This window comes from Ochotona curzoniae, unplaced genomic scaffold, assembly GCF_017591425.1.
Source record: "Ochotona curzoniae isolate NIBS_2020 unplaced genomic scaffold, NIBS_Ocur_1.0 contig_1697, whole genome shotgun sequence".
Lineage (NCBI taxonomy): Eukaryota > Metazoa > Chordata > Mammalia > Lagomorpha > Ochotonidae > Ochotona > Ochotona curzoniae.
In genome coordinates, this window is record NW_024465165.1 from 1 (window position 1) to 72089 (window position 72089).

The window sequence follows — 72089 nt, forward strand, 5'->3', positions numbered from 1 at the left end:
AGGAACTACTAGTTATTTCATTATATTTCCTAAACGGCTATGCCAATTAATTCCCCCAAAGAGATTCAGAATTGTAACTGAAAGTTAGAGGTACCATAGTAGTGCCAACTCAGTCCCAAGCATGCTTTCTGCCTTTTGCTTTTTGTTATCCCATAAACTATATTTGACTTCTTGCTTATCCACAAGAAAGGCACTTCACGATCATTCCTTGAGCACCCTGTTTCCTGCATGAATCAGAAGTTAAAGGTTTGATCATTCTGACGCTGTGATAAGGGAATGCAGTTTTCTTTATTTTTCTCTACTTGAACTCAATGCATTAGAACAACCATTTCTATAACAGTGCAGAAAGGAACATTAATCTCAAGCACTTATGATGATTTAGTCCCTTCTGTCTTAAAACTTAATCTCTTCCAGGTGCATTCAGATTTCTTTGAGAAAAACCTCAGTGTTTCAGAATTTAATCTTCATAACTTAAGCATTTGAATTTCTTGCCAGATCTATTCCTATAATGAGACCTCTGACCTTCCTCTGCTCCCCAGCATGCTGCTTACACAGAGCAGTGAATTTACTTGGCATTCTGGTCATTTGGGCAATGGGCAGCAAGTCTTCCCTGATCCCTCTTACAGCAGGTGTTCCTCAACCCTATAGTCTGTTCCCTTCTGGGACCTCTACATTAACAATTAATGAAACTGTTCTTCTTAGCTTAAGTCCCCTTCTGTCATGTGTTCATGGAATCCATCCCCACTGTCACAGCCTCCAGTCTGGAGGTATCCTGAAACTCCCCGTTTTGTACCAGCAGTTTTTGTTTTTGTTGTTGTTGATGATGTTGTTCTACTTGTATTTAGGGTCTAGGTTCACTATCATTATTATTAATAACAGCCTTGTTGAGATATAGTTAAAATACCATGAAATTAAATGCTATATCCATTGAATATAATTCAGTGAGTTTTAGTGTATGAATGGAATCATGCAATGATCAATACAAGGAATTCTCAAACTTAATTCTGATAAAAGCCCATGCTCAATAGTAGACAATACCGTATTCTATACTATTTACAAACTTGGAAACAGCTCATCTAAATGTGCCTTTTTTGGTCATTTTTTCAAAAAGAGATGTATAGTATATGACCTCAATTCCCTGACTCCTTTTATGCATGTGTCAATATCCTATTTTTCAAGGCTCAAAAATATTTTATTATTTATACATGTGCATTTCTGTGCAACCCATGTCATTTTGGTTGCCCATTTATCAATGATAAATATTTATTACACAGAATGCTGTTATGAAGACTGGTGCTTAGATGTTTTGTGTAAGTTTCTGCTTTCAACTTATTTTATGTCTATATAACCAGAAATGTAACTAACATTAATTATATTTTCCTATTTGGTAAGAAACCAGTGGGCTGCTTGCACAGTTGCTAAGCTGTTTCACATTCCATAAAGCAAAGCACTTGAGTTACTTTGTGCATGAAAATTTCTCTCTGCATGTTGATTTCTCTAGAGTCCCATTAGTTTGCATTTTTTAAATTAACAGATATTTTAATGGCTATTAAGTGGTTTATAATTTGGTATGAATTTTCTTTATATTCAGATATTTAAATTTCTTCCTGAGGATCCTACATACCATTTACATATTATCTTTGAAAAATAATGCTCTCTTTTAATTTAATTGTATTCTTTATATTATTGAAATATATAAGACCTTCATGATTTCTAAATACAAATGTCTTTAAAATCATGTGATTGGCAAACATTTTATTTCTTCTATTCTGTGATTTATTTTCACTTCTTTCTTATTCTTTAAAACACAACATTTTAATTCTGATAAAATCTAATGACTTTTTTTTCGTTTTGTCATTTGTGCTTTTATGGAATATCTAATAACAGCTTGAGCAACATTAAATCATGATGATTTATTTCAGTATTTTATTCTCAGAATATCATATTTTGGCTTTTTTGTGTAGATCTGTAATTCAATTTGAGTTGATACATTTGGTATCAAAGGATTTAATGGCATTTTTGAAAGTGTGACTATATAGGGAGTTAGCATTTGGTATAACAAGCTGCCCCATGGAACACCTACATTCTGCATTGGAGTCCCTGAGTCTGAGTACCTATTTGGTTCCCAATTCCAGCTTTTTGCTCATGCACATCACACCATGGAAGCAGTCAAGGGGTATGACTCAAGCACCTGAGTGATTGCCATTCTGTGGGAGACCCAGATAAAGTTCCTTGTTTCTGTCTATTGTATAACCTCATCCTAGTTGTTGTAGACATCCAGGGAGTGATTCACCAGATGGGAAATTCTTTCTCTCTCTCTCCTATCAAATAAATAATACAATATTTTAATGTAGTTTATAATAAATGCATAGGATTCTGGATTCTTAATTCTGTTTTATTAATTCATCTTTCTAGCCCTATGCCAGAAGCATACTCTCTTGATTGCTACAGTTTGCCATGTTTTTTGACACTATGAAGCACAAATTAAATTAAATTGGTTTTTGTATATTGATCTTGTATTATGCAACCTTGTTACATCTGTTGATTAGTTCTATTAGATTTCTTGATTGCTTTCCATTTCCCTTTGTATCTAATTGCTATGGAAAAACTTGTAGTACATTGCAGACTAGAAATCAGATAACCTTTACTATTGTTTTCTTCCTGACCACAAGGAAAAATCCTTCAGCCTTTAGGGCTGATGTTAGCTGTGAGGTTTGTTTTGAGTCTTTTTTCCTGGAAATGTGGAGTGGGAAAAGTTTCCTTCTAGTACTAAATTCATTCTTTCTCTTTCTTTCTTTCTTTCTTTCTCTTTCTTTCTTTCTTTCTCTCTTTCTTTCTTTCTCTTTCTTTCTTTCGCTAAAGTTTTATTTTGAATTTTTGAGTTTTGTGGTACAATTTCATAGAGACTGGGGTTCCCCCCCCAAGAAAAATACCATACCCCAACAGATTTTTCCCACATTGCTACAATAGTATAGTCCTTCATAGGAGTCATGATTCCATCAGTCTGTTATTTAAGTGTACCCCAACATTGTTGGTACAGAGGAAGTCAGACAGCCCAGCATCCCATGGTCTACACATGTCCAACAGTTTCATTGGGAGTCCATGATTGATTTGGAATCAGGAATACATATTGCATTGTATTCTCACATCTGGATGTGGCAGTCTCTATTATTCTATCATTATACATTCCCATAAATGAGAAACCTCAAAATAAGGTCAACAATTGGTATGAATTAGAACAATAAAAACAATAACAAAAAACCAAAATTACAGCACCATGGAGTTGAAAAAATTGCACCACTAAGTAACCAACTTATGGGTGACAAAAAGGAAATGCAAAAGTCTCTTGGGAAAATGATAATGATGCCACTGTGTAACCTATGAGCCAGCAATGAATTCAACAAGAAAAGAGAAGAATCTGGATAAATGAAACTGAAATAAAAAACATTAAAACACATGGGATGCAGGAAAAAAAAAACCAGTATGGATCAGATGATTGAAGTTACACATTCCATGCTGGTTTCCTTATCATAGAGAGAACATATGGTATTTGTTCTTTTGTGATTGATTCATTTCACTGAGCATAAGGGTCTGTAGTTGGGACCACCTATTTGTAAATAGTATGCTTTCATTCTTCTCAATAGCTGAATAACATTCCATGGAGTAGATGTAGCACAGTTTTTTTAACCACCCCTCTTTGGATGGGCATCTGGATTGTTTTGATCGTTTTGCTATCATAGATTGTGCTGTGGTAAATATAAGATTATAGATACCTTTCTCATAAACAGTTTTCATTTCTTTTGGGTATATTCCTAGGAGTGGGTAGTTGGTTCATATGACAGTCTTATTTGCAATTCTCCAAGCACTATTGATTTTCACAGTGGTTGTACTATCCTGCACACCAATCAGCAGTGAAGGAGGGTGCCTTTCTCCACATATCCATGCCAGCAGGTGTTGTTAGTAGAATTTTGAACGTAGGTCAGTCTCACTGGAGTTAGGTGGTACCTCATTATGGTTTTGTTTGTAGCTCTCTGACGGCTAGTGTGCCTGAGCATCTTTTCACATATCTGTTAGCCATTTGAATTCTTTCCTTAAAAAAAAAGAAAGAAAGAAAAGAGGTCTGTTCATTTCCTTAGTCCAGTTTTAACAGTTTTTTTTTAACTGTCCCTGTATTTTTGACACTCTTTGTAAATCCTGGATATTACTCCCCTATCATTTGTGTAGTGTGCAAACATTTTCTCCCATTCTCTTGGATTTTCTTCACTTTATTGATCATTTCCTTTGTGTACAGAAGCTTCTTATTTGATGTAGACCCATTTGTTCATTTTGGCTTTGGTTGCCTGTGCTTTTGGCGTCTTTTTAAAGAAGTCTTGCACTGTTCCTAATCTTGGAGTGTGCCTACTCTGTTTCCCTTTAATAGTTTGATGGTGTCTGAGTGTAGATTTAGGTCCTTGATCCATTTAGAGCTGATTTTCGTATAATGTGACTGATGTGGGTCTTGCTTCTTAATTCTGCAGGCTGCTATCCAGTTGTACCAACAGCATTTGTTGAATAGACCAGGCGTTTTGCCTGGCTTGTTTTCAGTTTTCTTGTCAAAGATTAGTTGGCTACACATGTGCGGGCTCCCTTCTAGTGTTCCTATCCTGTTCCATTGATCTTCTCTGTTTCTGTGCCAGTCCCAGACTGTTTTGAGAACCACTTCTCTATATTATGTCTTGAGGTCTGGAATTGTGATTCGTCCAGCTTGATTTCTATTTTTCAGGATAGCTTTGGCTATTCGTGATCTTTTGCGATTCCAGATGAACTTTTGTATCATCTTTTCTATTTCTGAGAAGGATGATGTTGGGATTTTGATTGGGATTGCATTAAATCTGTATATTACTTTTGGTGATATGTTCATTTTGATGATGTTGATCCTGCCACTCCAGAAACATGGTACGTTTCTCCTTGTTTCAATGTCTTCTTTTAAATCCTTTTTAATGTTTTACATTTTTCACCATAAAGGTCTTGCACCTAGTTAGCTCAATTCCTAGGTATTTAAATTCCTCTATGCTATTTCAAAAGTGACTACACTTACAATTTCTTTCTCACCCATGGAATTATTAGTATACACTAGTGCCATTGATTTGTGTTTCTTATTTTTGTGTCCTGCTACTCTGCCAAAACCTCTTATGAGATCCAGTAATCTCTTGACTGACTCTTTTGGCTCTCCTCTGTAGATAATCATGCCATCTGCAAATAGAGATAATTTCAGTTCTTCATTTCCAATTTAGAGTCCTTTAATTCCTTTGTCTTGCTTAGTAGCTGTGGCAATGACTTCTAATACTATATTATAGAGTAGTGGTGACATTGAATGCCCCTGTTTAGTTACAGATTTTAATGGGAAGGATTCCAATATTTCCCCATTAGTATGATGCTGCATTGGGTTTTTGTAAATTGCTTTGATGGGTTGTAGTATGTTCCTTCTATGCCTATCTTGCTTAGCATTTTCAGCATGAAGTGGTGTTTCATTTTATCAGATGCCTTCTCTGCACCTATTGAGATGATAATATGATTTTTATTTTTCAATTTGTTAATGTGATGTATCAGATTCATTGATTTGCAAATGTTGAACCATCTCTGCATGCCTGAGATGAATACCTGGTCTGAGTGAATAATCTCCCTGATGTGCTGTTGGATCCTGCTGGCTAGTATTTTGTTGAGGATCTTTGCATCTATGTTCATCAAGGATATTGGTTTATAGTTCTGTTTTTTTGTTGTTTCTCCCTCTGGCTTTAGTATTAAGGTGATGTTAGCTTCATAGAAAGATTTTTGGAAGTATTCTCTCCGTTTCTGTTGTTGAGAAAAGCGTGTAGAGAGTTGGGGTAAATTCCTCTTGAACCATTAGGTAGAATGCAAGAGTAAACCCGTCTGATCTAGGACCTTTCTTGGTTGAGAGGGCTTTAATTATTGATTCAATCTCAGTCAATGTTATAGGTTACAGGTTTAAACCTAGCTTTCTGTGCCTTCTGGATCTCCCATAACTCTTATATTTGACCTTTTAATAGCGTCTCTTAAATCTTGAATACTTTTTTTAGCTTGACCCAGCTCTTCTAGCTTTTTGATTGTTTCTCCATTTTGACAAGAAATGTCTTCCAATTTGAGATTCTTTCTTCTGCCTCATTCATTCTTTTATTGAGACTTTCCACTGAGTTTTTAATTTGCTATATTATGTCCTTCATTCCCCACAATATGGCTCAATTTTGCTTCAGTGTTGCTAGTCCCTGTATGTCTTATTCTTTAAATTCCTTGAAATCCTGTATGTGCTTCTCATTGTAAAAAAAAAAAAAAAACTTTATAATTAGTTTTCTGAAATCTGTTTCCCCTATTAACACTGAGGTTGGCAAAGGCTTTTGCTCCTTTGCAGGGGAGTCTTCAGTACTTTTAATTATGCCTCTGTCTGTGCTTTTGCTCTTGGTCATTGTACTTCTGGCTGAAATATTCTTCTCCTTGGGGCGGATTTCTGCACTCTCTTACCCGCTGGTCTACAGGTTAATGTTATTGATTGTGCTTGGTACCTGGCTCTTTGTTTGTAGTCATTTGTGCCACTCCCTCTAGTGAGGTTCAGGGCTGGGCTTTTGTGCTATGCTTCCACCACAGACTCCCTCCATAGCCCCAGTTTGTGGATCACCACTATGCACTGTGCATAATCCTGTGCTGTGACCACATCATTGTCTATACAGTCTTTCCCCCACTTCCAGTTCAAGCAGTGCCCAGGATCAGGGGAACATCTGCTGTTGTAAATAACTGGGTTTTCTGTAGTGCTGATCTTGCCCAAACCTGCTGGCTGTTATATCTGAGGGACATGTGCATCTATCTTGGTTGGAATTTGCAAGGTATTATGTCAGTATGATCTTCTCTGGAAAATCAGGGTAATGCACTGAGTCTGAAATGATTTTTTTTTTGCTGTTAACTGCTGTCCCAATAGTCCCACAGCCTTTGTCACACTACACAAAATGATTCCTGACATGGTACCAATGGGTTTGTAGGGGCCACCCAGACCTATTTTGGGTAGAACTTGTGGAATGCCACATCGGAGCTGTTTCCTCTGGAGAAGCACTACAAAACACTGAGCTGGAAGTGAACTCGCTCCTACTCTAGTGTATGTGTAGCTCATCATGGTCTCTCCAGTCCCACAGCCTTTGGTCCTGTGCACAAAATGATGCCTGATCACTCCTTGTTCAGTGCATGCAAAGCTCACTGTTCTTCCTCCAGTCCCATAGCCTTTGCCCCACTACACAAAATGACACCCAATGTGGCACTGGTGGAGTTCTGGATCTGCTGGTTGTTAGATCTGGGAGCCACATGGACCCACTTTGTGTTGAACCTGCAGGATGCAAAGTTGGCACTGCGTTCCTTGTGTGATCAGTGTAATCTGCTGAGCTAGAAATAAGCCTGTTCTTGGCTGTCTCTCCAGTCCCACAAGTTTTGCCCCACTACACAAAACAGTGCCAGATACAGCACTGTTGTGGGTCTGTACAGTAATATTTGCCCTGTGCCTGCACAGCCTATTGGAGTCCACTGCTTCATCTCTGCTTGTGGCTGGGTCAAACAAATTAGAAAATTTGGCGATTCCCTAACTGTTTTCATATCCTGAGCCCCTGGTGAAGCTCCCTACCCCAACCACACACACACAATTGGCTGTCTCCAGAGCTCCAGCTGCCAGTGGACCTTGGGTTGTCACTTGCCAGCTGCTGCTGGGTCATCTGGTCACTGCAATACTGCTCTACTGTCTCCATCACTCCACTGTGCCTAAAGGTATCTAGGCACCCCTCCACCATCACCCCTTCCTCCAACCTTTCCTGCAATCTGCCCTCTGTGCTTCACCCCAGCCAATGATTCTTCATCAGCTCTAACCCACCTGCCCCATACACCAGCATCCTGCTTTCCCACTTCCATTGTGTCTGATAATAGGTCAGCTCTATGTCATATTGAGAACCTTGTGTACATGGTGAGTCACTTCACTTGTTGCTTTCAAGACTCTGTATCTTTGGATTAAACCAACTTCATTACAATATGTCCAGGAAGGTGGATATCAATATTTCACTTGTGATCAGTGCAATTCCTGGCTGCGTAAGGTTAGTGTGTATTCATCTAATTTAAGGAAACTTCAGATAATTATTTTCTACAATGTTGTTTCTACTCATTTTTCTTTTTCCTTTTTTGGGGGCTTTCATTAGATATGTTGGTTCATTTGACAATATCCCAGTTATCCAAGAGATCTGTTAGATTCTGTTCTTATTTAATCTTTCTTTTGTCTCTCAGATTGGATACTTTTCATTCACTTACCTTTCACTTTGTTGACACTTTCTTTTACATGGATTAATCTCATCTTGAGTTGCTGCACTCTTTTCTATTTTAATTATCATACTGTTCACAGACACTCCGTAATGTATAACAGGCACTTCATAACATATAACAGACACTCCATAACATAGTTTCCGTTTTGGTAGATAACACTCTTATAATCCTTTCAGTTTTCCCTTTTATTTTCTCAACATGATTTCCTTTAGATCTGTGAGCACACTTCAAATAACTGACTTAGAATCTGTCACCAGATCCCCCTTCTCACATGCAGATTGGGTATATTCCTAGGAGGAGTAACCATATATTACAGTAGCATAATCTACAATACCGAAGACATGGAAACAACCAATGAACCCACAATCAATGTGAATCAGAGTGCTTATGATCTACATCAAAAAATTGTAAAACCCAATATACCTTTAAAACACTATGCTACTTGGAAATGGGGTGGGAGGGCAGAGAAATCTTCCATCTCCTTAGAATGTGTGAGGAAGACGTGAAGTATCACCTGTCAGGAACATAAAAGGTAACTTATAGACAACAGATTCAAATCAGCATTAGACAACAGTAAAACTACAAAGACATACAGAGGGAATCAAGATCAATCCTGACAACCTAGTAAGAGGAGGTCATATACACAGAGCAAGGGGGGAATGCCAGAGTGGAGCAGGGGGACAGGAGGAAGCTTGTATCCCAACCCTGCACCAAGAACTATATCCCAACTGCCAAAGAGACTACGGGGAATTGGAGTGCCTTCAGAGGCTGAGAACTCTGAGGTCATCCACTGCCATTTGGATCTACCACACGGGATGGAAGAAGACCAAATCCTTCCTTTAAATGATCCAAGGTCATCAGAACAACAGCCAGGAACCCTGAGCGGTCTGCAGAAACAGAATAATAAACTTCCTTCGGGACTAGGGGGAGGAGTTTTCTCTGGTCCTTGCTTAGTTCCAACTTTGGATCCACACCCTCTCTTGCAATGACCATCAGGATTGCTTCACAGCTCCACCATAAACACACACACACACACACACACACACACACACACACACACACACACACAAATTAGACTAGTCAGAGTCAGATAGAGAATAAAAAGGAAAGCTTGGAACCAGACAGGAAATGGTCAGCGTGGACTCACACATACCTTACCAGGTAGGACACAAAGATTAGTTACTCCTCACTAAGGTATTAAAGATTTCTCTGCACACCCCTCCTAAAATTGTTCTGCACCTCACCTGTTGTTAAGAGTTATAACCCAGTTTAGACTATCCTAAATTCTGCCAAGTTCAGCAAAATTAATGCTTCAACACAATGAACTGCTAAATACTAAAGTGAAAATATACATGAGACAGCTGAATAGTAATCTATAGCCATTTTAAGGCGTATAAAAGCCAGTAGTATATAAACTAAAATTGAAATGTCAATGAAGTAGTCACAGGGTGTGGTTAAGAAACTGCATGGTTTTTTTTTTTAGCATATTGGTTACTCAATACCATGTCAATTAATTCCATAATGTTGTAAATTGTCGTTGATGTTATGTTGTGGCTTTAAATTGATCGGGATGATATTCTGCCAGCTCTGCCTTCAGACCAGAGATGGTCTCCCCAAGAAACTGTTGAATTTATCTGGACAATAAGAAGCTGGACTCTATGCTTGGTACATGCTTGCAATGAAAGAATCTTGACTGAATCTGAAATGTAATTCAGCAACAAGGTGGAGGAATCCACCATGGGGGGAGGGTACGGGGAGGGTTTGGGGGAATCCCAGAGCCTATGAAACTGTGTCATATATATATATATATATATATATATATATATGACATATATATATATATATGTCATGCAGAGAATTACATTCTGCTCTAAAGTGCATGCATTACACACAAATGAACATGTTCTCTCTAGTCCTGAGAATATACAGTATTTTTCAAACTACTGATTTGTTGATGAGCTAGATATGGTACTAGTGCAAATTAATCCATCATTCATATTTTCTGTTTTAATTATCATGCTGTTATACTGAAATTGTTTGCTTTACTTTATTAAATACTTCTTGGGTTACTGCTGGCTAGTTTGGAGAGCCACCCCCTCCAATTCTCTGACATTTTATCAATTTATTTTTATTTGTAAAAAAAATTATTTATTTGAAAGGTAACTTTTTTTTAAAGATTTATTTTTATTATTTTTTTATTGGAAAGGCGGATATACAGAGAGGAGGGACAGAGAGGAAGATCTTCCGTCCAATGATTCACTCCCCAAGTGAGCGCAATGGCTGATGCTAGGCCGATCCGAAGCCAGGAGCCTCTTCCAGGTCTCCCACGCAGGTGCAGGGTCCCAAAGCTTTGGGCCCTCCTGGACTGCTTTCCCTGGCCACAGGCAGGGAGCTGGAAGGGAAGTGGAGCTGCTGGGATTAGAACCAGCGCCCATATGGGATCCCGGGCGTGCAAGGCGAGGACTTTAACCACTTGCGCCACCGCGCCGGGTCCTGAAAAGTAACTTTACAGAGAAAATGAGAGAGAGAGAGAGAGAGCAATCTTTCATCTGTTGGTTCACTCCCCAAATAGCTACAATAGCCATAGCTGTGCCTATCTGCAGCTAGGAGCCAGCAACCTCCCCTGGGTCTCCCACATGGGTGTTATCATGCTGTTATTACTGAAATTGTTTGCTTTACTTTATTAAATACTCCTTGGGTTACTGCTGGTTAGTTTGGAGAGCTCCACCCTCCCCCCCACACACAATTCTCTGACATTTTACCAATTTACTTTTATTTGTAAAAATATTAACTTATTTATTTAAAAGATAACTTTACAGAGAAAATGAGAGAGAAAAAAATGAGAGAGAGCAATCTTTCATCTGTTGGTTCACTCCCCAAATAGCTACAATAGCCATAGCTGTGCCTATCTGCAGCTAGGAGCCAGCAACCTCACCTGGGTCTCCCACATAGGTGCAGGGACCCAAGAACCTGAGCCATCCTCTGCAGCTTTCCCAGGCCATAAGCAGTGAGCTGGATTGAAAGTGTAGCAGCTGGGCCTTGAACCAGGAACTATATGGGGTACTGGTGCACTGGCAAAAGATTAGCCTAACATGGCTCCCAACTTGCTCTTTTGTATGCAAAATATTTCTACTCCATTTTTTTCTTCTTAGTAACTATCATTTTTTTTAATAACTGCAGAATACAAACTTATTGGCTAACACCCTTTGTGAAGGGTCATCAGGTCAACTAACTGAGTTTGTAATGATATTGCAGGTACAATAAAAGCAATTAAAAGCAACATAAAAGAAAATCCCTCAGCTTCAGCAGCACAGAATCATATAATAGTGAGGCCATTAAGCATGGACAGCTGGAGCAGCCTGGCCAGCAGGTAAGAACCTGAAAGAACTTTGATCCCTAAGGTATCCTTAGACTCTCTTGCAAATAAAACACATACCAGAACAGTTTTGTTTTTATCAGCTCCTATACTAACCAATGGGACTGCTCCTCAGCACAATGAATTCATATCTACTTTCCCCCATATTGTTAAGCCAAGCAAATATAGCTTCTTTCATCATTGATCACATTATCTATACTCATAACAATCAAATGCTATACACCCATTCTCTTATATAACCTTTTAGGTCCTACAGAAATATTGCTGGGGCTAAGTTTAGCTTCTCCTAAATGTGTCTTTTCCATTCCCTTTTACAAATGAATTGGTGAAGAAATGGTCTTAGTGTTTGCATCTGCAGAACACTACCAATGCGTTGCTCCCCTTCCACCTTTTTTTTTTCTCCCTCAGCTCCTTAATACATTTAAACCCCTATCAAGTCTTTAGATGGAGGATAAATGGTTTACTTGATTTTAAATAATGAATCCAGAAGTTCTGTCATTTTGAACTTTAAGGGAAAAAACTGTGTGTGTATTGAAAACATTCCAGTTTGGCAGATACAATAAACTAAGAAGATCTGCAGTGATTGAGGATAGTGATTGTGTAAGTAAGCATTATATTACCAGTAGAGCATAACCATGATGCTCTAGCATTATATAATGCATTGCATACTTTGTAGAAGCCTTTATGTAATGCCGGAATGAGATTAAGTATTTAAGGCATTTTGATATACAGCCATTATAGAAGACAGTATGAAGCTTTCTAAAACATTGAAAATAACACACACATGATGTAGCAATCTCATTTCTGGGTATTTATGCAAAGGTAGTGAAATCAGAATCTCAAATTTTACTGTGCTCTTATGTCCCATAATCAACCTCAATGTCAGATAAACGAGTGATTAAGCAAATGGCACACACACACAGAGTCATATACACTCACATTCTCACACTGGACTAATATTCATTCTTTTAAAAGAAGGAAATGCTGCCATTGCAACAACACAGATGGACCTGGAGGACACTGCACTGAAGTAATCCAGATACAGAAAAACATATTACATGATCTCACTCATGTGTGAAAATTCTGAGAGCACTCACAGGATCGGAGAGTAGAATGATGGCTGGCTGAGGTTGTGTGGTGGAAGAAAGAGGGTGATGTTATCAAAAGGGTGCAAAAAATACAGTGTGTAAAATCCTGCTATCAGTAAGCACTGGCTAAATGTTTCTTATTGTTGTAATTATCAAGCCTCATGTCCAGGAAAGTATATGAAAATGGGCTAAGTAAATACATATCAGTCCATGGTACTTGATCTTGCTTTTATATAGCTTAACTCCCTTCAAATATGAAGAATCATGCTTCCATTTAACTGAAGATTCTGGGTTTACATGTCTGGTTGATGGAGGTTCTCCCATAACTTCCAAACAAAGCATGGCAGATTATCAAGTGTTTGAGCCACCACTTGGTACATGAACTTTGTAACATGGGGGTAATTAATTTCTGCCTTTCCAGGGTTTTATGAAACATGGTGATAGAGTTTTGATTATTTCTGGGAGAGGGTGAAGAACTGTATGAGAAAAAAGGCACTAACCAATTTCTGGAACTCTAATTTTTCTTCACTATTTCTAACAACCAAAAGCTATACACTAGAATTAGGAGTGCAAATTATTTTTATTTTGGTTTGCCTTTGAAAATCATTGGAAAATTAGTTTTCATGGGGTGATTGTTGTGTACTAATTAGGCATTGTGAGGTACTTTTGTGGACATTGGAAACTGTGTTGCCAACCCTCAGTTCAGTAAACAAGGTAAATCCAGAAAAGCAGAAAATACAGAGGCCAGTTGAAGCAACATTCTTTCAACAGGTACAGGGATAGTTCTAAAAGAAAGTTGGAGAAGGAATAGGTCAGCAAGAACTAGGTAAACTGTGACACGGACAACATGGTACCTTCTCTGGCCAGCCTGAGGGGCAATGTCATGAAAAACAATATTTCACATTTCTCAGGAAAACATACTTCTGAGTATTAGCATTCAGCATGTGTATGTCTCTGTACGTTATGCTTATGTTCATGCAAAGTTGTCACAAGAACATCATTCAGATTCAGAAATGGTCTTGAGGCTATGAAGCCAGCATATGCAATCGCCTATAAAATGCTCCAATCACATTTGTGATTTCATATGTACTTGTCCACATTGTTTCCTCTCTGGTTGCAAAAGCTTAGCAAGCCATAGATCACCAAAAGTCCCAGGAAATTCTGAAATGAAATTCTCAGCATTGCTTTACTGGCTTTTTACTTTAGCCCAGCTGCAAACACAAAATATCACTGTGATTTGTCTCGTTGTTCATGATAAAGGAGGAAATGGGCTTCATGTAGGATTGGTGCAGGCAGTCTGGTCCACCTGTACACCTCCTCCATCAGTCATGCATTTAGTTAAAGAATCCCCCAAATCGCTTTAAAAGCCCTAGAAAGGGTCAAGCACATTATAGGAACCCGGCCAGATCATTTCTGCAATTGAGGATCAATTCAATTTCACTTCTTAATTCAGTAACAAGATGTGTTGTTCTTGAATTGACCCACACAACTCGGAAGGACGACTAAAGCCACACTGCTGATCCTCTCAAATGCAGCTACCATGTTTTGGTGATTCTGCCTTCTATCACTTTAGTTAAAGTCAATCAGGGCTCAAAAATATTCAGTGGAAAATTCCATAAAGAAAAAATATTCATATGATTTTGAAAAGTCATCTTAATATATTATTGTAGTAGTTCTATTTTGTTGTTATGATTGTTAACCTCTAAGGTGGCGTGAGTTTTAAGTTGGACTTTATCATGGGTATTTATATATAGCTTACACTGCCATTTGGTGTTTGTAAAGTGTTGGGAGATGTGGGAAAGAGCACTTCAAAATACATCTTCATGCTGAACAGATCGACAGAGGAAATTGCTCTCAACAGATATGCAGCTTACCCTGAGCCCCAAACTTTCCCACCCAGGACACAGATACTGGCCTTTATTAATGGTGTCAACTGTTCTGGGTTATGTCTCATTTGTTCTCACATTGTAGAAAATCCCCAATACAAGATTCATAAGATATGAAGGGATTTAAATGATGGTCCCTGTGGGGAACGAGTGAGAAAGAGGGAAATTATCTTTTTTATCTTTCTCCTTGATCTTCCACCTTCTAACGATTTCAGCTCCGAGAAACCCACACGCATGTTTTCCCAGAAACTCTTCTGCACAAAAGCTGTCAGTTTGTACTTACCAGACACAAAGCAAAGCTTTACAGAGACACGTTCCTCTGTGAGCTCAGCCTTGGGTTTATATAATGGAAACACCATCCAGTTGCTGCTTTTCACCTGTGCTGGACCACTCTGATCTTCGCTCACACTTTTCAGCAACGAAGAGGGATGGAGGAGTGATAGGTCTTTGTGGAGACTTTATAAACAGAAAATGCGAACATGGATTTGATAGAATCCCTCTGTAACGCTGCTTTAAAGACAAACAAAGGGCTATCCATAGCAGATGAGGTTTGCCTTAGAACATAGTTTACGCTTTCCTTCATGAACTCAGATAAGATTACATTGACTCAAATGATAACCTGAATTTAGAGCCACCTTTAGTTTAAGACAGCGTTTGCAAATGGAACTGTCATACCATCCTTTGCTATTCAATGTGATCTCTGCTGTCAATAGTTTACAGTGGTTCATGGTCTATTGAAGACGTTGTGTATGCAGAAAATCAGAACATGCCAGGATCCACCGGGAAGGGTAGAAAATAAAACTCACCAGAAGCCCAGTTACACTCATGCATTCAATGCTTTGGGGCCATGTGATTGTGCTCCTACCACTGAAAATGGCCAAAGATCATTCATAAACACGGGAGTACAGAGGCTATCTGGGCAGAGGGTTTCAAGTGTTCTCTCTCTCACATGCATTCTTCCTCCTGCCTTGCCAGCTTTTCCAATGGGCAGGAGAAGCATTTCTCTTGTAGCATTGAAGTGACCAATTTAAGTCTTGCGAGTGTTATATCCCAGGAAACCCCAGTCACAAGCAAAGTGGAGCAGTGGATCACATTTCAATGGCCGAGAGCACATTTTTTTTTTTTTAATTTTTGTCTTTCCAAATATGTTCTACAGGTTTTTCCAGATGACAGTCTGGCTATTGGCCACATCTGACTTAGCTTCAAATCATACAGTAAGGAATTAAAATATGTTTGCTTTCATGCAAAATAAATTTAGAGATTTAGGAGCCAGTGTTGTGACCTGGCCAATTAAGCCATCCCTGCAATGCCAGCATCCCATGTGGTAGCAGTTCATGTCCTGATTGCACCAGTTCTGACACAGCTCACTGATAAAGTGCTTGGGAAAGCAGCAGATGATGGCCTAAGCCATGTACACATGTGGGAGACACTGAATAGCCTGCTGTTTCCTGGCTCCCAGCTGGCCCAGCCCTGGATGTGGTAGTGATTTAGCCATTTAGGGAATGGTGCTCTCTCTCTCACCTCTCTCTCTCTCTCTCTCTCTCTCTCTCTCTCTCTCTCTCTCTCTCTCTCTCTCTCTCTCTCTCTGTATCTCTGTATGTATGTATATATATACAGAGAGAGAGAGAGAGAGATACCCTTTAAAGGTTGTCATCTACCTACTTGGGGATGAGGACCCCCGGGTACGCTGTGTTGAAGCAACCTTCTTGATAAGGTACTTGCTCTTTCCATCTGCTCCGCCTTTCTGGATGAAGGAAGAGGGCCAGGATATATATATATATATATATATATATATATATATATATATAGAGAGAGAGAGAGAGAGAGAGAGAGAGAGAGAGAGAGAGATCCTTTAAAAGGAATAAAAAAACTTTAAAAAATAAAACCTGGTCATATGAATGATCCTTCAGAAGTTCACAGGAAATGTGTGTTATATATATAAAAAATTACATGTGGATTTCTAAAAGTTTGCCATCAAAATAAATTTATGTTTTCATTTTCCTTTTCCACAAGGTATTTTTTTAAGATTTTTTTATTTGAAGGGAACAACTACAACCAGAGAGAAAAAGCTCTCCAGGTGAGTGTAGTAAGCCAGTGCTGGTCCAGGCTGAAGCATGGGTGGCAGGGGCCCAAGAACTTGGCCCATTCTCTGCTGCTTTCTCAGGTTCATTTGCAAGGGAGCAGGATCAGAAATGGAGCAGCAAGGACAAAAATTGGGATGCCAGTGTCACAGGTGGCAGTTCTACCGGCTACATCATGATGCTGCAACTATCCCCAACTCAAACTTGGTGAAATATCTTCATGCATCATGTCCCATGAGATATCATGATAGATGTGCTCCCATTTTATCCAATAGGGTGAACTCAGCAGGGATGGCTGGCGACGCTGCTGAGTGGCAGCTCAGATGGCAGCACATGGCACAGGAAATGACCACAAAGATCTCCCCAACCTAGAAAAGGGACTGCACCCTCTTCCTCTGGAGATCCTTCCATGATTGGTCCTGACTGTTTCTTGGAGTTCACAAGATCCTCTTTGGCTTGTCAGATGCTGCTTCATTAGGAGAAAAGAAACAATCTAACAGCATTTGCTTTTTGAAACTTTTTCTCTAACAGGTTAAAAAAATGATGTCAAACCAACAAACACAGAAAAGTGACATTAGATTAGACTCAGATTCTTCTATTTGACTGTGGTGTGTATGTGCAGGTTTTACAGATGTGTGTGTGTGTGTGTGTGTGTGTGTGTGAAAGAGAGAGGAAAGAAAGAGAGTTAGAAGGGAAGAAATGAAGCAGGATACAGTGGGAAAAAGTGACTACTTAATCTTCCCTTAGAGTCACAAGCTTGGTGATTTCTCTATTTTTTTCCCATATGACTAAAAGCAATGGTCATAGTCAGCAATAAATCAGGTTTTTCAAGACAGACATGTACTGCCTCACGTTTTTGCTATGTACAAAGTTGCCAGACAGAAGATAGTTGTTGCCTGAAAGATACAAAATTCCCAGCACCATCAAAGATTATAGGCTCATGATTTATGGTTTTTTAAACCACCGGATGCGTGGCACAATAATCAGGAAGAATAAGGCATTTCAGTCAAGCTGACATCAAGGCAGATATTGCAATATCTTGCAGTTAGATAAAGGGCAAGAGCTCACTAAATCTACTAAATTTATAGGCAGGCCCTAAGTGCAGAAGAAGATAAAGGATTGCATCATGACCTTGGCTGATCTGAGGAGAAAATTACCTTCTCAGTGTTTCCAAGAACTTTTCCCTGCTTTGTTCCTCTTCCTGTCCCACAAGCTTATGTCTGATACTTGTGTCTCACTTTGAGTAACTTTATTTTGCCTGAAACTATGACTTTATGATAGCAAATTAGAAATGAAGGTGACTGGGGAAAACAAATTTGCTGACCACTTTCTAAGCATGATATCTTCAGATGAAGTGCTAAGTAACAAGGTGTTTTAGCTCCAAGGGGTAAACCCTAATCCTTAAACTTGGATAGCAAAAGGTTGTGCTTCTCCTAGGATGTGAAGCAAAGAGTCACAGGAGAGAGCTCTCACAAGCTGCCCACCGCCAGGGCTGGATTTGGTGACATAGCACAGAATGCCACCAAAAGATGTTTTGGGAACAATGACAGATATTTTTAAATATGTGAATAACGTAAAGAAAGAAATAAGCATAGAGGCAGATAAGTAAAAGCTCTTGTGGCCAGAGGAGCTCCTGGTATGCTGGATTATGTGATTTATTGTCTTTATTGTGAGACTTTTTAGAATCTTTCCTTTGCTAAAGCACAGTGTGAATTTCCAAGAGGGACCATGTCCCCTTGATTTTATTTGACAACAGAAACATTTCATAAGGACTTTTTCTGTTGCTAATACACCTTGGAAAGTATTTTGGGGGAAGGGTTTTACAGTAGATTTGTGCTATGGAAATCTCTGAGATCTTGGCAGCTCAACATCATGCAGGTTTGTTTCTTGTTTATGCTATATGTGCAGAGCAGGTCAAGTAATCACCCATGCACACAATGACCCGAGCTGTGAGAGAGGCTGAAGCATCATGCAGGGGCCCTTCATCACCTCTGCCAGCATTGGAATTTCATGGAACCAAATCGGTCCAATGGCTCCATCAAACTGTCCATATACAAGAGACTAACTGAAAGGGCTATTGTGAAAATGGCTAGTCTCAACCTCAGCATCGTATTAAGCTGCCAACTCTACAATTTGGTAGTTCTTTGATTTGTAGCACTGACAGTGTCTGGCAGAAATAAATGCTCACCGGATTTGTCTATTGCTTCTCATGCTCCCCAGCCCTCATAAAGTTAGCAGAAGCCATATGACTAGTTCTGCCCAATGAGATGTATGCTGCAATGCTACCAGTCACTTTGTGCCAGTAGTGATTAGAAGTGTGAGCTTGATTCTCCAGTGGCTCTCTAATCCCCTGGCTGCTGATGGAGAGAAGGTAATTTCCCTTCCTTTGGCCCAGGTGATAGATGTAACAAGGATTTGAATAGCTGTATGCGGTTGATGCCTATTTAACTGAGTAAAATAAAAGGGAAATTTAAAAATATATGGGAAGGATAACTTATTTTGAAGCAAAGAAATGTGGAAATCTATGCACAGATGTTTTCATGATATGCATGGACTCTTTGAAGGTTGTTGAATACAGTGTGGGTTGGGAGCACATGATGCTATGTTAGATATCCTGGGATTCTGAGGCTCTTCTCCCGCCTGAGTCTAGAATTCCCCGGATGTACCTCTGACATCTCTAACCCTGAACTTTCTGTGACTCCAGAGGGATAATTCAGTTTCCCCCCAAATTCAAATGTGTATGCCCTAGCATTTGTATCGCTTTTTGAGATGTCATCTAATGATTTGATTAAAATTATTGCAGAGCAGCATTGTGCCTAGCAGCAGTGTGTGATGGTCATGTGGACAATTTTTGTCAGGACCTAGGTCAGGATGGAGCCAGGTCCAAGCTCCAGTGAGGAGGCTAGTGACAGAAACTGTCAGGAGGGCAAAATGCATTTGGTATGTAAGGGGGTTTCAATAGGGACTTAAGGCCAAAGATCTGGAAGAGACTTGGGAATAGAAAATAGGTTAAGGATAGGGAGGTCTCCGGTGATGATTCTGTCACTGCCTGTTCAGTTCTACATGGAAGTGCCACAAACTAGCCATGATTCCCAGCATAGAATCATGGCAGCAATGTTAAGAGCAGACATAATGGTTGTCAAAGTACACATTGTGTAAGTTAAAAAGAGGGTTTAGCTTAAAGTACTAAGATGTTCTTTAACCATGACTGGGTCTGGTCATTCGGCTTCTGTTGCCCTTCATGAAAACTTATTCTGGAGTCTCACAACCCAGACATCACTCTCCTTACGTTTTGTTTATTTGTTTGTTTGTTTGTTTGTTTTGTTTCTTCCTTGGGCCAAGGCTCTAATGATGAGGTTGACATCCTGGCATTGTTATGTGGAGCCCCAAATGTTCTCACATGAATTCTGGCCTTCTCTCTGCCTAGGACTTATCTCAGTGATGTGGAGAGAGAAAATGAGCAGCTGGACAGCAGCGGCATGTTCCACTGGTGCAAAGCAGTCGCTCTGGAAAAGGTGATCTTGGTAGGTCATCTCTCATCAACACTCAGGATAGCACCTAGCATCTCTGGTTAAATGCTCTCTATGGCCATCTGTCATTTCTCTGTCACCTGTGAATTTAATAGGACAAATTCATACCTCCCTTGGTACATAAGTGGTATACAACATATGTGGTATTCAACAAACTCTGGGTTTAATGCAACTAGATATCCTCATCTGTTTATTTCTCCTTTTTACATGTCAGCTGAATCAGTTACAGAGTCATGCTCTCCTGAAATTTGCTAGTGAATCTGACAAACTTGAAAGCACACAAGAAATGCGCAGCTTTCAAGGACTGAATAGTCTTTGCTCTATTTTAAAGTAAATGCACATTTCTCTAATTTATTGGTTTGAATTTTTTGGAATTCTTTTCATAGTTAAACTTGGCTTTTCCTTAATGCTGTATTTTTAGTTAATACATTAACCAAGAAAGTGTTTCTTAATTGCTTCACTTTTCAGGCCCATACAATCTTGATACGGCCTATCTCTGTCTAAAAGAGGTGAACTCACACAGCTTATGGGAATAGCGACAGCTGGGATTTCCAAAGCCTGCTCACCTAATCTAGGCTCTGACGCCATTTTTCTGAAACCCCATATATGCTTTTTCCCAGATTTAAAAACTTAAGTATAATCTTGGGTGTTTACTTCACAAGAAATATTTAGTAAATCCAACTAATAGTAATGACCCATTCCATGTTGTGTGAGTGACAATTCATTTTCTCATCTTTGGCTAATTTCAGATAATGGCAATAATTAGCAATAAATCATCCTCATCATTTCTCCTTCCAAAATCAGTTTAGTTCATTTTTTCCTGTCATACACACACACATACACTCTTTGTGAATCATGGTCTGTGTCCTTGTGTCTTAACAGAATGTGATCCAGTTCCTTTCTTTTTTTTTTTTTTTTTTGACATGACAATCATTTGATCAGAAGCAGATAATATCAACAGAGCTGTAGTATCAACAGAAAAACTAAGGGCTATAGAAACTCATCATTTTTCTCAGCATATTAGCAGCAATGTTCTATGGTAAAGTACACAGAATCAATATCCATTAAGAAGGCCAAACACAATTTCAGTGGAAGGCAAAGCTTCAGAAAGTTTGGGAGGTTGGTTGCAGACTGAGGTCCCAAGAGGTTAACACATGGAAAGAGCAGACCTTGTATTAGTGCATATTGACTAGGCACACAGATCTCTATGACAGCTATTCCCCTTATTAAATTTGATGTGAATTAGTTCAGGATGGCAGCTGACTGGTAAAGTTAAGCAATGGCTTCTTGCTTTAGAAAAACTAAGACTTCGAAACTTTCATCCTTATGGGAGGAATGTCTATATTGCAAAGTACAGGGAGTCTTTGAGCTGGATATTTTTCTGCAGGAAAGTCAACTGGAAATGGTTGATCTGGGGTACTTTTGCACACATAGCACATCATTCTCTTATAAAAGGCACCATCTTTTAAAATTGTGACATAGTTTTGTGCGAAATTGCCTCCTGAGCTGTGCCCATCAGCACACTCCACTGTAGATCTTGTTTTTAATTGTTTATCTCCACTCAGAAGAACAGTTGGTGGATTTCAAACACTGCATTAAATACCATTAGAGGCTTCATTATTCATGTAAAGCCTAATCAGAATAGCTAGAAAGAATTATTTAATAGATTTGGTTAAGATTCTACCACTGTATAGGAAGGGTCTCTAGACAGGTATCTTTATTTCCCTTCACAGGGAGATTCAATAGTTTAATAAGAGTTCCTTGTAAACACTAATTTGATCCACTTTAATGTTTGAAATGTCACACGTTACTTACTTATCCTGAAAGATGTTGACAATTGCAATCAGGAAAACCTACATGGGGATCGACAAGGGAAACATCATAGATCCATGGGAAATATTCTAAAATTTTATGTACCTGGAAAGGCATAAGATGCACTTACATGAAATTTAAATCCATTTCATTTCTCCTGTGTAAGCTTCCAGGTCCTTTGAAGAGCTAGAAATTCAGTGAGATTTACACTGAATTAAGTTAATTCATGTGTTGAGCATGGTATTCCTTTGATTTTTGTGGTGGTATGTCTCAAAATTTCCAGGGTATGCTAAAACACACAGCAGCACAAGTTCCCTAAATAAAATGGCACAGTAGTAACTAACTCACACAAGCTTGGATACTTAGTATCATTTCTAGATTACTTATAAATACCCATTACTTATAAATCACTTATAAATACTACAATGTAAGCTCCATGGAAATAGGTATTAACTGTATTAGGGAATAATGACAAGGAAAAAGAAGTCCGTATGTGTTGAGAACAGACCCATTTTAGTTTTCTTTGGTTTATAATCTTGTGTTCGTTCAATCTGTCAATGTACATACCCAAAATGTGAAGAGTGGCCTATACAATGTTTTCAGCTTATGAGTTCATTTTCACCGATGGGAGGGGTGTTTTACCATTTAAAAATAACTACTTGGTGATAAGAAAGGTTAGGCATTTTGTTCAGTCGTAAGGGAAGGGTAGTTTTAAGAATACAAGATGAAATTCCACCCCCTCCAAGTTGGGTGCTCTCTTTTATTACATCCTGAGGTGAGTGGTCCAATCACTGAAGGAAACCAGACATAGGTTTGCCATAAGTCCCCTACAGAAGTATTTGGGAGACACCTAATTTAAATGTATTGTTTTCAGCTTAAAAGTACAGGGGGCATGTATTAATATGCAATGTTTCACATAAGGCATATTCAAATGTTTAGGATGAAATAGAATTCTCATAGCCATGACATTTTTTTGTGTACTTTGCAAAATGAATTTCCTCAATTGGATCTGTTTAATCAGTTTAGTGTATCAATTTGAATCATGTGAAGCTGCCAGTATCCAATTACTTTTAAGTAAATAAGAAAGAGAAGGAAGGAAGGAAGGAAGGAAGGAAGGAAGAAAGAAAGGAAGGGAGGGAGGGAGAAGGAAAAAAAAGAAGTGAGGAAGAAAGGGAGGCAGAGGTGGAAAGAAAGAGAGAATATGATATGTGATGGAACAGATTTCAAGGGTAAACACTGAAAGTGATCACATTCTAACATGCTTCTGCTTAGAAACGCTCAGGTAAATCAAAACTCAAGTTTCGGAACCACATCGTCGCATGTGTCTTTGGGGACAATCACTCCACACTGATGGGTCTTCGGAACTTTGTAATGCCCTTGAGAGCAAGCAACTACACTCGGCGGGAGCTGAAGGACATTGTGTTCATCGGGTCTCTGGATTATATGCAGAAAGAATGGAGGTTTCTTCGGAATTTCCCACAGATTTATGTTATGCCTGTAAGTGTACCACACATAATTGTGAATGTTTGTAATAATATAATACATAATACAATAGTACTAGCATTGATATGATAATAGTAATAATAACTTGCCTTTGTGTCATACATGTTGAGTACCAGAAACTGTTCTGAAACTTCTAGAAATCTATCTAGATGGACAAGTGGATAGATACACATTGGCTCTGAGAAACTTACACACAGCTGCTAACAAATGATAGGGAAAACTGTGTCAGATAGCAGCTAAATAAGTTACAAAAACCAAACCAGTGAAGGCTGAAGGGCTTTGCATCAAGCCACCCATCAGTCCCCTGAGCCGGGAAACAAAGTCCACCACCTGACAAACTTGTCCCTACAACCATCTCTCTCTCCTTAGGGATCGGCACTCTACCCTGCAGACCTGCGTGTGGCCAACATAGAGTACTGCTCCATGTGTGCCATCTTATCACCCCCCTCCAGGCCGTCCAGCAGCAAGATTCAGGTAGACACAGAGGCAATCATGGCTACCTTGAACATCGGATCCCTGCGCGTCAGCACCAGTGCCCACACCACGACAGGTCAGAGCAGCACTTGTGGCAGGAAGATGCTAGGAAACATGGAATAGGCAAGGAGGAAAACTTGTCTCTAATGAGCTTGAAACACAGGGGAGAAAGAGGTTGAACAATCAAGATCTTTTCCCTGAAAAGGATTTCCTTTAAGACCCTGCCCACCTCTTGCAATTCTGTAGCAGGATTGTAATACTACATCGCCCTATAATTTAGTACTAAGAGGAAAAACCATAAGGAGTTATATGCAGTATTGTTTTCCTACTTTAGAAAGAAAGTTCACAGAGTTGTAACAACTATTATTTCTGTGGTTATTTGAATATCGGTGAGCAGAGCAATTGTTGTGTTCATTATAAATCAGTTCTCATTGGATCTTACAGATATATAAGTTATAAATTTTGATTCCACGAAAGCATGGGACTACAGTTGTTGAACAAAAACTGCTACAAGATTAGGCACACCCTCACCAGGCAATCAAACCTGACTCAGTATCCAGGGTCTCAGGGTGTCATAGCCTTTGCAAAGCAGCTCTTTGTGGCTGACAAAATGCTGCACAAAACCAAACTAAAACAAAACAAACAAACAAAAAAAAACATCAGAGGCTCCCAAAACATGCTGTTGCATTCTGCCACACGAAGCCTTAGTTCAGCTACTTGGGTCACTGTTCATATTTGTACATAATTTACAAGCAAACGCTTATGCATGTTGTGACTCTCCATAATGGGACAAAGAAGAAGTATCTACTGTAAGGGAAAAAAATTATCCATGTACACATGAAAATTTGCACACAAAAGTCCAGGATGAACTGACAACACTGTAAACCATTTGGTTAATGATGAGTGTGAGTAGAGGGCTTCCCACTATGATTCGTTTTGAAACCTCACCTCCTATATCAGCTAGAAAGACATAAACCCATGATTCTAACTCTGATTTCCTTTATACCTAGCAATTTTCAACATGCCTTCCTCTAACAGATACAGATTGCTTTTGTAATCCATGTCAGGTACTCCGGCACAGGCCAGAAGAAGCAAGAATAAATGATGGGCTTGGTTGAAGAAGAGATGTGATGGTGGGGATGGTGGCGCGAGGAGAGGATTGCGAAAGAGGAACAGAAAGGAATGTGATGTTGTAGTATTTGAGTGGTAGTACAGTCTGAAGAGGTGCTTTTCCCAAAGATGAAAAGAACAGATGAAGGAGCATTGTACAGCATAGGCAGGCTTTGTGACACTTCCTTGAGGTGGGGATTTTCCTTTCTGTGTAGAAATAATACAGGTCTGTAGAGGCTTCAATGACCCATCTAGCAAAAATCGTCAAGTCTGTTTACCTAATATAAAGCCACGGCCAGACTGTGAGCCTATTTCAAGGAGACATGAAAAGCACATGCATTTTTCCAGTTACAATTGCTGATGAAGGAATCTAGCTAGAGTTTGTTAGCACACAATCTCATTCTCTAGAGAAATGTGTCTGGCCCCCTTGCCCTTCTTCCTGTTTCATGTCTACATTCCTCTTCTATCCCAGCTTCAAGATAGAAATGTGAATACTTTCAAGAATTTGAAGTATAACAGGTGGGATTCTCCCAGGAGGTAGAAAACATCTTTGATAGTGTGCTTCAGAAGATGCTGGTTGATGCACAGTTTTCATTCCCTCTCTGTAGCTCTGTGGTTCTCATCCAGGTGTGATTTTGTCACCTAATGTCTTTTGATCATTCTTTTAGCTATCACAATTGAAGAATTGATAGCTTATCTAGCAGGGAGACGTCTGAGATGCTGATAAACCTCTTATACTGCCAAAGACAACTCCACATGGTACAAAAGTGGGATGTGGTGTTCAGTTTAGTAAGAATCCAGTACTCCACTTTGTACTCTCCAGGCTTCATCCCTGGCTCCTGCTGCAATTGCTAGCTTCACACCAATGCAAACTGCATTACTCAAGTGTAGTTGGATCCCTGTTAACTCCATTGGAGAAATGAATTGAATTCCCATGCCAACCCTGGCTATTGTAGGCTTCTAGGAAGTGAATCCATGGATAAGAGCAGCAAACCCTTTCTCTCAAAAAGGAAAGACATGTCAACAGTGTCAGAGACTTTGCCATTGGATATCTGGTGACAACTCTAAGATCAGTGGGTTTTTCCCACATCTTCTCAACCATTAAAAACTTACAAAGCCAAGCCCGAGCTGCCAAGACTTCCACACAGATTCGCCAGGGGAGCTTAAGGATTAAGGGATAGCAGAATCCAGAGGATCAGTAAGAACATCAGGCCTCCTGGACATGTCCCCGGAAAACATCAGGTTTTCCACTAGTGCTCTCATTACTGCCCTGTCATGTCACCCAGAGAACAGGTTGGCAAACCTCGATACAAAACTGAATAATCCGTGGCATAATCTGTACATATATAATGGTAATTAAGTCTGACAACTTAATGTGTTACTGAAATTGAAATGTATAGTAGGAATCTATCATTAAGCAAGCTTTTGGAGTAGCGCCCTGCAAGGCTGGAAGATTCCAGGTATATCATGCGCTATTAGGTAGCAAAAATATTGACATTAGTAAAATGTACTGGGGCTATGATTGGACACATGCTTAAATTAACCATTGCTCTACAAGAGAATAGAGTAACAGACAGAAATCCAGTTACGATCCTTCAATGGAATAACCCAAATAAATATTTGTGCAGCCCCTTCAGTGAAGATGGGTGTATCTGTATTCAATCAAAACGCTGGATTCTGAAACCTGGATTTTCTTTTATTTTTAAAGATTTAATATTCATTTATTTTGGAAAGGCAGATATACAGAGAGGAAAATCTTCTTCCTGGAAATTCATTCCCCAAGTGGCCGCAACAGCTGTAGCTAGCCAATCCGAAGCCAGCAGCCAGGAGCTTCCTCCCTATCTCCCACGCGAGTGCAGGATCCCAAGGCTTTGGGCCGTCCTTGACTGCTTTCCCAGGCCACAAGCAGGGAGCTGGATGGGAAGCAGAGCTGCTGGGTTAGAACCAGAATCCGTATGGGATCCCAATTTGTTCAAGGCAAGGACTTTAACCACTAATATATGGTGCCGGGCCCTGAAAGCTGGATTTTCAAAGCTGTTCACTGGCAGGGGGCTGAAACCGGAAAGTGAGGTTCAAAGGAGAGTTTCTCCAGACAGGGGTTTGCTCACTGAGGAGAGATGATCTCAGGCTTTTCTGAAAATGCCATTCAAACCTTGTAGCAGGTGTCAAACTGCTCCTTGAGATGCCCACATCCCATGATTCGGTGCCAAAGTGTGAGTTCCAGCTGCACTCCCAGTTCTGGCCTCCTGCCAGTGCATGTTTGAGAGGAAGCAGGAAATGCCTCATGTAACTGGATCACCATCTTCTTTTTTTTTTTTTTTTAAGGATTTATTTATTGGAAAGTCAGATATACAGAGAGGAGGAGAGACAGAGAAAAAGATCTTCTGTCAGATGATTCACTCCCCAAGTGAGCACAATGGCCGATGCTAGGCTGATCCGAAGCCAGGATCCAGGAACTTCTTTCGGGTCTCCCACATGGTGCAGGGTCTCAAAGCATTGGGCCGTCCTCGACTGTTTTCCCAGGGCACAAGCAGGAAGGTGGATGGCAAGTGGAGCTGCTGGGATTAGGATCGGAGCCCACATGGGATCCCGGGCGCATTCAAGGCAAGGAGTTTAGCCGCTAGGCCACGCTGCCGGGCCTTGGATCACCATCTTCTACATAAGAAACCTAGACTGATTTCTCACTCCCCTGCTTCATCAGGCCCAATCAGGGCTGGGATGGATTTTTGGAAAGTGAACTACTTTTCAAATAAAATTGATTTTAATAAAATTCTTTTTCCCACAGAAAGACTTTTAAATGTATGCAGGTTTTTTTTTTCAATATACTCATCCTCATGAACGTTTTGAAGACCCACATGTGTATGTATATGTTTAATTTTACACTAATATAAATATACCATTAATTCCAATATCCATAAACCTGTTGAAGTATCTCCTTATATTTTAAAGGGACTTTAAAAGAGATACCACGGAAAAGGCATGCACTTTGAGTTTGGCACTAGTCAGGATATGAAACCCCATTCATCTGTGACAAGCCACATGATTCTGGAAAAGTTATGCCAAACTTGAATTGGAGTTCTGACTTCCTCACCTTCAAAGATGGTGTAGCTACACTGCAGTCATGGAGGTTATGTCAACAGATACACACGTCTTATCCCCTGCAGTGTCTACTACTGATAATATCAGAGGGATCTTTCAAAAATATTTACCTCTCTGTCAACATATATTCACCATGTATCAAATATTCCCTATTCCTGCCTTAAAATTCAGACTTTTTTGATGCTTATAGCAACATATGACAAATAGATTCAGCAGGAACTGTCCACAACCCTAGTGTGGAACAGGTGCCTTTTAGATGTTTGTGCTCAGGACAAAGGAAGGGAAAGAGGTAGGAAAGTAGGGGAAGAAGGAGAATGGGAGACAGGGAAGGGTGAAGTTTGAGAACATAAGTGGAGAGAACATCTGGCATAGTTCTAGGTATCAAGTTCTACAAAATTCACATTTTAAAAGGAAAAATAGCCCATGTTATTCATGTCCCATCACGAGTAAGATTTCCTAATGAACTGCTTATCTTGGCACCAAGGTATTATTCCTTATTAAATAGCTGTGTTAGTCTACTCAATCTTGAAGGTTTTTGATCAAACATAAGGGGCAACTGCTGGCTCTATCATGAACCAAATGCCTGGACTCTTCACATGGAGCTTCGGGGCTTAGCGGAGTTAAATGACTCAACATTTTTCGTGGACATTAGAAATATATTCAGCTCTGTTCTGCACTAACGTGGTTCTTTCGATTAACACAGAGTACTTTAAAAATCTCATGTGAAAGTGGAATTGAGATAAATTTGTTGTGGTGCAAAAACAGCTTGAAATCCATACAATGTTTTCTTTTTTTTTCAAAATGCACATTGTCCATGAACTTTTTGAAGTACTTTTTCATTTCTTGGAGAGACGAAGGGGTGTTAAATATTGCAACACACAGCACTCCTTCTGTAGAAAATTACAACTCCCTTTGGATTTCCTCTTGCCCATCTCTACTTTCTTGCCTGAATGCCTCATCATCTTCATTTTTGTCTGTACCTGTATGGCTTTCCTATGTCACTCACCTCCATTTACTACTTCTCCTATTCTGCCTTCCTCTTCCAATGACCTAAATTAGCAAAGGACTCTCCAGGTATTTCCTTTTCTTCCAAAGCAACAGAGTCTTAATTGATAACACATTTTGAACTTTCCTGGTATTTTCAGCCTGTTACACAGCACTCTCACAGAAGTTCCAGGACAGTTATTAATAGTTGAAAGCATAACTCCCACCGAGAGAACGTGTGCTTAAGTGCAGCCTAGCTTGCAATATCTCTCTGCTCGCTACATTTTTCGTGTAACAGCAAATTTCTGGCATCAGGCTTATTCTTCAAGCAGGTAGCTGCATGACAAAACCATGTGTGATGCTTCATCCCTTGCCTGGGTGACTATATCACATCCGAAGCAGGGAAAAAGGCATGTATAACTGAGTCGCACCAGCCTCTTCAAGTGCTCACAGTCAGTGTCATTTTATGAGAGCAGCAAGCAGCCTCTTCTCCAGAGGTAAACAAAGCCATAAGTAACCCTGCAGGCCAGAGAGGATCCACAAGACTCAGACAGGTGATAGCAGGAAGTGGAAGCAGTGGCTCATGAGTACTTCCAGAATGCTGCTGCTGATTAAATCCATTTCCTAAGCATTCTGGAAACAGATTGACATGGTAGGGGTGGGGGGTGGGGTCCTGCTGGACTGAGTGGTCACTCAGTGCTACTGCTGCTAAGGGAAGAATCACATCTTAGGTATGATGTCAGCAAGCAGCTCTTGAGAGAGGGCTCAGCCACTGCTGTCATTCATTGAAAGAGCAGTTTGGCCAACATGTGTTTGCACACACCACACTCTGATCCTTCTCTCACCACTTCTCTAAAGGAGATGCTCAGGAAATTCAGATAACCACCAGCCTTCCGTATCAACAGGTTCTACAATCACACAACCAACTATACCAACAATACTTAGAAAAATACTCAGGTGTGCGGCACTGAACACACACAGAATGTTTTTTTTCTTCTCATTGTTTCCTTAACAATACACTATTTCCATTGTATTAGGCTTTATAAGAAATCTAGAAAATTAAGCCATATAAGAAGAATATATATTAGGGACTTGTACATCATTGAATTTTGGGAGCTTGAACAGCTTGTCAACATTCTCCAAAAAGTACTGAGGAGTGATCATAATGTATATATTTTGATTTGGAAATGAGAGGACTGTGCTAAAATAAAGCAACAAGTTAACATGTTTTTTTTTTAATGTCCTTGTCAGGTTTTGCAAGCTAATTTCCTGGCATTTATCATCTTGTTTTTTTCTCCTTGACTTTTCTGTATTGCCTATAGATAGAAGATCAACTATCTATAATGAAGATTTGATGAGACCAAAATACCGAAGAATCCCCATTATCACTGAACTGAGTAAGTGATGTTTCAAGAGCAAAATTGCAGGGAGAAATCCTTCTGAAGCATACTGATGTCCCAAGGTTCTTTGTAGCATGTAGTCAAAGGACAGAGGAACAAGAATGGAGCCCAGAGAGCTGGAAATGTCTGCTGGATGTTACACTAGACCCGTTCCTGACAAGTGGGCCAAGCCTGTCACTTCTGAGGTCTGGGGTTAGAGATGAGATCTTCATTTGCTACTTTCTAGTTACCAGGAGTTGAAGGAAGACCAACAACTGGCTCAGTCTTAGGCAACAGGAGGGGATATGAATCTGAAGACTGACAGAATTTCCCTGGACTGACTTTTCTACCCATCCTGGGACTTTCAGTCAAGTCTAGGAAGAATGTGAATCTTCCAACGCTGATTTTGAGGAGGCACTCACCTGGGAAGCTTTTAAATTTTGTGTCCCGGGTATCTCATTGCATCATTTCAATCCCAGCTTTGAGTGGTGCTCCTCTAAAATGGAAACACTCTTTTGAGCAATGACAGAATAAGCTGTTGTCTTATGCCAACCCCTTACTAACATTCGACTTCCTTTGATGGCAGCAATTCTGGGGCCAGGAAGCTATGCAGGGGAATACAAGGAAAGTTACCCAATATGCATTGAGGGGTCTTTAGGAGACCCATTAGAATTCACTACTCACAGTAAGTCATTGAAGAGATGGGGAAAGATACTGTAGAATTAGAGAACATTACCTTGCCCCCCCTCAACACACACAGATTAAGCCAACCCAAAGTCAATCTCTAAAGCTGGTCCAGGGAATTGTAATATAGTGAAATGCCTGACAGAGATTTAGCTGAGTTGGAGCCATGTAACAATAGACGAACAGATCTCTTGGTCTTAGAAACAAATCAGGGGCAGTTGGAGAGGAATCAGAAGGTCCCAGTGCCACGTGAGCTTGAGGTGACATTGTAGTAGGTGGGACCCTAGCCTCATCGCTCTCATTCTGGAGCAGACATTCCTAAGATTCATCTTCGAGCATCTGAAACTCCTGGATTATGACCCGAACCTGTCAGCCTATTGGTAATTACTTCTATTTTTTCTTCCATTTGGGGCCATCTCTATCTTCTGAGGTATATATACATACTAAGTACATTAAGTAAAAACAGACTGTCTGTTAGAGTGGTTGTAAGAAAATCAGTTAACTGCCTTGCTGGCCCTGAGGAACACCCACTCACTCTCTTGGGACTTCTAATCTCAGTTCAATCAAAGAATAGATGCACCTAACAATTTACCTGTCACTTAGCCCAAGTACTTGTTCTTTGGATGGCTGAAAAGGGCCATACAGATATGACAACTGTAGGGCTGACTGCCAGCATTTTGGTAGAGAACATACCAAGGTCTACAGGAACATGGCTAGAAAAGTTGAGGCCATGGGTATAAGATGACACAGCAATATTTGGACAAAGCTCCATGCATGTTTCTTATCCTGGTGACACAAGGATAAGAAAGTCTGAGTATACGGAGGGGTGGGGTGGGATTAGTCCCCTCTTGTTCATGTTTTATCAAAAATACTATTGTACTTGGGGTAAAAAAAGATTGTTTCACTTCCCCCCAATTTATTAACACTTTAGGGGATTAAGGAATAAACAACTCTAATTGAAGAATGTATTCTGACCTTTATGTCCAGTGGGTTTGTTTTGATCTGTATTATCAAGAACTTCAATGGCCAGATCTGTGAACTGCTGACATCTTCATTCTGCTAACAAACCAAGAAGTTAACCACAGGTCTCGAGGATGCTAGCCAGAACGCAAAACAAAGCAAAACTTGCATCTTATATTCTTTACAAGAGTAAGAGTAGCTAGAGGATCACCATTTTGGTGCTTATTGCTCAAATCTTACTTCCCAAAGGGAGACATGAATGAGAGCAAAGACACAACCGTATCAAGAGTCTATAGAAAAAGAACCTGAGTTTAGGGAATCACAATCTTATATGATGGAGAGTAAGCATGCTTTTCCATCTGCTGTTCTCTCCCTGGACAAATATTTTTGAAGCAATAGTTCAGGAAGGCAGCAGCCAATGCATCCAATCTCACTTTTAACAATGATCAGTATTATTCATGGCAGAGACCATGTATGGAGTAATAGTTGCAGGCTGGAGACAGATAGAAAAAAAGAAATGAACAATTTAGCTGTCATTGCACTAGCCTCAATTAGAATGATTCTGTAAACCCTTGCTACTCTATATAGAGCATGAATCAGGAGCATCAATAGCTTCTGGGGCTGGCTAGATATGTGGACTTCCAGACCCCACCCTAAATGGAATGAGTTAAGAGTTTGCATTGTCACAAGATCACCAGGTGGTTCAAAGTACTGCTCCAGTTCAATCTGGACTCAAGTAATTCTAGGAATCCCAGCAGACATGTGGAAATCTGTGACATTGTATTGTGAGAAGATTACAGCTGGGATGACCATAGGTTCCTCTATTGTGCCTTTTGCCCCAGTACAGTTACTCAATGTTCCCTTTGGTCCCCAAATTGCTTTGTTTGGAAAGACAAGCAACACAAGGGATCTATCAAATGGTCAAGGAAAATGTATACTCTGAAAAAAGCAATGTGCCTGATTTTCAAATGTTCTGCACCAAAATCACTACCATTTTATTCAATTTTCACACAAAATGTTGAAAGCGTCCTCACAGCAATGGGGCACCCAGAATATTGATCTGCAGCAACTTGGACCTGCTGTGGCAAACTGTCCCTAAGAGGACAGACGGATGCCGGGAGGTGGGGCAGGCATGATTTCAAGGGAGGAAAATGCATAAAAAGAAAAAAATGCCTCCAAGTGGGGGGTCAATCACACAGAGACATCAAGTGGGGGCCAATCCCACAGAGACCCCAAAGAGGCTCTGTCCCTGGACCAGGGGGCCACATCAGCCTGTGTTTTGTGGATGTCCTTGTATTTTTAAACCTCTCAATATGTGTGTCTTCTTTGCCATCTGCCTTGCAGAAAATCCTTCCAACATCCACTTTATCGAACAACTTGGTGGGCTGGAGGGGAACCTGAAAGAAAACAACCTGCTCCTTAGCACTTCCTTTTCCGTGGGAACCGTCTTTTCTGGCAACTTCCTGGACTCCCTCCTGGCCACGGTAAGTGTAGTCGGGTCCAAAAGGGGTCCCAGGCCGAGGGGTGACTGGGTAAGTTAGAGCTGGGCAGACAACAGTACTTCACCATTCCAAGTCCTCCCTGACTTCAAAGCTGAATCTTATTCATGCACATCATCTCATCTCCATGCATGACTGCAAGGAAAGATAAAAAAAAGTTCACATTTTTGACACGAAAAACTTGATGCCCATGAAGCCAGAGTAGCCAAAACCATGAGGAAGGAGTTCTGATCCTTCCACTTCAACTGTGGATCAACAACCAGGCCTTTGGTATTGCAGCCTGGATGATATTCTCTCTGCTCTGCCTAGCGTCACCCTGGCAGCACCTACTGAAACTGGCCATCATGAAATCCTGGGGTTCAGAGCTAATTCAAATATATAACGGGCATATGTATTTTTTCTTTAACATCGTAGTTGTTCTCAGCATTTCTTCAGGCAATAAACACACCTTCATCCATGATAAGATTTCCATAAGCAGACATAACTCATCATCCTACAAATGGCTAGTGCAATTTTACACTGCACAATGTGTGATGTCTAGAGTAGTGATAAAACAAGAATGCATCTCCACCATGTAGAGTTTGCACCAAGTGGAGGAGTTTGGCAAGAACATCCTAAGTAATAAGCAGTCACAGGTCTAAGAAAATGTTAGTTGAGAGTCGTAGGGATGAGGCAAAAGGGTGTAGGTTATAATACATGGCCAGGAGAGGCTACCTGTGAATGAAGCTGTAAATCAGAAGACCTGATACAGGTCATGCAGACCTCTCACACAAGACATACCCCAGGCAGAAGCAATGAGGTGGCAGCAAGCCAAGGATATTCAAAGATTTTGGATTTGACTACCCCAAGATAACACACATATAACCATTTGTGGATGACTGCATTTAACTCCTATAAACGAACATCCTCTTTTCTCCTCCTACTCAGATTTGAGGAAAGGGTTGCAAAATGGCTGAGCATCAATATACAGGTGTTCAGGTTTGCGAAGGACCGAGCATAAGACGATGAGTTCATTGTTGTTTGGAAACCCCATATAGAAACAACATTGTTCTTAAGCTGAAGGCACGCCTTGAGCACAGCATACACAAGTGAGAGGAACACAGCTGGTGCATACAAATATCCCTTGGACATCAATGCCATCTGGTACTCGTTAGGAGTGCTATGCATCCCAGCTGTGCTGGAGGTATCATGGATCTCACTGAGCTCTCAGATGCAGAATCCTGTACTTCAGGTATAGTTAGCACTAACCAAGCCAGTTACCAGAGTTACTTCAGAGTTATTAAAGGGTTAAACAAGACTCAACCTAGACTGCATCAGAAAGGGATCTGCTGGAGAGAAGAGGGTTTGGTGACTTTGGTGGGGAGGTGGCTCTGACAGAAAGCCTGTTGCACCATCCTATTTTCTGTTCCTGATATGTCAGTTAGCTTGCCTGGAATTAACGACTGCTGTGTCAGGCAGAAGGTGACTTGAGGTGATCTTAACTTGTTGGCATGAGATGGTTTTAAGGTCCCAGCTCTCTTTAGATTGTTCAGTGGCAGACAGATTCATGCCTTAAATTAAGCTGAAGACTTAATTAAACCAGACCTGCCCACACTGGCAAGAGCAAAGTCACAGATTTCATTTGGAGTTGGGCAGAAGGGCAGCATTTCAGTCTGTGCAGTGTTGCTGTAGCTGAGACTGGGAAATTGATAAAACAATAGGAGATTGCGTGCATCCCTTCCTCCTCATCCTGGAAGCTGGGATGTCCAAACGCATGGCACCATGTCTACTTGGCATGATATTTAAGGGCTTGGTGTTGGGTCATAACATGGAAGAAGGCAAAAAGGTGGGGGGGGAGTAAGAGAGACAAAGAGGGGAGGGCCTCGATATCAAACTCAACCTTTTACTCAGACACCCACTCCAAGAAAACTTGTACTCTCCCAGCATAAGGACATTCGTCTGCTGAAGATGGCTCTGCTTCCCATCTCCCAACACCATGGCATTGGGGGAAAGGTTTTTGACACTAACTTAAAAGGGGAACATACTGAAGCAAATCAGGCAGGAAGGACAGATACCTGCTGAAAGAATGGAAATGAAAACAAATGAGCACACTCCACACAACAGCCCATAAAACAACACCTAGACTAAAGAGCATTGCTCTTACGGCAGGAGGTTACAGCACTGGGCCCAAGGCTCCCCATCCCTCTACTGGTTAGGGTGGTCTGAGAATGGCTGTTTTGTCCTCAGCCTGCCCATCAACTCAGGGTTCTGCTGGCTCGGGCAGTTCGAGCAGGGCTGCATCTTCCCCAGTCTGCCCAGTGAAAGGTTTTGTTTTGTTTAAGCTGGAAAACAAAATGAATCATATAAAGTCTTTGCAATTTGAGGCCTTGTGGCGACATGTGCAAGACAGAAAAGCAACCACATAGTGTGGACTGACATAGAGGTTGTTATATGTGGGTATACCTCACATTGAATCAACAGCTTGCGCTGAGTAAACCCTAGTAGGGGGCCTGAGTTAGCACTGGCACTTGGTCAATTGAAGCAGAGTTTGGGGATGGCAACCCCCAAGGGACAAGGCAGCATCCCTGTTAAGGACACTAATAGGACCTTTAAATCTCTCACTAGGCCATTGGACTTCTGTTCTAGCTACTCAAGCATAAGTGAAGGATCATGCTGCAAAATGAATTCACATTAACGCTGCTGCAACAAAGAATGGAAGCAACCATTGTTGACAGTCTGTAAATGCTCTGCCTAATTCTGTTCCTTTTGCTATAGGCATATTCTACTGGATTTATTTGTGCTTTCTATTGTTTTTAGAAAGATTTATTTAACTTTTTCTAGAGAAAGAGAGAAGGAAAGCCAGAGGTCTTCCATCTGCTGGTTCACTCCCCAGATGGCCATAATGGTTGGAGCTGAGCTAATTGGAAGCCAGGATAATCCTCCAGGTTCCCCATGTGGGTGCAGAGGACTGAGGACTTGAGCTGTCCTGCACTGATTTCCTAGCCCAAAATCAGGGAGCTGGATTGGAAGCGAAGCAACCCAGGGCATTAACTGGCTTCCATTTGCAGGAGCTTAGCCTGGTATACATGGTGCCAACACCTCTATTTGACCTTTTAAGAATGGACCTTCCTACCATATCATCCACATGGAAAGAAAGAACACAAGAGCAGGCCCAAGTCTCCAATTATTACTCTTCTGACTATCATTTGATCTTGACTAATTTCCCCTCCACCCACTCAGTCTTATCATTTAGAAACAACCCCAAGCAAGAAGAGAATACTGATTGTTTCCTAATAAAACAACTAGAGTGGCTGAGTGGCTCTGGGATATGTTCATAAATGCTCGGGTTGCTTCGCCATGCATGCTCAACATTGCTGGAAGCTGGGAGGTAGGCAAAGACCTCCATCTCCCCAAGAAGTTTTGTCTCATTGCTGGCACAGGCCATTCATCACTGGGGAGCGCAGTGGTCCTCTTCTCCAGCACTAATTTATGCTTGATTCTTTCCCAGATACAGACCTTCATGAAACTTTCTCCAAAAAAGTTTAGATAATAAGTTGAGCTTATATCAGCAACAATAGCAGTACTATCTGCCATAGAAGGAGTAATTACATTGCTCAAGCACTGACATTGTGCCAAGGTCACAGCACACATGGCCTCACTGAATTCTCCTATCCATTCAGCTAGGAGAACACTCATCATCGGCCTCTTATATAGATGTTGACAGTTAGGCCATTAGTCATACATTGCTTGTAAGTCAATCATTGGTTTTCATACTCACCTGTGAAGAATTCCTGAGTCATATGATTGTCACCCACATGTCTCTCGTGGGGACATTTATCTTCAGTCACCAACTTTCTTCCAATGCTGGGCTTTCCAAGTCTTGCTTAAAGGAATCCATGACCAAGAGTGCTCAGGGCTGATGAAGAGACACAAATATGTGGCTCCCATAACATTCATTGCAGTTAGAACAACTCTGCTTTTCTCTGATATGCCAGGAAAAGGTTGTACTAGAAGAAAATTTTCTTTTGCAAATATTTTCAAGACAGTTTCTCTCTAAGTTGAAATACATCACCAAGAGAGAGATGTAACCTAGACAACATCCTGGAACTCTGTTCTAAGACAGGCATCCATTCTCCAGGCAGAAGTCCTGTGAAAGTAGGTTGAGGCAGGAGCTGGTCATTCCAGTCCATTTTGCCTGTCTCTTTCACCCAAAAAGATCCCATACCCAAGGAGCGTCCTCTAGGGTTCATTCTTGTGACTGCTGCCCAGTGTGACACCACAGGAGCCATGTAGCTGGTTGCTGAAGAGGCAGAGGCCATATCAGTCTCAACAGGCCTGTTCCCTTTATGCTCTCCTTTCACGGAGGAGCAAAGCTGGCATCAGCAGTGCTCAAAGCAGGCTCCCTCTGGAAAGGGACCAATCCTATCAAGGTATGAGCACCACCTTCATTTCCATGTTGGTGAACTCTATACCTGACATGGTATTTCCAGGTTCTCTTTCTTCCCCAGTGAACTCAGAAAACAGTGCTTGTTCAGCTTTGCCTCCCCTTCATGGGAGACAAATGTGTGCCTCCCAGAGGTAGCACGGCATAGCAGGGTTGAGTTTAAACTTGGTTCTGCTTGGAAATGCTGAGTTTTTATGTTACATTTTTATACATTTTTAAAGACTTATTTATTTTTATTGGAAAGGCAAATATACAGAGAAGAGGAGAGACAGAGAGGAAGATCTTCCATCTGATGCTTCACTCCCCAAGTGAGCATAATGGCTGTAGTTGAGCCAATCTGAACCCAGGAGCCAGGAGCTCTTCTGGGTCTCCCACACAGGTGCAGGGTCCCAAAGATTTGGGTCATCCTCAACTGCTGTCGCAGGCCACAAGCAGGGAGCTAGATGGGAAGCAGGGCTGCTGGGATTAGAACCAGCACCCATATAGGATCCCAGCGCATCCAAGGCAAGGACTTTAACCACTATGCTATTGCCCCAGGCCCACATTTTTACATAATTTTTAAAACTTTATCAGCACAATAGATCCATGATATTTGGTTGAATATAACTGGATGTGCTTTCTCTCTGAATGTCCTGATACAATGAGCAGTGGCTGACAACAAATACCGCCCTGCTAGTCTATCATAAACTCCAGCGCAAAGCAAATATGTACACACACTATATCAATTAGACCCACTCTTAATCCTCTGGTATTTCAATTCTGTAAAGATTTAAATATGAAGTAGGCAGATCTCCTTACAGGACTCCTGGATGGCTGTACACTAAGAGTTTCAAAAACAATCATGAGCATGTGGAGTATTTTTCCTTTTCTGATGAGGAGATAAGTTCTCCCACATCACAGCTGTTTCTTAGGTCACTGAGCTGAACAGTTCACTATGAGTGGGTAGTGCCGTCCCCCCAAATTTTTGATCTTAAGGCTACAGCATTTTTAATACTGGAAGTCCAAGCTCTAGCAAGCATGATTACATTATAGAATAACTGTCCAAGTTTAGGAATCTGAACATATTGCAAGAGCATTTCCACTTGCAGGTATCCTTGAGAAAGAAAAAAGAGAGAGAGAAAGAGAGAGAGAGAGAGGAGGGAAAAGGAGAAAAAAAGAGAGGCTCCTACAGGCCAGTGCCAGGGAAGCCAGGATAATCAGAAAAGGAGAGGAGCTCCCAGAACAAAGGTGACACACAAATCCCATTATTCTCCTTAATATATTCTCTCAATGCTTTTGATGTCAAAGCTGAAGAAATGACATGTTCCACAGCTAAGCCTCCAAGTTAAATATGTAACACACATGTTGGGTTAGAGCCACTGACATCAGGATAGCCCTGGAATTTACGGGTTTTCTTTAATCATTAGAGAATTACCCTAACAGTATCAGGCTTGATCACTCTATGTGATGGCCACATGCTTCTAAAATGGATTGTTGCCCAACCCTGGATTTGCAACCTCAGAGCTCTCCTGGATGTCACGGTTGACTTGGCAGGTGCTTTTCAGTGGTTCTGAAGCAGAACAAAGCAACAGCATAGCAGGATGGGACAGAGGTGTGGGACTAATCATTGGATTGGGCATCTTCATCTGAAAACTAGTGTCGAAGTTCTTTTCATTGTCTCTGAATTCACATAAATTGGGTAAGAGCATTTTTAAGAGTTGGTGGATGCTGAGAGTGAAAGATGAGTTGCTTTTGGCAGCCAAGTTTTAAAATCCCAGCCTTTTTCTTTTTCTTTTTGTTTTTCATGAAAGAGTTAATGATGAACACACAGGGATTTAAAAAAATCCACCAAAATCAACTTCTCTTTATCTCCATGTTTTTTCAACTGTTGAAAATATTCTCATATTATTTCTTAGGTGAACTTGTACCCATTGCCTCTATAAGCAGGATTTGCACATTTGATGGAAATCACCTGCCTGCTGTAATCAGTATTCTTTTTGTTTATTTGTTTGTTTTAAAGATTTATTCTGTTTTCCTTTGTAAGGCAGAATTAGGTAGAGAGAAGAAGAGGCAGAGATCTTTCATCCAATAGTTCACTCCCCAAATGGCTGCAGTAGATGGAGTTAAACAAATCTGAAGCCAGTGGCCAGGAAAGTTTCCTGGGTGCCCCACGTGGGTGCAGGGGTCCAAGAATTTGGGCCATGATTTGCTTCTCTCTCAGACTGTAAACAGAAATGGATAGAAGTAGAGCAGCCAGGCCACCAACCTGCACTCACATGGGATGCTGGTGCCACAACTTGAGGTTTAGCTCACCATACACAGCAATGACCATTGCAATCAGTACTTTTACGTCACCCAAACATTTGTGCATCCGATGCATCTGTGAAGGTTTGAATGTTAAAGAGACAAAATCCATCCTCTGAGGAGCATTTTGTTTGTTTGTTTACCTGTGTTTTGAGGATTTGTTCAGACAGTTACATGAGTTTGGGGAAGATGAGCCACACTGTACCAGTAACAACAGAGAAATTCTCACTTTAACTGGACTAAACAGCTAATTCAGATATGGCAGAGGGTGAACATTTTTAAAACACCACATATTTACTAGTCAAAGAAGAAGAAATAGGTATACTACCATGGCATTTGCAATGTGTATGAATGCCTTGTCTATTCATTATGGTTTGAATTCTGGGAAAAGGGAATTTGTGAAAATGGGGAGGATTATTCAATGTGAAACGTGTTTCACAATAAGAAATTGACCTACATGCCCCCTTCTGGTTTCATTATGATGCAAATTATTTGATTCTAAAACTCCATTCATGTACTTTTTCTTCCCTAGCCGCTTCTGAAAGATACAAAAAGAATTGGGCTAAATCCAGTCATTAATAATATCTGAGCCAGTACCTGAACCCAAATGGACCATACCCATGTTACATATATATGTAGACTCACACCAGGAACACTCAAATATGAATGAAAATAGTAGTAAAGGTGATCTCATTAAATATGTGTACATTTATAGAGATGCATAAATATGTTATATATGTATATATGTTTGCATATATATGATTATTAGGGCATCTGGGCCCAAAGTTCTTCTCTGGTCATGTTTTTTTTTAAAGATTTATTTATTTTTATTACAAAATCAGATATACAGGGAGGAGGAGAGACAGAGAGGAAGATCTTTTGTCTGATAATTCATTCCCCAAGTGACCGCAACCGCCATTGCTGCACCAATCCGAACCCAGGTACCAGGAACTTCATTCCAGGTCTCCCACGTGGGTGCAGGGTCCCAAAGCATTGGGCCATACTTGACTGCTTTCCCAGGCCACAAGTAGGGAGCTGGATGGGAAGTGGAGCTGCCGGGACTAGAACCGGCGCCCACATGGGATCCTGGTGCGTTCAAGGCGAGGACTTTAGCCAATAGACCACGGCGCCAGGCCCCTCTGGTCATGTTTTGAAGGGAAGAATCCTTGGTGGCAGCCTAATGACCCACACCCCTCTTGTACAGTGTGGATTTGAGGAGACCAGGAACTAGGTCAGTGTTTTCCTCACTTTGCCTAATCCAGAATACCACCCGAACTGCCATATTTGATTAGACTCTGATGATGGGAATGATAAACACTGCTCTGCACCATCAGATTCATTGCAAGCAGTGATGTCCACTCACTCTCCGAGCGTTTCCTCCTCCACCATTCACACATCAGCTCCTTGGGATGTGATCACAGCTTCTCCTTACTTTCTAGGCCTTCTACAACTATCACGTCTTGGAATTACTCCAGATGCTGGTGACAGGAGGGATAAGCTCCCAGCTGGAACAACATCTGGATAAGGAGAAATTCTGTGACATGACTGACAGCTGCAGTACTTTCTCCTCTGGAAGATTGCGGTGTAGGCTGGGGCTTCTGCCCTTAGACCAAAACATTCTGTCATCTGTTAAAGTGAGTATGCTCTTATCACAATGAAGTTTCCCATCTCCTCACTTCTCTTGAGTTTCTGAAGGTGATCCAACCTCTCTGAAGTGTTAGATAGCTTCTAACACAAAAGTAATCAGTAATACATAGGCTGTTTTACAATTCACTCTATTTCATAGAGTCCTACAATCAACACCCTTCACATTTGTAACAATCCTAAGGGGCAAATAAAGCAGCCACTATTATCCCCACCTTCTAGCTAAGTAAGTCAGAAGCCTCAGGAATTCTAAATGACATGGCTTGAATGAGGTCTCTGAAGTTCATTTTTGGAAACTTAATTCCCAAACTCATAATATTGAAGGGTAGGATCTTCCAGGGGTCATGGAGGACTCTGTTCTGTGGACCCGATCAACGCTGTAATCTTCAAAGTGGATTAGTTATCACTGGAGTGAATTCCAAAATTAATGAATGACTTTGGCCCCTTTCTCTTTCTCTCCACTGTTCTTTATTTCTATCCTCCCACCCCTACCATACACCCTGCCATGCTTTCTTGCCCTTCTGCCATCCTTTATTGGATGATACAAGATTCCTGAACCTGGAGGACATGCCATCATTCAGAACTCTGAGACATAAATCTCTGTTATGTATATAGGGCTGAATCTCATATATTCAACAGCATAAGACATCCAATGACTTTGTGCCCCCACCAGGAAGTTTATTACAATTTCAATGCTAATATTTACTAAATCTTTTCCTTGTGCCAATATAGTTTTTCTCACATCGTCTGAGGATTTAAAGGGCAGGCAGTATTACTGATTGCTTTAAAAAAGTAAGAATCTGAAACCCAGAGAAGCAGGAACTCGCTTAAAGCTAAATTGTCAACCAATGCCTGAGCAGGGGTCCATTTGCTGATATCTGACCCGGAGTCTGATCCAAGCTGTTCCTTGTTGAGAATAAGTTTTTACAAGGAAATAAACTCTGTTACTCTGTAGTATATCACCTGGAGAGCTTAACAAGGAGCCCACTCTTGCAAGCCTCTGTTCCCAGTGTACATCTCAACATATGCTACCAATACAAATGGCAAATCCTTTGTTATATGCATATGTGCATGGACAAAGAGTCTCCAACAAGTCCCTTGGAATCATCCAGTCTTTTTCTATCTCTGGTCCTGTGTTCCTTAGTGACAGCTGACTTGTGAGTGAACCTATGCCCTGGAAACTACTGCCGACAACTTCCTACTGTATTAGAGGTTATAGGAGATTAGACCAGACTCCTCCTCTTTATACCCACATGATTCCCATCCTCACTTTTCTATTTATCTCAGGAAGACCGGAACTGAGCAAATACTGTCTTTTCATTTGACTGGATTCATTAACTTCTGCTTTTGAACCTGTTATCTGTTCTCAGTGGTTTGGTTGGACAAAACCTGAGCAAGGACATGTAAGAGTGGAATAACATGACTCTTTGAGAATGCTTACCAACTCAAGTTATCATGTACCCCAAAAATTAGTTGTCAAGCCTTTTTTATGTGTTAATTTTTAGTAGTTACCAAAACAACCACACGTCACACCACATGTGCTTGGAATTCTTGCAAGAACCAGAATAATGAGCCTAACCACTGAGGTTAAGTTTCAAACCTAATAATAAACTTAACTACATTCCCAATTAATATGATCATCATAAAGTTTTACAAGATACGGTTTTGCTGTCTCCCAAACTTCTCGCAAATGCCAATGGCATGCTAGTAGATGCTTGTTATTACCGAGCCTTAAGTATCCAGCAGATATTTGTTTTTATCTTCTTTCTTTAGCCAAGAGAAACCTTTGGACAACTGTTCTGTGGCACATTGGATAATCTTGGAATCCTGTGTGTTGGTTTATACCGCATGATAGAAGATGAGGAGCGTAATCCGGAGAACAAAAGGGGAGTATGCTAGTTTGGAAAATGTGTGTCAAGTTGCCAAATGTAGCAGCCAGGGTTAATTTCCTTCAAGGCCTGAGGCCCACAGTTGCAAGAAAGGCAAATTTAATAATAATGGCACAGGCTACAAACATCAAGAACTGCAATGCAAAACACAGTAGAGTCCCTGTTCCCAGTGAAAACAGAAAAAAGAGAAGAAAATCTTAAGTCAGAATTCTTTTGCAATTACTTTAATCAGTGTCCATGCAAATTTCTAAACCTGAAAAGCCATTGTCAGCATTGTAAAGACTCCCTTGTATTCTTCTGGGCTTGTTGGACTTGGCTGGATCATAGGATGCTTTTTATCTAGCAACTGCGCTGGCACATATGATTCATGGTAGTGGTGTGTTCATTTTTTTTTCTTTAAGATCAATGTGATAACAATGTGAAATGAAGAGTAAATGATGAAAGGGGTGGGACGAGAAGGAAAGAAGCATTTCAAACGAGCATTATCAAGCATGTTCTCATTAAGATTCTCATGGTGGAGATAGCATCTAGAAGGCTAAGAAGAGTAAGTTAAAGTTAATGGAATAGAAATGGAGCAGTGGAACCTGTTGCCGGAGAAAGGAGAGGGAAGCCAAATTACTCAGTGAAATGGTCTTGAATAGGAAAGAAAAAACATGTTTCTGTTCATAAGAGAGAAAAGGAAGCAAAGCAAAGATGTTAAAGCAGCTATGGCTCTGTGTAAGGAACATGCTAGTGAGAGTTTTTATTTAGCAGCAGGATTTCTCAGCCAATGCTCAGAGAGAAGAGGGAAGAAACATTACAGAGAATTGAGAAAAAAACATAGAGGCTTAGACTGAGTGCTGAAAGGGGCAGAAGAGGAGGCTTATTGGGGATTTGAGAAGTAACGTTAGACCATAAAGTGAAGGGAGAGGATTGGAAATCCTGATGAAATGAAAGGGTAGTTGAACTCTTGAGTGTGGCAATAACTCAGGAAGGATGATGGGAAACTGTGGTCAGAGTGATTGATTGAAGCTTAAGATTGTTGAGATGATACAGTGCCAGTAAATTGTGACACCCAGAATGTGGGCAGGAAACTGGTTTAGAGAAAAAGATCATTGCATGCTAGATGATATAGAGATGGGTCCAGATGGTGGGCTTAGAAACCACAGAGACACTACAGGTGCATAAGATGACAGTGGCATTAGAGTTTGAAAGAATATTCATTCTGAGTTCAAAGACCTCAATAAACCTGTATGAGTATGGATGACACTGATGAATCTGGAGAGAGTGTTGAGGCTCTACAGAACTCATGAAGACAGTCAGTGGGAGGCTGGAAGAGAAGTGATGTTTTGAAAGCAGCACTGGGAAGCAGGAATGACATCCACATCCACCACTCATTCTTTCATTCTCTTTCTACCTGCCACCTTCCCTCCCGCTCTAAAGTTTCTCCTCCATCCACAACAGCTCTAGGAGGTCTATAGAACACAATCCTAGGAAAATGTTCAGCTTAAAAAAGGGTACTTCAACAGGTTCATGGAAAATGTAATTTAAACAAATAGATCCCTTTTGGCTCAAAAAATCAGAAATCTATAGGCAGCTTTTTCTCTGAATACCCATCTCCCATGAGTTTAGGAAGATCCCTGACACCTGAGAAGACTTCAGGAACCCAAGTGCCATTTCCATGTTTTAGGGAGTATATGCTTTCTGAGAGTTTTGCTTAGGACAGAATAGGGTTCTAGAGGATGGAGTGGAAGAGACCTAGTGGCTGGATTATTCCATGAAGAAAGAAGGATCCCTAATGTGATCTTGTAGATGGGAGGGGAGAAACACAGGCTGCAGGTCCTGCAAGATGAGCCTGAAAGGCTGTTCTGACACGAATATTGAGCTTTTGATTAATGTATCTCACATGAATGAAGAATGTGCTTTATACCTGGTTAGTAGTTAAGGCAACTTGCTTCCCTACAGTCTTCCAATGCAGGTCTAGTCTCTGAGTGTTCTTGACATTCATTTTTCACAACTCTTATTAGTCAGGCTGTTATTCTATGTGAAATCTGGCAGCTTATGCATTATGTTATCATGCACTTAAACCAAGAACAGAATATAGAGGATACATGTGATATTCCAGTTAGACAAAGTATCACTAAGTGCCCAGCAGTGTGCCAGTTAAATTCATGAGTGTGTTTTAAAAGCAAGTACCATAGATTAACTTCTCCCACCAATTATGGGGAAAGTCATGACTAAGGCCAAAAGTGTCTGGATTCAGAGACAGAGTTGAAAGCCAGCCTCCTAATCCCAATTCCAGGGACTCTCCTATCCCAGGGTGCCATAGAGATTTACTATTTATCAAGAATCAATGAAGCAAGGCAACACACACACACACACACACACACACACACACACACACACACACATCTTTCAGCCCAGCAAAATGGCCTCTTGGCCTCTTGGGTTGGCCACAGAACCAGGAGCCACCCAACCCTGCAGCTTCAGAAGCTAACAATTCTCTGGCTTTTCTTACAGGTTTGTGATTACCCGGCCAGCCAACGAATTTAAGCTGCTCCCCTCGGATCTTGTATTTTGTGCTATCCCTTTTGGCATGGCCTTTTATGAAAGGGAGGAGGTGTCTTTGTCCTGTCAATATGAAATTATAGATACAATGCCAGTGCTACCAGAGTTGAACACAGAGTTGAGTTTTGCCCCCACAATAAGCTCTGAGAAGAGGAGCACAGCACCACCATCCTACGCACCAGGGAACAGTTTGGATCCCAGAACTTGCTTCTATTCGACCTCTCAGCAAGCAAGCCCAACTCAAACCAGTAGGCTATCACCAACACAGTCAAAATTAGGAGGCCTCACACAAACTGCTGACAAGGGCCAGAGGCAGGAAACCCTGGAAGACAATGTTTACGAAGTACAACTAGATCCACTGATGCTCTCTTAGTGCTCTAACCTGCTGCGTAGATCCCAGGCATCGCCACCACACGTGTCTTTGAAAGGAGACCATAAGAATGCTGCCGAGCTCATGCCTTTCAGTTTGTGGTTCTGATCTTCCCCAATTGGGTCTGATGTGATAAATAAAGAAATTTATTATGCAATGCCCCCAAAGGAAAGTGCCTCACTCAGTGCCTCCTTGAACAGAAAGTATGGTACCTGGAGCAGCTTTTACAGTAGTGTGTGCAGCACCAGCTCAGCTCCTCAGATCCAAGGAAGGTAAGTTATCAGGTTAAACATGAGAAGGCCTTGCACACAGGGTCAAACTCTGTCCGAAAAACACTCGAGAATCTTACACTATCTATCCCAGAATAGGCAAATAATAGACAAGTACGTATTCACCACCAGCAATGACTCCTACCCAACCCCCAACTCCCATGCCATGTTTTTTCTTAATCTACCTCTTTCTGTAGGATGCAAGAAAAGCCATATGGGGAAATGTTGGTGGGAACTGGTAATGTAGCTATCAACACGAGCCACCTTTAGGCCCAGCATCCAATAGGTGTTTAACAAGGAATAGCTGAGTCTTGTGGGACACGGATGCCAAAGTGAAATCAACTCAAGTACAAGAGGCTACCTTCCAACTTGTCTGCTTCAGGAGTTGAGATGTCAGTGGGAAAAAAGGTGGGAAAAATGTCCCCATCTCCACAATCCAAAATTAATCCACTCCATCGCTCTGTACACCCTATCTTCAGGTCAGGCACTTAACCTCAGCATTACTGGATTAACACACTAAAAGTTCAATGCATTAAAGAAGTTCTTACTCCAAGCTGGTTTTTTTTATAATGATAAGCCTCTCATAGGTGAAGCCATATTCCATTAGAGGACACCACTTCAAAAGTTTATTGTACATTTATTGTCGTAAAACTATGCATGCATTCCAAAAATTTTTGCAGAGAAATAAACATATCTTTCAATTTTGTTTCCAGTGAGGTTTTTGCTTGTTTGTTTGTTCTATCTTCTTTTGCTTTGAAGCTCCCTGAAATATGTGCTAGGTAAAAAGGGGGATGAAAGAAAATAATAAACTATTTTTCATAAATCATTTTATTTAACATCTTTATAGCTTCTACATTTTGACAACATCTTTGTTGACTTGATATTATGTCTGTTTTACAGAGGAAGAAACTGTGTCACCAACAGTGTTGCCAAATAAAGTACCCTCAGTTAAATTTATTTTGAGACAATGCATACATTTCTAGTTTAAAAATGTACAAATCATTGCACCAAACTAGTAGCACACAGATTTGAACTGCTTTGTTTTACTATAGCAATTTTATACATTTTATGTCTAAACATACAAATAAAATAAAGAAAAAAGCCCCCAAATGAAATAACAGCTAGATTTAATTATTAACAATCACTTCAGAAAATATAATAGTTTTATTTATTTTTTTACATTTTATTATTATTATTGTTGTTAATTTATGATATAGTTCCATAGACTCCTGGTATTTCCCTTATCCCAGCCCCCATTTCCTCCCTCCCCACTGAATAGTGCCTCTGTATCATTACTAAAATGTAGTTCTTCATACACAGTCATATGTCCATCATTGTGGGCATGGACAATGGCAGAGACTCCAGAATCCTATTGTCAAGATATAGTAAACAGTTTCATTAGGAGTCCATCTTTATCTAGAAGTAGAAATGCATACTGCATCATATCCTCAAATCTGGATGTCAGCCTCCATTTCATAGCTACTGTACATCCCCTCAAATGAAAAGTCATAATAAATCAACAATAGAAAGAAAATAGAAATTTACATAGCCATGAAGTTAAATAATATGTCACTAGATATGACAGTCTCCTTTACACAGCTACTATGCATCCCCTTAAATGAAGAGCCACAAACAAAACATCAGAGAGAAAAAAGAAATTGACAACACCAAGAACTTAAATAACATGCTACTAAATGACTAAGCTGAAGAAATGAAAATCAAGAACCTTCTTGCAGAAAATGATGCTACTCTATGATCTATGAGTCATTGAATGATTTAATCAGAAGAAAGTGTTTTGAAGAGATTAAACTAACTGAAAACATCAAATCTCATAGGATATAGTTTCCGCTGATTTTTGTTTGTGAAATGGGTCTCTTCTACACAACAAATAGATGAGTTTTTTAATCCAGTCTACTAATCTATGACGTTTGATTGAACTTAAGCCATTTACATTCAGAATTAATATGTATGGGTGGTACTTTGGCCCTGTCATTTTAGGAATGGGTTGTTCATTGATTTAGTCTTCTGTTCTGATTTTACTGTGATGTTCTTCCTATTTGCTTTTGTTTTTGTTTAGTGCTATTCCTCTTCTCTGTCAAGAGAACAACTTGAAGTATCATTTGTAGGGCAGGTTTGGAAGAGGCAAATTCTTTTAACGTTTCTTTACTATGGAAGAATTTTATTTCATTTTTGAAGTGAAAAGAAAGCTTTGCTGGATATGCTATCCTAGGCTGACATTTTTTTTTCTTTTAGAATCTGGAGTATGTCACTCCATTCTCTTCTCACCTGTAGAATTTCCTGTGAGAGATCTCCCGTGAGTTTAAGTGGCATTCATTCCTTTATATGCCAACTAATTTTTTTTCACATGCACATTTAAGGATCTTTTCCTTATGTTCAATTGAACAGAGCTTGATGATCATGTGTCGTGGCGAAGATCGCTTTTGATCAAGCCTGTTGGGAGTTCTGTACCCTTGCTGGATGTTGTTCTCAATTCTTTCTCTAGATTAGGGAAATTTTCCTTTATTATTGCATTAAATATATTTGGAAAACCAGTTTCTCTTTCTGCATCTTCTGGGACTCCCATAACTCTTATGTTAGGCCTCTTCATAGTGTCTTTCAATTCTTGAATACTTTTTTGGCCTGATCCATCTCTGCTTCCAGCTTTTTGTTTGCTTTTCCCTGATGACAGAAAATATCTTCCAACTCTGAGATTCTTTTTTCTGCTTGCTTCATTCTACTTTGGAGACTCTCCATAGTACTTTTAATTTGCTCTACTGTGTTCTTAATTTCTGATATATCAGCCTTGATTTGCTTTACTGCTTCCTTAACTTCTTTGAACTCTTGTATGTGCTTCTCATTGTTGATCAGAAGCTTTACAATGCGTTTTATGAATTCTGTGTGCCTAGCTTTCTCGATGTCTTCCTCTATTAACTCTGAGGTTGGCAAAGGATTTTGCTCCTTTGCAGGGGAGTTTTCAATAATATTCATTGCTCTTGCTTCTTTTGCTCTTGGTCATTGTACCTCTGATTAGCAGAGTCTTCTTCTTGGGGTAGGTTTTAAGCTCTGTCACCCACAGGTCTACAAAGCAATTTTACTTACTGCAATTGGTACACAACTTTTTGCTTGCAGCCACTTGTGCCACAACCTCCAGTGAGCTCCAGGTCTGGGTTCTTATGTTAGAGTTCCAGCAAGAAATCCATAGCCCCAACTCCTGGCTCATAAATCCCCACCACCTGTGATATCGTGCTGAGGTTGCACCATTGTCTCTCCAACCTTTCTCCCACTTTTGGTTGGAGTAGGCCCCAGGATTAGAGAGACACCAGATATCCTATATATCTAGGTTGTTGGTGGTGCTAATCTTGCCAGAACCTGTTGAGTGTTAGATCTGTCTGCCACACAGACCTATTTTGACTTACGATGCCACAGTCAGTATTATTATATGTTGGACCAGTGCAATCCACGGAACTCAGTGAGTTCTCGTGAGCTCGGCACATGCACAGTTCTCTGTTGTCCCATGCAGTCCTAAAGCATTTGCCACAGTGCACAAAATGGCACCTGATACACCACTGCTAGAGTTCTTGATCTGCTGGCCATCAGATCTGAGGGCTACCCAGACCTGTCTTGGGTGGAACCTGTAGAATGCCATGCTGATGCAGTTCACTGAGTCAGAAATGAGTTCACTCCAAGCTAAGCATATGCTCAGTCCTTTCCCTTGCCTTTGCCTCCTTACTCAAAATGGCGCCCAGTCGGCTCTAGGGGGCTGACTGGGTTGTGAAATTTACCCTGTTCTTGCACTGACCGTCTGGGATCTGCTGCTCTGTCTCTTCTCCTGGTCAAATCAAACTGACCAGCAGGGCAGACAGTTCTTTGTCTGGCTCCCATTGAAAGTCTCTTCCCACCTGGTTGCTGGTGGAGTTCCGGCTGCTGGTGGAGTTTGGATCACTGTTAGCTGAATGCCACTGGAGTATCAGTCACTGCAACACCACACAATTGTGTCCACTGCTTTCCTGTGTGAGTCAGTCTCCAGGTACCCCTCTGCTGTTTCCTACTTCTTGGAATGTGTCCTCTCTGCTTCATCCTGATTTAATGTTTCTCTGTCCATTTAAACGTTTAAACTAATTTTCTAACAGGTGACTACATCAGGGAATCAGTTACTAGACAGGAGGATTCAGAAGGGGGTTATTGAGTACATGCCCAGGGTTCACCATCTGCTGGAATTTGGTCCCACTTCACAGCCACAGAGATAGTGGTAGAGTCCAGGATATGGGCCAACATAACCACATCCAATGGATCATGCAGCCAATAGAACAGGAACAACATATCTAATACAGGAGGTGCCATGAGTCACAATGAATTCTCCTCGTGGAAGTTTCCCATGCCCCCTTCAATCTGCCTGCTAAGATGCCCATACACACACTTTTTTCCCAACCACATCTTCTGAGTTCCTACCTCTCCTGAGTTGTCACCTCTGTTCAGCAGGAAGCAGCCAGATAAGACCAGTGGTGCCCTATTATACCAAAGAGGAGGGAATATTAGCCCAGAGGGCCCAGGGACAAGCGGAAAACCCACAGGTGGAGCCAAAGTTTCCCATCAAGAATAGCCAGCCCAGATTCATCTTAGTATGCCATCTACTGCTCCATCTAAGCCACCAAGGAGGCCCAAATCTGACACAAGCACTCCACAGTCATTCCAAAGGTCATACAATTCTGCCCATGGTTGGAGTTCTGAGTTCAGTGGTTCAATTGGGGGAATCCCAAAGAAACCTTGTCTGAAGTGATCCCAGACCTGACATATGTGTGCTTGCCAATATGGAGTATTGCTCACCCACATCCACTATGCATGCACTGGTGGTCACTCATACTAAGTGCAGCTCCCACTGGTATACATGAGGACTGAGTGTATAATGGTTTGGGTTGGGCTGGGCCACAGCATCCAATGGTTTGTGTGGAAGGTAGGCCTGGAGACAAAAACTGACCCAGCAATTGCACCCACCAGTGCATGCATAGGTGGATGTGTACTGTGTAGTGGGGTTGGTCAGGCTGAGTTAGGTTCCAACACGCTTTGAGGTGTACAAGAGCTGAATGGGATATAAGACAGGCTGGACTAGTCTGCTATTTACAATGGCATGTGCAAGAACCAGAGATGAGGATGGGTCGGGTGGGGGCTACTGGGGCTTGCCCCATCTAAGCTAGAGTGCTGCTAAGACGCATGAGGACCAAGTGTGATGGGCTGGGAAGGGCTAGACTACAAGCATACATTGGTTTGCATATGATTTAGGCTTTGGACTGGAACTCACTGGGTGACTGCAACCACCAGTGTATGTGTAGGCTGATGTGGGTGATGAACTGAGCTGCATCCTGCACTGGCTGGAACACACAGGAGTTGGGTTTTGATTCACCTCTGGTGAGGTTTCTTTGGGGATCCCCAAATAGATCACTGGTATTGGAACTCCAACCATGATGAAAATCATAGGACCTGTGATCTGCCCAATGCAGTTCATGTGTCAGAACTGGATCTCCTCAGTTGTTGAAGCCTGTGTAGCAGACAGCATGCATAGATGCACATGGGGAACATGAGAACCAGCACATTGAGGCCTGCAAAGGATATCTAGTACTTTGGAGAGTAGAAGAAATTTGAAAGCTCTCCCATTCAAGCTTAGACAGTGATTATCTGGGCTAGTGGAGACTCTAAGGTGGATTATGTCAGCTAATGGACCTTGGGAATATTTCCTCAGCTACAGAGAAATGAAATAAACAGCATCTCAGAATTATCAACACCACTTAAACTATAGGTTAGAAAATACTCCACATTGGGTACCCTAGGATGACATTGGTTGGCCATCCCCCATTCCTGGATACTGATGCAACTGGGCTGCTGTGAGCAGCACTGTTCCATTCTATCCCCAACTTCCCCAGATACAAGAAGGGAAAAGCAACCTGGAAACAGTTGTCTTATCCACTTTCCCCCATTCCTCAACCCTCTCCACCCAAATTGGTGGTACACATGGGTATATGTACTTGAATCGAAAATACTTGTAGGAATATGCATAAATGTAGAAAAATGAAAAAAGAAAAACTGTCCTACCTCAGTTTCTCTAGCATACTGGACAAAAGGCTGTGCATTGAAGCCTGTTCTAGCTTGCTCCTGGAGCCTCACCTGTGGAAAACAAAAATGAGTTATGCGCCATTTCACTCTGGCACATGGCCATACTTTAAAATATATTAACAGCGCCATGGTGGCTTTTCTAGGCCAGAATGTGCTTCTGCTCTGGGTCCTGTGTTTTTGGCACATTCAGCCTCTGGGTAAACCATGTGTTTTCTTCTCTTAAAAAACTAACCAATTTTTATTATTATATTGTAATGCAAAATGATTTTGAAGATACAATGAGTAATAAATAAAAACAAATAATGTAGCAAAATGGGTGGAATTGTAGGGCATTATGAAGTCATCTAGACACAGAAAGACAAAACCACAGTGTGTCACATCTGTGCAGCTGAACACACAACAGGGATAACTAGGGGCAGGGAAGGAGAGGGCAGAGGGAGAATGAAGCAATAAAGGAAACCACCCACATTGGCTAGAAAGGAGGACCAAGCTCCTGGTGTTACACAGCATATTGGGGGTGATCACAGGTCACAGTGGCCTATTAGATATTTCTGTGCAAACAGAAGACAGGAGCTCATAGGCTGCAGACTTTAAGTCAGTACAAAGAGGGAAAATGTTAAACACCCTGACTTTCTCTGCACATATTGATTTCAGCTTTAGCATGTCATACTGCATCTCATCCATATCTGTAATTATTTTAATCAAATATTATTTAATATTGAAAAATGAAATGCTTACTAATCTGATGTGATCATCACTCACTGAACACAAGCGCTGACTCTTCACTTTGTATACCATAACTATGTCCAATTGCAATAGTTTTAAGAAATTGTTATTCTAAAAGTTTGATCAGGGCCCGGCGCGGTGGTGCAAGTGGCTAAAGGTCCTCGCCTTGCACGCCCGGGATCCCATATGGGCGCCGGTTCTATCCCGGCAGCCCCGCTTCCCTTCCAGCTCCCTGCCTGTGGCCTGGGAAAGCAGTCGAGGACGGCCCAAAGCTTTGGGACCCTGCACCCGCGTGGGAGACCCGGAAGAGGCTCCTGGCTTCGGATCGGCATAGTATCGGCTAGTTGCGCTCACTTGGGGAGTGAATCATCGGACGGAAGATCTTCCTCTCTGTCTCTCCTCTCTGTATATCCGCCTTTCCAATGAAAAAATAATAAAAATAAATCTTTAAAAAAAAAAAGTTTGATCAAAGTTCTTGCACGTGAGTTACAGGTAAAGGTAAATGAAATACTGATGAAAAAGTGTGAATTTGTATTAGCAATGAGGACATCACTTACCCGGTTTATGTGTCAAGGTAGAATGCCTGAGTTTGATTTCCAAATACAGTGTAGGAAGCTAAGGTAGGAGCGGTGCCACCCAGAGTACACAGAGTACTGATTGTACACTGTGTGCCAGCGGCTGGGCAACTGCACAGCGGGCAGAGGCTGTGAAAGTGCCAGATGACAGGTGGATTGCACATGGAACCAAAATTTGTAGGCTTTAAATTGAAAAGCTCAATACCTGCCTGAGGCTGGGGAAGTCAAATGCTGAGGAGAGTGAAAGTACAAGGTGACAGCAGGTGACAAACACTGTAGTTGGCTGGCCACCTGATGACCTTGAATCCCACAGAGCAACAGACAAATACAGTGTTTCCAGAAACCCCCAAAAGCCCTTCAGAGGCTAAAATCTCAAAACAACATGAAAGCACAAAGGAATGGGGAGGAGTACCAGAAAAACTAAGTATTCAGATGAAAGAGCCAGGACTCTTCCCAAAAATGGCCAAAAAACAATTTCAATCAAAGAGTTGTAACACAAAGACATCAATGTGCTAACAGATAAGAACTACAAAAAAAAAAAGGAAGAAAGAGAAGAAGAGAAAGAAAGAAAGAAAAAAGAAAAGAGAAAGAAAGAAAGAAACTTCAAACTCTTCAGAGAAAATGAGAAGTGTTAAGAAGAGCTCAGAGAATTGAAAAATAACATTATCACAAAAATTAAGTAGGTCTAACATAAAATTTCACAACTGAAAAACACAATAGCAAGCCTAACAACAGCATGAACAATATAGAGGAAAGAATATCACATGTAGAAGATAACCAAAATAAGAACACACAACTAATAGAGTATCTGGGGAAAAAATCTGATCAAAACCAAAAAATGTATCAAGAAATAAAAATACTACCTGTCACCTTACACAAAAATGAGCTCTAAATGAGTCAAGAACATACGTTTTCACTCAGAAACCAGCAAGATATCAGAGGAATACATAAGACACACTTCTTAGAAAAGTCTCCAAAAGCATAGGCAGTGAACGTTAAAATAAACAAATGGGATTACATCAGTAGGAAGCTTATGTACAGCAAAGCAAATGAAAAATAAAGTGAAGAAAAACCAGCAGAATGTGAGAAAATCTTTGCACATTACACAACTGTGAGGGGACTAATATCCAGGATTTTAAGAGCTTCAGAAATTCAGTGACAACAAAACAAACAACCCTGTGAAGAACTTAGTGAAGGAAATGAACAGACATTTTTCAAAACAACAAACTCAAGTAACAATTAGACATATGAAAAAATGCTCAGGATATCAGGGAAATACAAATAAAGACTACACTCAGATTCAAGCAGTTCCAGTGAGATTGACCATCGCTCTGAACTCGACTAACAACACTTGCTGGCATGGATGTGGGAAGAATGTCACCCTATTCCATTGTTGATGGGAGTGCAGGCTAGTACAACGACTGTGGAAGTCAGGATGGAGAGTGCTAAGAGAATCGAATATTGATCTACCATATGACTTATCCTTTCCTACTTGTGGGAATATATCCAAAGGAAATTAAATCTGCATGAGAAAATGACCTGTAATCCTATTTTTACAGCAGCACAATTTGCAATACTGATGAAATGGAAACAACCCGGATGGCCACGGAAAGAGGAAAGTATATAGAAAATATGGCATATCTACTCTGTGGGGAAAAAGGATATCCTGCCATTTGCAACAAAATGGGCTCAACTAGAGTTTGTTAAGCTCAGCAAAATAAGCCAGTTCAATTCTAAATCAACCTTCATACAAAATGCAAGATAAATACATTTTAGATAAACATGTATATACATATATTCACTTTTAGGAACTCTTTAATGGAGATTGTCATATTGACAGGTGAAGATACATTATAGTATGCCTCTCTACTGAAAAAAAGATGAACTCCCAATGAAATTGTGACATATGTCTTGACAACAGCATGCTTCAGTTTCTACCAGTGTCTGTACCTACAATGTCAGGATACACTTAAATAGCACAATGATGGACTTGCTACTGCTGTTGAAGACTACAGTATTTAAATAATATAGGAGAAATGAACATGTGGGGAAGGGAATGGGAAGCAGTTTATGGAACTGATGCATGAAAAATAAAATATTACAAATAAATTATATAAACCTTGTGTTTGCTTGTGCTTTATTAGTATGACAAACTGGGTGCCATGTTGCCAAATGACTCATCTGATATCCTGCAGCTCTTTGAGGAAAATTCAACAGCCAATCATCTAACTCACAGTCCTCTGCTTTTCCCTTTGTTCTTGCTAGTAGCCAAAGCTGAGCCCTTAACTCCCTGGATTCTTCTGCCAATGGATCTGTGACAACAGTGTTGTAAAGTGTCAAGACTAGAATACGAAGCCCGGCCCAATGGCCTAGTGCCTAAATCCTCACCTTTGCATGTGCCAAGATCCCAGATGAGTGCCAGTTCTTGTTCTGGCTTCTCCACTTCCCAGCCAGGTCTCTCTGCTTGTGGCTTGGGAAAGCAGTAGAGGATGGCCTAAAGCTTTGAGACCATGCACCCACGTGGGTGATCCGGAACTTGCAGAGTGAGGCAGTGCATAACCGATCTGATCCTTCCATGTCTCTCCTTCTCTCTGTAAATCTTTCAAAGAAAAAAATGCATCATTAAAGAGGAAAAAATAGACTCTGGACTTTGAATCAAACAAGCTATCTTTCTCACTCCAAGTTACCGTGTAAACTTTGCCCAGGATATAAGATGCTGCTTTTAAGAATCACATTCTGAACATTTAAGAAAGATCTAGTACTATAGTAAAGAGCACATTTAAAACAATCAGTGGGGTTAGAAAAGATATTAGATAATCTTAGGAATGGGATGACAAAAAAATTCTGTAAGCCATGTTGTTGCTCATAGCTCTCAAATGTGTATGCACTCATTATCACTTTAGAGAGGGGCTTAACAGGGAATATTTTTCATGCAGTTTCATAATCATTTGAAGCTTAATGTTTTTAGTGAATTCAAGCTGGTCTTGTGATATCCACACAGAATAGCACTAAGATTCTAGTCTTAGGGGAGACTTTGTAGTCATTATCAGTATCTGAGGATTTTACCGCTAAGCTATTCCTTGATAGGGATGTATTTTACTATTTCCAGTGTAGCAGAATAATAACTGCTACATATAGAATTTGTTATTATATATAAAATTGTAACTGTCTGCAGGGAGTGTAAATATTGTGTCAAATTCAAGAAAGTTGAACCAAACCAAAGGAGAGAAGAAGGAAGTATTATATTCCTAGAACTGTAAATTATATTGACTGTTATAATTGTAAATTATCTTTAAAAATTTAAAAATACTAGTTAATCATCAAAATAAGAAAAATAACTCTAGAACACTTCTTTTTTTAAAAATTTATTTTTTTATTTTTTCATTGGAAAGGCGGATATACAGAGAGGAGAGACAGAGAGGAAGATCTTCCCTCCGATGATTCACTCCCCAAGTGAGCGCAACGGGCCGATACTATGCTGATCCAAAGCCAGGAGCCTCTTCCGGGTCTCCCACGCGGGTGCAGGGTCCCAAAGCTTTGGTCTGTCCTTGACTGCTTTCCCAGGCCACAAGCAGGGAGCTGGAAGGGAAGCGGGGCTGCCAGGATTAGAACCGGCGCCCATATGGGATCCCAGGCGTGCAAGGCGAGGACCTTTAACCACTTGCGCCACTGCGCCGGGTCCTAGAACACTTCTTAAGCTTTAGATTACTAAAGCTAATGTTCAATTGTTTTTAGAATAAATATTTATTTAAAAGACTATTTATTTTTTGGACTACAAAGAGTTTGCATTTTATTGCATCATTGTTCATGAGAAGATTATTAAAATCATTCCATTGTGTTCATAAATATGGGAAATGATCATAGGCCCATTATTTCCATGAAAACTTGATAAATGCTTTAGAAAGGATACTCAGATGAGTTTAGTTCAGTTTCAACCACTTGCCAATGTTATCATTAACTTCAAAATATAACGCTTCTGGAGCCTGGTGCCGAGGCCTGGCAGCTAAAGTCCTCGCCTTGAACGTGCTGGATTCCATATGGGTGCCGGTTCTAATCCAGGAAGCTCCACTTCCCATCCAGCTCCCTGCTTGTGACCAGGACAGCCCAAAGCGTTGGGACTCTGCACCCATGTGGGAGACCCGGAAGAGGTTCCTGGTTCCCGGCTTCGGATGGGCACATCACCGGTTGTTGTGGTCACTTGGAGAGTGAATCATCGGACAGAAGTTCTTCCTCTCTATCTCTCCTCCTCTCTATGTATCAGACTTTGTAATAAAAATAAATAAATCTTTAAAAAAATATATAATGCTTTGAACATGCCAGAATTCTGCATTCCAATAATGAATTAATTCAAATAATTTTATTTTTAGCTGACACTTAAAGTTTATATAATTAAAAATTGTTCACTAAAAATTCACTGAGTGTTCCAATTTTTTCAAACCTCTTTGAGGACTGGTGTTGCAGTAGTCCTCCCATAGTGCAGATCTTACACTTGAGTCTGGAGTTATAGCTGCTCCACTTCCAGGCCAGTCCTGTTCACTGCCCTGGGATAGCAGCAGGAGGTATCTCGGGTGCTGAGGTCACTGTCACTTGCATGGAATCTTTTGCAGGCATTTTGGGATGAACCAACCAAGATTCATATATTTTATTTCTGTATCTCATGATTACTTCTTTCAAGCAAACAAAGACTCAGAGACGCTTTCATCATCATTATTATTATTCCATCTTACTAAAAGGTCAGAGAGGTGGAGAGAGACAGAGACAGAAAGACAGAGAATTTTCTATCCTCCGACTCACTTCCTGAGTGACTTCAAATCCAGGTCTGGGACAGAGTGAAGCCAGAAATGCAGAACATCACCTGGATGGGCATGTGAGTAATAGTAACCCATCTATGTGAGCCATCACCTGCTAGCTCACAGCAGGAAATTGCAAGCAGGAGTTGAGGTGGGATTCAAATCCAGGGCACTACATTGCTTGTGGCCTGGGACAGCAGTCAAGGACGGCCCAAAGCCTTGTGATCCTGCACCCATGTGGGAGACCTGGACGAAGTTCATGGCTCCCGGCTTTGGATAGGCACAGCACTGGCCACTGTGCTCATTTGGGGAGTGAATCTTCAGATGGAAGATCTCCCTCTCTGTCTCTCCTCCTCTCTGTATATCTGAATTTCTAATAAAAGCAAATCTTAAAAACAAAGAACAAACCAAACTCAAAATCAGCAGCATGAGAAACTGTAAGACTCAGAGTAGAAATAAGTGATGTTGAAGTGATGTTATACACACACACAGGCACACACACACACGGCTGTAACACACCCAAAAATGCAAGAAAACAAAAAGTCATTTATAAAAAGAGAGATAAACCTCTAGGCCGACTAACAAAAAAACAAGTGAGAAAAATTTATGAAAAAGGAGACATTACGATTGACACCAAAGAAATAAAAAGGATCAGGAATGACTCTGTGGCATAGAAAGCTAATCCTCAGCCTATGGTGCCAACATTCCACAAAGGTATCACTTTGAGTTCTAGTAGTGCCACCTCTGACTTAGCTCTCTGATAATATGCATGGGACAGCAGCACAAGATGGCCTGACTGCTTGGGTCCCTGCCTTCAGACCAGCCCACCTCCAGATACTTTAGCCATTTGCGGAGTAACCGACAGACAAAAAGTCTCTCTCTTGCTAGCCTCCTTGCTCCTTCTCTCTGTAACTGGCATTTAAACAAATAAATAACTAAATAAATCCTGTTTCACATGAAAAGAAATTAAAAGGAAAGGATCATAAGAAAATACTGAGAGCTACAGGGAAATGAACTGGAGACTCCTGAGGTAATGCATAAATTCCTGCATGCATGTAACCTGCTGAGAGTAAATACAGAAGACATAGACAGTTCTGTTACAAGGAAACCTAAACAAACCTACTACAAGCAATGAGATGGTAGTAGTAATCAGAAGGCTTCCATTCAGAAGAATTCTGGGGCCTGATGACCTCACTACAAAAACCCACAAAATAACAAAAGACAAGGTAGCTCCTATACTTTTTCAACTATTCCAAAATGTTGAGCAAAATGGAATTCAGCCAAATTCTCTATGAGGTCAAGTTCATTCTGATAATAAAAATCAAAGTCATGACCAAAAAGAAACCACAGACCTATCCTTGATGAACGTCCATGCCAAGATGCTCAACAAGACGAGTAAATTGAACCCAAAACCACATCTTGATCAAGTGACATTTATTCTGAGAATGCAGCAACATTCCCAAATCCAAGAAACGTTACAAATCACATCAACAGTATGAAGAAGAAATCTATTTGGTCCTCTCAATGGATGCAGAAAAAGCATGTGATAAAACCCTAGCCAGAATCACAAAGAAAAGAAAAAGGAAAAACTCAAATACACAAAACAAGTGAACAAAAAGGAAACACTACATCTGACACCAATGAAACAAAAAGGATCAGGAGTGTTTGTGTGGCATAGCTATACCACTGTGTAGTAAAAATCCTCTGCAAATGAGATCTAACAGGAACTCACCTCAAGCCCTGAGGCCCTGCTTCCCATCCTGCTACCTGGGAGAGCTGTCCAGGACCAGCCAAGTCCTTGGGAACCTGCACTCATGTGGAAGACCCAGAAGAGGCTCCTGGCTCCTAACTTTGCATAGGCTCAGCTGCAGCCATTGCAGACACTTGGGGAGTGAATCAAACGTCAGAAGGGGAGAATGTCTTTGGGGTCTGCAACATCTTTTCATCCTTCAATGACACCTTTGTTCTCATCACTGATCTTTCTGGCAAGGAAACCATGTGCCGTGTGACTGGTGGAATGAAGGTGAAGGCTGATCGAGATGAATCCTCACCATATGCTGCCATGTTGGCTCCCCAGGATGTGGCCCAGAGGTCCAAAGAGCTAGGTATCACTGCCCTACACATCAAACTGTGGGCCACAGGAGGAAATAGGACCAAAACCCCTGGACCTGGAGCCCAGTCAGCTCTCAGACCTCTTGCCCGCTCGGGGATGAAAATTGGGTGAATTGAGGATGTCATCCCCATCCCCTCCGACAGCACCTGCAGGAAGGGGGGTCGCCAAGGTTGCCGCCTGTGAACAGGACTCGCCACATTATTTTCTGTTAATAAATGGTCATCATGTAAAAAAAGAAAAGAATAAAACATCAAAGCTAAATCATCAGCAACAACAACACATCATCCAGCCTGCTGACCCTGTGGTGATTTTACGTTGATTTATTTTCTGAAAGATAACTGAGTACAAATGTATTTCAGCTGACACATTCAGTCTTCATGTCTGAAAAATAAGCTGTTTTCTTTACATTGTTTAGTGCAGCAAGTTACACCTATACTTTAGCTTGTCCTAAATGTGCATTGAAATCATGTAACTTTGTGGCTTTTTAAGTTTATAAAATTTAATTTACATTTGAGATGACTAGGATTATTCTTTGTTGAAAGAGAAAGTATTAATGTTCTCCACTGGCTAACCACCTTCCTGGATTCACATCCTTTGGCAATGTGTCACACCCATGTTACACACTACAACATGCTGCTGAATGGACAGTGGGTAATACAAGATATCAAACAAGCAATAATCAAAGTCAGGTATGAAATAAATAGAGACCAAAATAACAATGGATAAAATCACTGAATCAAGAAGCTGGTTCTTTTAAAGAAAGAATCAACCATATAGACACAAAACTAACCCAAATAATCAGCAAAAGAGGGAGAAGATACAAATCAATTCCATCACAGACAAAATATAATAAAGAGTAGCTCCGACGTACAAAGAATAATCTGGAAATAATATAAGCAATTATAGGCCAAGAAATCAAAAGACTTAGAAGAAATGGACAGACTGCTGGCTCAAAAAAATCACCAAACCTGAATCATGAATTCATTCAAAACTGAAACAGACCTATAATCAGGACATACATTGAATTAGGAGTTCAATCTCTTGTAACAAAGAAAAGCCCTGGACCACATGACTTCACTGCTGAATTCTAAAAAATAGTGCAATAACATACCCCCATCCTCCACAAGCAAGCCTTCCATACTCTTTCTATGAAGCCAGCATCACTTTAACACCAAAGCAGATTGAGACACAACAGAGAAAGAGAACTACAGATTAATATTCCTGATGACCACTGATGCAAAAGTCATTAACAAAATATGATCCAGTGGAATCCAAAAATACACCAGACAGATGACTGACCTGGACTAGGTGGGATCTATCCCTGACATGCAGGAATGCTTTAACCTTACCAAATAAATACACATGATACACAAAATCTACAAAATGAAGTATAAAAACCATATGATCATCTCACTAGATGCGAAGAAGGCATCTCATAAAATCCAACACCATTTCATGCTAAAAAAATCCTAAGCAAAATAGACATAGGAGGAATATTATACAACACAAGCATTGGAATCCATAAAAAATCCAATGCCATCTTCAAACTGAATGGGGAAAATAGGGAAGCTTTTCTCCTAAGATGTCCACTTTCACCACTGCTAGTCCACATAGTATTGGAAGTCCTCCCTAGAGCTACTATGCAAGAAGAAATTAAAGAAGTTCAAACTGGACACAAAGAAGCAACAATTTCTGTTTGCAGATGACATGATTCTATACAGAGGATAGTTATATATAGAAGACTCATTTAAGACACTATTGGAACTAATAAATGAGCTTGGAAAGCAAGCAGGGAACACAAACTTAATGAACATACATTGATGGCACTAGTATTCGCAAATAGTTCCAAGACTGAGAAAGATCTTGTAAGGCCAATCCCTTTCAAAATAGCAGAGAAGAACCTGATATACACTGAAATAAACCTAACCAGAAAGACATAGAAGATGACATTGAAAGACAGATACGTCTACCATGTTCTTGGATCAGCAGAACAACATCATCAAAATGTCCATAAGGCTGAACATACTATACAGATTCAAGGCAATACCAATGAAAATCTCCACATTCTTCTCAGACATAGGTAAAATCATATAAAAGTTCATTTGGAAATACAAACGACCATGATTAGCCAAAGCTATCTTGAAGAATAAAAATAAAGTTGGAAGAATCACAATAACAGATTTCAAGACACACTACAGGGCATTGGTCATCCAAACAATCTGGTACTGGTACAGAAACAGAAATGGTCAAGGGAACAGAATAGAAGGCAGCCCACACATGGACAGCCAACTCATCCTGGACAAGAGAACTGAACATGCCCCAGGAAGGACGGAGGGTCTCTTCAACAAATGCTCTTGTAGTATTTGCATATCCATTCCCAGAAGTAAGAAAAAGGCCCCTCACCTCTTCTGGCTCACCATACAAAAAACAAATACTGTCTCAGCACCACTATGAAAATACTACTGACCTCCTGTCATAATTCTGAGGTGTTCTGGAGAACTGCAGGATTTTTGAAGACCATCCTTTGAGAATTCTGCTTGGGATAACATAACTAAAAAATTAAAAGGAGTGATAGAATAAAGAAGGGAAATGAAAAAACGTCTAGGGAAAAACTCAAAATTGTAGAATTAAATTACACTCCAGTTGTGAAGCACAGTAAAACAGGGTATGATTTTTGCAGTTGTGCAATGGTCTTAGCCATGTCAACATTTTCCTTGCACAGTGTAGGTCTTCTGATATTAGAGCAGAAATACATAAATAATCCTTTGATATTTTGGTAACCAACTGACTACTCTTTCTGCAGTCAGAAAATTCAGTTTATTTACTTGCAACCTGAAACATGGACAAATTGTGTAAGATTTGTTTGGAATGAGAAAAAAATCATGGATTCACATTGTCTGCATAAAACAAGAACACACCAAGGAGGCAGTTTGGTAGAGGGCAGGAAAAGGGTGGGGCTAAATAAAAGTGTTCTAAAATAGACAACAGATCACTCACAGCCACTGGGGGAAAAAAAAAACTTTAAAGAAACGATTGCAAAGCCCATTGTAATAATAAAATTAATCATGCAGCATAAATGAAGCTGTGGAGACAGATGATGGTGTGATCCAGGTTTCCCTTCGACTCTAGGGAAGGGATCAGTAGCTACCCCTCCAAGCACGTTAAAACCAGTACACAACAAAATGAAACATCTGCTGATGGAATTAGTGGAGAAACCTGATAGAACTCAGCTTCTATAAGAAAGACCAATTGGAAGAACATTCAGCCTGTCAAGCTTTAGGTCTTCTGTCAGTGCTTTTGATCAAATAGATGAGGTTATTAAATAATCAGATAGGGTCTGATGTGAGAACCTCATGGCTAAATCCTAACGTTGCATTTGCCAGGATCCCATATGGGCACTGGTTCATATTCCGGATGCTCCACTTCACATCCAGCTCATTGCTTGAGGCCTTCCAAAGCTGTTCAGGATGGCTCAAAGACTTGGGATTCTAAACCCACTGTGGAGGCCTGTAAAATGCTTGTAGCTTTGGATCAGCTCAGCGCTAGCCATTGGTGCCACTTGGGAAGTGAACCAGTGGACTGAAGATCTTTCTCTGTCTCTCCTTCTGAAAACCTGGCTTTCCAATACAAAATAAATCTTTAAAACATTGGATAGTTACATATGAAAGAAACAGTATACAGGTTACACAGTAACTATAACATGTGTACATGTATAGGTCATATGCTGTGGTTATATATTGCAATGCTTATTTCATATGTACCTTATTGGCCTCATAATTGTATAAATCAATAACATTTTATCTTTTTAATTCATATGTGAATCTCATGCTAGAAACCATTAATACAAGTTCTAATTCTCTAGAGTAGGTTGACTTTGTTCTTCAAGTACTAATGTTTAGTACAATATCAAGTATTCAGTAGGAGCTCAGTAAGAATGCAGTGGATGTACAGCTGCCACGATAGAAGTGTAGCCCCCAGAAATCCTGGGGCATGGTTGGCATAGTTTCCTATGCACGTTTTCTCTCTTCTAGGGAATCTGAAGACAAACAAATTTATAAATGCTGTGCTTGCCTGTTTTGGACGGAATGATTCTTGGAGTCCCTAGTCCTTGCTGCCTGTGTCCTTGTATTAAGTCTTCCAAAACCAAAACCCATAGAGTGCTTCTCAGGAGGCAAGGAGGACATGCCAGTCAGACATGGCCACTCAGCCTCAATCCTGTCCTGGGTCTAACTCAACCCCACAGCAGGGATTCCGTTCAGAAGGGTGCCTTCTAGTGGCCTCTGTTCACAGGAACCACAGCAGGAGCTTGCCCAATCCCAGATACATTTTTGTTTTTAAGGCCACCCCTTCTTTCCTTCCTGCAATTCACTGAAAGCAAGGCCTGAGCTGCTCTGGTGGCATTCCTACCCCAGGGCTGCCCTGAGGATCTCCACCAGCAGCCTGCTTGTTCCCAGGACCTGCAGTGCAAGCTCCAGGGCTCAGAGTCCAGGGTCTGGATCAAGATCAGCAAAGGGGCAGCACAGTGGCAACCCGCAAGACCCGCTGGAGTGTTGTCTCTATTTTGTCCAAGGCCCAAACGTCCAGGTGGCTCCCAGCCCTGGCCATGGCACCAAGCGTGGCCTACCTCGTGGCTTTGTAGCCTCCTCCATGCCCTGTGACCACACACATGCTGCACCATCTCGTGGCTTGTGGTTAGTCTGGCCGCTGTCTGGACAGGTTCCTCGTGGTGACTTGGTAGCCAAGAACAGAATCCTCTGGCTCCAGGTCCCACTGTCTAAACCATCCCATGTTCTCTTGGGTCTCACCATGTGACCTCGCGACCTCCTGCCCTGCCAGTCCCATGTACTCCTCCAGTCCAGTGTGGACACTCACTGGGCACAATGTCTCCCATGCACTGTAAGCAGTGCCCCACAGCTGCGGCCTGGGCCAAAACTGCCTTCAGAACCACCTGGTCCTGGGTCTCCTGCCCTCCTCACCTCTGCCCAGCCAGGGACGCCCAGGAGGCAAACAGGGCCAGGACACAGCAGACGGGAGAATTCCGGAAGATGGGCTCCTCTGAGGGGCGCTCTTCAACTTAGCTAAGGTTAGGAAGCAAGGACCACCACTGTCCTCGAGCTTGCTGGCCTCAGGACACAGCGGCCACCCTCATGCTTCAGGCCTTGGGGTGGGTATCTGGGTCAGCGCAATCCTCGTACCCACCAGCCTCGGGATGAGCGGCCATCCTGGGTTCACTGGCCTCGGGGACAACGGCCGCCCTGGCTGGCTTCGGGAATGCAGGTGTATGCTTGTGTGTGTCTCTAAATCTACATGCTTATTATAGAATATAAACAAGCCACGAGTAAGTAGCCCAATCAACATGGAAGGACCAAATTTGTGAATACATTATTAATGGTGATCAAAACCTAAATTTAAAATGTAATGTTATATATGCAAAAGTAGACACCTACTAGCCAGCAGTGAAGCTTAGTGAGTTGAAGTGCTGTCTCCAGGGCCAGCAGCCTAAACGGGCACAGGTTCAAGTCTCAGCTTCTCCACTTTCTATCCAGGTATCTGCTCATGTGCTTGGGAAAGCAGTGAGGACAGCCCAAGAGCTTGGGCCACTTCTGCATAGGAGAAACGTGATAGATTTTCCCTGCTAGGCCCGCTGCCTTAGACTGGCATTTAAAGACCTTGCTTTGAACACATTAGGATCTCACATGGGCACTGGTTCTAAACCCACCAACTCCGCTGCCATCCAACTCCCTGCATCTGGCATGGGAAAGCAGTTAAGGAAGACCCAAATAGAAATACTTCAAGTATTGGATTAGTTAGCAGTTTTTAGGACAAAACCCTAAAAACAAACAAGGAAAGTTAAATTAGGCAAATAGGACTATACTAATATAGTCCTATACTAATCTAAGAAACTTTGGCACAGCAAAGAAAAGAAAAGAGGTAATGGACAGGATGGGAGGAGATACCTACAAACGAGTCCTCTGACAAAGGATTCATATCCAGACTCTTGAAAGATGTAAAAAAAAAACCTAAAAAAAAAAACCTGAATAAAAGTCCTGTTAAGAAATATACAACGGATCTGAACAGATATTTCTCTATAGAAATACAAATGGCCATAAAGGAAATGAATAAATGGTCACTAACAAAATCACATTGTACTTGAATAGGATAAATCTCTACTCCCGTCCCACTTACCTCCACTGACTTGCATCCTCCCCACCCCTATGCAAATTTCTCTCTATTTGTTTTTATCTTACACTCAATTTCAAAGCTTCTGTCACTTTTATTTATGACTCTTACTAATAAACTACTTTAGACTATTTTCAAATTTCCTTTTCATATACCACTGTCATGGCTCAAAGAAAAATGTGGATTGGAATACGTTTCCTGCTGCAAGGTTCTTGACACATATTAAGTGCCCAATAAATTATAATTAACTGTCTAAGACAGTCTTGTATCTCCTTCACAGCTTGTACTAGAATAAAATATAAATATCAACGACCCCAGAAAATGTTTTTCCTGGCTGATAAAGTGAAAGTATTACTAGATGAAAACATAACAGGTCTGTCTGCATAAAGTAAAAAGAGATTTGGGTGGAATAACACAGCAGTGACTCCTGAATTGACCAAAAATACCACAATTACTTTCTCAAAAAGCAATAACAGGGCCCAGAGTGGTGGCCTAGTTGCTAAACTCCTGAACTTACATGCGCCAGGATAACTTAAGGGCAACCAGCTCTAATCACAGGGGCCCTGCTTCCCATCCATTCCCTGCTTGTGGCCTGGGAAAGCAGTCAAGGATGCCCAAAGCCTTGGGACCCTGCACACACATGGGAGATCTGGAAGAGGCTCCTGGCTTCTGGCTTCAGATCAGCTCCTGTCTGCTGTTGTGACCACTTGGGGAGTGAATCAACAGATGGGAGTGAATTAACAGAGATCTTCCTCTTGGTCTCTCCTTCTCTCTGCATATCTGACTTTTCAATAAAAATAAATAAACCGTAAAAAAAAAAAGTGCAGTAACAATGTTAAATCTGTAAATCAGACGTAAAGAAAGAAGAATAAATAATACGAGATAAGATGCTTCAGGGCCAGCTTAAATGGAACCTTAGAGCACAGCTTAGTTGCCCTCCCATACATAACATTGCTTCAGATTTATTCTTGCAAAATTCTACGTCAGAAAGAAATGCAAAATGATTTATGTTTGGTGTAATAGATAGATTAAAATGTCAGGACAAGTTACTGAGTAGACATTACCTGCATAAAACGCTAATGTTCATTACAGGTTGTGAGCATTCTTCACATTAGTATAATTCCAGGCCATTTTAAGGAGCTCCAGGAAACAGTGTGAAGGATTCTGTAAAGACTGTAGTGAAATCAGAGACTAATTTATCGAACTCAATTCAATATTGATTTAGTATCATTTCTCTCTTTCATTATTGAGATTACCTAACAAAACTTAGTACCAGTTTTATGTCAAAACACAGAAAACAAGAATGCGTAACTGAAACGTTTCCAACACCAGCAATCCTGTTCCTTCTCTTGCTGCTTTGTTTCGTTACATTCCTCAACATCCAGATGCTCCAGGAAGTGTTACCTGCTGGTGCACATCATCATCCTCTCAAAATGGAGCAAAGGTCAAACCTTTATGTAGGAACCTGGTGACGAGACACATTTGTACTTCTTTACTTGGAGGCAGAAGGAGTTTGAACGATTCTGTTCAAAATGTAGAAGCGATAACTTTTTCCTTTTTTCCCCCTGCAGCTCACGTAAAGGACATGTAGAATAGAGGACATGTCCACTAAGAAAACAGAAGATTTCAGAAGTCAGGAGGAGTCTGTGTTGCCCAGTTACTACTCTTGCTTTCTTTTTCTTTCTTTTTCTTTTTTTTTTTTCTTTTCTTTTACTTTCTTTTTTTTTTTTTTTCTACATTGAGAAGACTTCAATCACCATGTTTACTCTTCAAGCAGTTAAAATAACTGGGGTAAGGCCAGACTGAAGACCTGGGAACGTATTATGTCATTTCATCATTTTTGTATTTTTTTTTTGAAGGTTAAATTCATAGAGAGAAGGACAAACAGAGAGAGGAAGATCTTCTACCTGCTGAGTAACTTCCCAAGTGTCCAGAATGGCCAGAGCTGAGCTGTACCAAAGTCAAGAGCTAAGAGCTTCTTCTGGGTATCCCACGTGAGTACAGGGTCCCAAGGACTTGGGTCGTCCGTTACTGCTTTCCCAGGCCACAAGCAGGGAGCTAGAAGGGAAGTGGAGCATCCAGGACATGAACCAGCGCCCATATGGGATCCTGATGCATTCAAGTTGAAGACTATTACCACTAGACTACTGAACCGGGAAGAACAGGGAGCTCCTTTCATATTTTTTCGGAGAGCAGAAGGGGCCCAAGATTTTGGGCTGTCCTCCATTGCTTTCCCAAGAAAATGAGCATTTAGCTGAATCAAAAGTGGAGAAGCTGAGACTCGAACCTGTGCCCATTTAGGCTGCTAGTCCTGGAGACAGCACTTCAACTCACTAAGCTTCACTGCTGGCTAGTGGGTGTCTACTTTTGCATATATTACATTAAATTTTTATTGTAGTTTTTGTCACCCACTAGTAGTATATTCACAAATTTTATCCTTCCATGTTAACTTAGCTAATGTTTATTTTATATTTGATAATAAGTGTATTGAATTCGACACACAGATACAAGCACATACATACATTCCTATGCTTTCAATCAAAATTTAATAGGAAAAAGGACAGTGCTATGCTCTTAGGAGTTTCATCCCTGATTTAGAATTTTAGGGAAGTTTTTGCTTTCTCTCAGCTAACACCACTGTTATCAGAAATTATTGCTTAGTATTATCAAATAGCTTCACCATCGAGTGGTGTATCATGTTTATTCTCTCTCTGATTATATACTAATAGGGTTTAGCTCCACTGATTCCTCCCTTCTCACTGGAATTGATTCCACTTAGTTATGTTTTATCTGATTAACAACATTCTAGATTTGCATTTATTTTAATTCAAGTATTCTTAAACTAAATTCCTAGTTTCTCTGTCAGATTTTGCCGACCAGTTTTGTTCTTTCTGCAAATTCTAGGGTCGTTTTGTTATCTTTGAGATTTGTGCCTTACTGATTTTGAAGAAATAATAATGCCAAATGAGCCTGAATGTATTTTGTGCAAAACCAGGAGCACAAGTTATAAAATGTCCTTTAAGTTTACTTTTCTGTTAAATCATTGAATTTTGACAGAAACCATTTTTATGTATCCCTACCACTTTGTACATCAGTATCTTTCCACATTTATTCCCACAGACATCCATTTCTCACTGTTCTATATATCCACACATTTTCCTTTGCACAAATGCTGTTTAGAGATTTTCCTTAAAATGGATTTGGAAAATGGAAAGATGATGTAGTGTCATATATTCTGTTGATAACACTGCTTAAGACTTCATAACTAGGGCCCGGCGCGGTGGCGCAGTGATTAAGGTCCTCACCGTGCACGCCCGGGATCCCATATGGGCGCCGGTTCTAATCCCGGCAGCCCCGCTTCCCTTCCAGCTCCCTGCCTGTGGCCTGGGAAAGCAGTCGAGGACGGCCCAAAGCTTTGGGACCCTGCACCCGCGTGGGAGACCCGGAAGAGGCTCCTGGCTTCGGATCGGCATAGTATCGGCCGTTGTGCTCATTTGAGGAGTGAATCATCGGACGGAAGATCTTCCTCTCTGTCTCTCCTGTCTGTATATCCGCCTTTCCAATAAAAAAAATAATAATAAAAATAAATCTTTAAAAAAATAAAAAAAAGACTTCATAACTAGGATGTCTTTTTCTGTGTTCATGCACCAGTTCCTTTTAAATGATTTCCTTACTTTTAAAAAATCTGTCAGTTACTGGTGCGACACTGGTCTCTTGTTCCTCTCTAATCTTATATTTGTGAAATTAAAATTTTAATCTAAATTAGAATCTATTTACTGTTGCTACATAATGCAGATGGTATTCAGAAGATCAACAGTTCATCTTGAATAGCCCTTTAGTTTGCTTTTATGTAATGTCTTCTTTTGGTTGCTATCAAAGCGCTTTTCACATCAGTTACTCCATTTTTCCTTATCTCATTCAGCTCCTTTTGCCTTTCTTGCTTGACTCGGTCACGCATGCGCAGCTGCAGCTGTACACCCCTCAGGAAGTCTCTTCTGCCCACAAGCGCCTTGTGTATCCTGCATGACCCCGTGACCCACGGAACTCTTCCGCTGCGCATGCTCAGTGCCCGCAGCTGAAGCCAGCAAGCACAAGTGCGGCCATTGTAACTGATGCTCATGAGCCAAGGATGCCGTTGATCCTGAAGTGTTCGAACGGAGGGTGGCTGCTGTACCCTGAACCAGGAGATCAAGAGGATGGCCCCTGTGCCCTGAGGCCGGTGAACCTAGGACTGCCGCTGAGGCTGGTGGGGACCGAGTATTGAAACGGTTTCCTCCCTCCCCTCCCCCCAACTCCCTAAGAATGAGGGTGGCTGCTGTGCCCTGAGGCCGGTAACTGTCATTGTTGTCAGTGTCCCTGACCTGAACTGT

The 72089-nt window shown here is 40.9% G+C and overlaps 1 protein-coding gene across 1 annotated transcript; it reads left to right on the forward strand.

The window, feature by feature from the left end:
- Nucleotides 1–11681: 11681 nt before the first annotated feature.
- Nucleotides 11682–46964, forward strand: LOC121148643 (potassium channel subfamily U member 1-like). Its single transcript, XM_040968844.1, is given in 12 exon segments — nucleotides 11682–11710; nucleotides 20199–20295; nucleotides 23386–23610; nucleotides 23986–24150; nucleotides 26092–26101; nucleotides 26829–26846; nucleotides 29468–29480; nucleotides 30613–30680; nucleotides 33651–33790; nucleotides 41951–42145; nucleotides 43929–44053; nucleotides 46544–46964. Coding segments are annotated over 12 exon segments (1506 nt in total).
- The last annotated feature ends 25125 nt before the right edge of the window (nucleotides 46965–72089 follow it).